The sequence below is a fragment of the Rhynchophorus ferrugineus genome, unplaced genomic scaffold (assembly GCF_030347505.1).
Source record: "Rhynchophorus ferrugineus isolate W39M unplaced genomic scaffold, kcgeb_rfMv2 rfM1, whole genome shotgun sequence".
NCBI lineage: Eukaryota > Metazoa > Arthropoda > Insecta > Coleoptera > Curculionidae > Rhynchophorus > Rhynchophorus ferrugineus.
In genome coordinates, this window is record NW_027472580.1 from 52,645,858 (window position 1) to 52,717,946 (window position 72,089).

Here is a 72,089-nt window from a genome sequence, read left to right on the forward strand (position 1 = left end):
AGTTTGCCGCTATAACCGAAAAGAAAGATCGCTAATGGTTTACAAGCACCTAGATAATTCCGCCCTTTTAAAACAAAGCTTCTTTTCATTTATTTAAACAGCCAATGAGACTATAATATATTTCTTAAAAAAAACGGAAATTAATTAAAGAAAAAAATTATTGCGAATGGTCAAAACCAGCCATGAAGGTACCGTAAGTTGCACGATCTGATGTTCGTTGATACAGACCTTGAAGTATATAGTTTGCATTGGTGAGCCATATGGTTTGAGAATTAATGAAGGCATTGACAATTGATGGATAGCCTGCTATTATTAATCTGGATACAGTTAAAGTTTATTAGACAAAGTAGTGCAATACTGAAGAAATAAGTCAAACTGGCCAAGTTGTTTTGATTTTCTAAGATTTGAGACAGTGAGAGAGTGGAAGAGATAACATTTCCAATTCTTCTATATGGCTGTAAGATTGATGCCTTTTAAAGGCGATGGTTAAGACAAGTTCTACATGTTTCTTTACTAGACCGTATTATAAATGAAGTCACTTGTTTAATATGCGAATCACTGCACAGCTGAGAAATACATTCAGAGACGCAGATTACAATGATCTAGACATGCCTGTCGATCATCTTGCAGGTCATATTCTTCTAAGCTCAGAAGAAGATTGGGAAGTACACATTCACACAGAGCGCCTGTTATGGATTAATTCTTAAATATGGTTTTTACATATCTGTTGTGAATATTGAAATAATAATATAATAGTTGAGATTGGTGGTATGAGAAGTAAGAAAAAAACAAAAAATATTTTCAAATAATATGACATATAATGAGCCTTATTTGAGAAGGTATTAAACAGAAACGAGATATCTTGATAGAGAACGGAATGGAATACGGATTACTTTGAGCAAAAATGCATCACATTCTATTCTCTATTTTATAAGTTACAAGTGTCTGTCTAGTTAATAGGGTAGGTGGAGCCAGTTTATTAGCTACAGTATTTGAGGTGACATGATGGTTCCCCTACTGCTGCGATAGTTCGAATCTCGCAGGGCATAGGCAATTTATGTTTGTAATTGTATTTATCTGTAGGCAACATTGTAAAATCTCTAAATTAGGGCCGTTTTTCGGAGCCCACATTAAGCAGCAGGTCCAGTCTAAATAAACCCTAGTTGGTAAAAATTTTACTTAACTTATTTAAAATATAATAAAAACAAAAGATAGATGTCGAAACAAAAGCAGATAAGTAAAACATACTATTTTAGTGAAAGAACATCAGTTATTATGTAATTTAAGAATATCGTTTTCGTAAAAGTCTTATGGATATATTAAAACGCCTTGCAATATATTTTACTTACTAATTGTTGTTCCAATGTCTGGAATTTATCAGTATTCTTTCCATTACATACCTATACTCATTTTGATCAAAACTCTAAAATGCAAAAAGGCATGTTATATTTACTAAAGAATATTAACATCGGCCAACTTCTCTTCCAAATAGCACGTGCTCACTCGTTAGATCGCATATGTGTGTGTTAGGAAAATAAATTTGCTGTTGAAAGTGAAATTTTATAAATTGTCCGTAATATCTCGTATGAAACTTTGCGGACAATTAGTCAAAACTCTGAAGTTTCCGTAGTAAAATTTCAACTGTTCACCCTCGTTAACAAGCCTTATCTATAGACATCCGTTTATTTTGCAAATTGGGCCAGTACATATAGCCCAATAATGTTTGTCTCCTAGGGCAACATGGGGGTACCCTTCTGCCTCTACGATTAAAACATAGACCATTAAATAAATGAGTTTATTGCCTCTGGACATATTTAGTCGAAATTAATATGGAGAAAAGGGTTACGGCTGTAATTTTATTAATATCTGTCGTTGGTGAGTCGAAATTTATTTTACGTTATGGGGGATGACTTTGGATTTACATCATAAGTAGTGTAATTTTCTAGAGTACTAATTCAAGTCCTCTAAATATTGACATTAATAGAATTTATATTATGTTGATGTTATGAAATATATTCCCTTTTTTATTGAAAGCGAATACATTTTCAGTCTTCGAAATAATTATTAACTTCGATTTTTAGAATAATGTTTAAAACTTGAAAGTTGGGGAAGATGTAATTTTGTTTTAATTTCATCTTCTAAACTCAATTTATTTATATAAATTGTCGTTTTGATCAATAAGCTTGAATAATAATTTTGTGATTTTTGATTCAGCTCAAAGGACCAAAAATGTATAATAATTTTCGCTAATTATTGGTCTGGACCTCTTCGATAACTCCCATAGTTTAACTGTCTTTGGAATATTATTAGTTTTTATCATTAGCACCTTGATTGCAGACAGCTGACGACTTCAGCTAGAATTGAATGTAAATCAAATTACTCACTAAACACAATAGATTTTTATCACATTTCTTTTTTTATATCTTTTGTATATGATTTGTTTAATATTTTTAATTGCCTGTAAAATGTGTAAAACATTCATCGAATCAGATATGGAGTTGAGTTTGAATTTACCCTTAGAATAACAAATATAACACGCATATTTCTTCCTATTGACTTTATATAGAAGTTCATTGTTTTCAATATATTGTTCATAGTATAGCATGTTTTTTATAGCTCCAGTCTTTTTTTTATAAACTTTACCACTTGCATTAGTAGTTAGCAATTATATTTATTTCCCATAAGGAAAATGTTCACTAGAGAAGACTAGCAGATCTTTAATCCATAAATCTGGTTCTGTAGTAATATTAACTTGTATTATTTTTCATTGAGTAGTAGTAATTATATAATATTATATAAGTTCGTACAGAACAGAAACTTGAACAGTTTACTTGTATTTATTTGATATACGTATTATATGGTCGATGGGAGGATGGATTGGAATATAGATTAGGATTAAGGCTCCAGAAGTAGGCCTAGAAGAGAGGCGTAGTAGTTGTGGTCCTTTATACCCTCTAGCCACATAGTATCAGTCACTACGCATTGTTAGCCCCGGATTTCTTGCTGGTGACAGAAACAGGTGCAGTTGTCAACGAGGCCCTGGGAATCACCGCAACATTTTTTGTTCGATGATAAATGTCGCAATTTATGTTCTTTTGTTTCGACGTTTATTGTTACTGCATAAGTATTAACAGTGTTCTAATGCTTGCCGTTTATTATTATATACCATTAAAAATAGAAAATTATACATAGTTAATACTATAAAAATACTAAATATTTCTTAAACGCAATATATCTTTATATAAAAACACACTATCAATGTACCTATAATAAAAACAATTAATTATAATTTATAAAATATGTGTATGTAAATATGTCATAAAGCGCAATCAATACGGCACTGCATATTTTTAGAAATCGGTTTTGTGTCTGATGGCGTGATGTGATGATTTTACATTATAAGGGTCACGTTTATATCATCATCTGATTGAACCAGTATTGTTTGCACTTTAGGTTCAATATGTCCCAAATTCTTTCAAGAAAGACAGTTTGATGTTAGATCGTTACACAGTTAACATTCAGGAGCTAACTCACATAGAAGCATTCCAAGTTAAGTGGAGATCGGGTAAAAGTAGCGCAATCCAAATCGTAAGGTCATCTAAGGTGGATTGAAGTCCCTTAGTTATCAACTATTTGAACTAGGAACCATACATACTTTAAAAAACACCCCTAGTCTATAACAGGTCAATTGAAAATTCCCCTGCCTAACACATAGATGGCGCTACTAGAATTACATCCATAAGTTTTTTTAGTTAGCCCTAACCCTCAAAAGATGCGTGTATAAATTTGACGGCTGTCGACTCATTAGTTTGTGAATTATAGCATTTTGAGTGAAGCAACTTTTATTATTGTGAAAAAAATGGATAAATAGGAATTTCGCGTATTTATAAAACATTGCTTTTTGAAGAGAAAAAATACAGTTGAAGCAAAAACTTGGCTTGATGCCGAGTTTCCGGACACTGCCACAGGAAAACCAACCATCAAAGATTGGTATGCTAAGTTTAGACGTGGTGAAATTAGCACCGAAGACGGTAAACGCAGTGGACGCCCAAAAGAGGTTGTTACCGACGAAAACATTAAAAAAATCCACAAAATCATTTTGAATGACCGTAAATTGAAATTGAAAGAAATAGCAGACACTCTAAATATATGAACCGAACGTGTATATCATATCATTCACAAATATTTGGGTATGAGAAAGCTCTATGCAAAATGGGTAAGCGCGCGCGCGAGCTCTCTTTTAACCAAACTCAACGACGATTTGTAACTTATTTGAGAACCCGAGTTTTTGTATCGATATGTAACAATAGATGAAACATGGCTCCATCATTTCACTCCGAACTCAGTGAAAACGATTGCAAAAATTCATGAATTGGACTTCGAGTTGCTTCCTCTTCTACTGCTTCTTCCTCTCCAAATCTGGTCCACAGCGACGATTTTCTGTTCTCAGATCTCAAAAGAAAGCTTGCTGGGAAGAAATTTTCGTGAAAAAGAGGTGATCGCCGAAACTGAGGCATATTTTGAAGCAAAGGACAAATCGTACTACAAAAATGGTATCGAAAAGTTGGAGGGTCGCTATAATCAGTGTATCACTCTTGAAGGGAATTATGTTGAATAAAAAAATTAATTTTGCCAAAAAAATGTGTTTTACTATGGTAGGCGGGCACTTTTCAATTGATCTGTTAGATTCTTGGTACAAATACCGCAGTTCGGGGTGAAAGGCCACCAAAGTTGGACTGAAGTTGCTGTGAACTAACATAGTCAACTAGAATTTGGATAGAAGCTTGCAATTCAGGATGTAGGGTCAGATTGTACTAGATTAGTTGCTTCGCCGTATACTATTGGGAATTAGCATCATCAAATCTTGGAAAATCAGTTTATACCGGGTATAGCTTGGAAATATGGGTAAAATACGGCAATTCAGAAGATTATCAAAGGTATTTTGGTAGACGATACAGGTAATACTCACAAATAATTTAACTACTTTAGTGATAAGATGTCAAGACTGAGCAACGATAACGAACTTTGATCGTTTCTTCAGGAAGGAGGTGTGCATTAATGCATTAATACGACACTGGATATTCTAAGAAATCGGTCTGGTGTCTGGTGGTATGTTGCGACGATTGTTATATTTACATTACAAGGGGTCACGTTTACATTAGAATATGGGTTATAGAGAATAGGTACATATGTGCAGTGTATGTAGTGTATTATCATGTACTTGTTAATTAAAATTGAACTAAACTAAAACCAAAGTTAATTAGAGTAAACATGTTCCACATGTGTACACAAGTGATTGCAAACTTAGAATTCCTAGTGACATATTCTTATTATTTGAAAAGCTTAAGGGTATTAATAAGTCACACAGTTGGCAGAAACAGTGAATAGCACTAATAAATAATTGTTTTTAAAATGCTGATGATGTCAAAACTTGTGGTATCTTTGTTGAAGCTAAGCTAAACTTATAAAAATATCAGAAAAGATAAAGACATTTAAATGGTATAAATATTTATTTTATATATATTTTTATAAAGATATTTCTATTGTATAATTAAAGCGTTTTATTGACACCTAATTTGTCACCTTATTATTCATTTAAAGTATCCATGTTTTGTAGTTTTAATTTTATCATGAATATGCTCAGATATCTTATATAAGTTGTTGTTGTTGATGTAATATTTAACTTAGGCAACTACAAAACTAGGTACACAATTAATGCTATTAGAATTTAGTTAGTTCACAATTAGGACATTCTACATGCAATAATCAGAATGGAATAACAAAATAAAAAAGGGTGTATTTACAGTGTCAGGTTTTTAAAAACAAAAGTTTGTCATATGAAATTAATAGCAATTAAATAAAATAAAAAAAAATTGCAAGGGTTATTCTACGCAAAATGGGAAATTGCAAGAAAAAAAGGGCTGCCACCAAAAAGCCAAAATTAACACAAAGAAAATATAAAACAGAAATCATAAATTAGATTTGTACTCACCTATAACACTTATCACGTATATAAAAATAATACAAAACAAAATAAGATTATTTAAAGAATATAGTACAAATATATTACAGTCTTTAATAAAATTTAAGTAACAATTTTGTAGTAAAGATTTGTCTTCTGTTACAGATGGAATGTGCTGGCAAGATAATAATGCACTAATATGTAAAATAACCCTGCAAAAAAAATCTATTTCAGTTTACAGCTTTCGTAAAATAAATTAAATCTATTAGACAATATACATTTGTTCTTTGTTTGGATTGATTTGTTGTTTTTTTTATTTACCATTCGAAATCGTTTTAATTAGATAATTTTTGAATAAGTCTGTACCTATTTGCTTCAAACCCTGAGTAATTTGGTCAGTGATTGAGGAACCTGAACTTTTTTGTGGGTACTGATAAGGATTGTAGTTGTTCTGGTAACCTCCCGGGTATTGTTGGTAACCTCCTAAAAATGAATATTATTTTCTATTAAAAACTTATATCTACAATAAACAAACAATTTCTCTTTAATTACAAATATAATAAACATAAACAGATAATAAGTTTGATAACCATATCTTTCAAACTAATTATTTATATTAATTAGGTATTAATTACTTATCGATCGCAAGAAATCAGTGAACTTTGACGAGCATGTTGTGTAGCAGGATTATAGGCATGCTTCCATAGTATTGCCAATTTTATGTTGTGGGAATTGAGGATTAATAAATCAAACATACTTACTAAACAGCTGTTCTTTAAAAATACAATGGCGCCTTTACTGTTAATTTTAATAATTTTGGAAATATCATTTTGGTGTTTCACAAGGTTTGTTTTAGAAGTAAAATACATCTTAACGTTAACGCTAAGCCAAAGTTACACTGTTCTTTAATATAATATAGTTATGTTAAAAGCATCTTGTTCGAGTATTATTCAGCTGCTATGTTATTTGGAAAATAAAACAGAATAGAGGGACTTTTTAAGATTGACACATTTTTAGCTATTACCTTGATTGTATCCTCCTTGAGGATATCCTTGATAGCCACCTTGAGGGTATCCTTGATAACCGCCTTGAGGGTATCCACCTGCTTGACCAGGATATCCACCTGATTGGCTAGGATACCCACCAGATTGTCCTGGGTAACCGGATCCAATTTGACCACCCTGATATCCAGAACCACCTGGATATGCTGGCCTGATAAATTATATTTATAATAACATAGGGTATATTATATAGTATAATAAAACGATTAAATAACTAACCGGACATTGGGCCTTGGTGTAGTTTCCCCATGTGGTATTTGAGGATATATATTTCCATTATTGGCTGGTGGTGCACTGGGGGAGTCATTATTTACAGGTGAGTTTGCTGAATGGGTATCATATCCTACATGACCAGCTATAATAAAAATCATCAATACATTATATTAATTCTTATATTCATTATTCGTTACGAAAAAGTTAATTATACAATCATCGTATTACAATTATTCAAAGATACTCAAAGATAAATTAAGTGCCTGCTATTATTAATCTCAACAGAATTCAGTTAGAGCAAGTGCAGGTTTTCGAGTATTTAGATATATAGAAGAATAAAGAATAATAATATAGAAGAAGAAAGTGGTATCTACTGCTGAAGTAATGACATAAATCAAGAGATGCAGATTAAGATGGCTTGGAGATGTGTGTCGAATTCCCTGTATAGTTCTGTGGTGAAATCGACCTTTTGGATGGAAGATGCAGCTCACAAAAAAAAATAGATGAGGACCATAGAAAGCCATCTTAAATTAGGAGACTAATATTGTTCAAGGCCAGAATGGTTATGACAAATCGCTAAATATGGTTCAACAACAGCGTAGGGAAGCAACAACAATAACAACAGCGTTGCGGTAGAAAAGTAGACGTTTTCCTCGTTCGCCGGCTATGGCTTGACTAATTAAGATAGTTATTTTTCTTCTATTATCAATTAATGTAGCTTGATCCTTGCTTATCAGGCTAGAATTTTTTTTTGTTTCAACTTACATTTCGATGCATCTGCAATACATTTTGGATGGCCGCCATCCATTTGGCATACTTGACTTGGTGGGCAAACAAAATTGGCACACGTTCTTTCTCCCGATTGGATTTTCTTACAAGTTGGATACCTAATTACAAAATTATAGCATTTGTTTCAAAATGATTACGGTTCTTATTTTGATACAAACAAAAGCAAACATTTATGTGTCCTTTAAGTTACAAATTATTCTCTCAAGTAGATTGTTTACGAGAATTTTTTGGAGTTTTTTGCATGTTTTTTTATTAAAATGGATACATTTGAATACACAAATTTTGGATAGATTAATCTTTAAGCAAGTTGGCAAAAGTTTATGTCACCACAAAAGTTTATGAATTGGTACCTTCTATTGCATTGCAGCGGATAGGTAAATATGGATGTGCTCACACATTTCTTGATGATGACCCATATAAAGGATAGCAAGAAACCGAACACAGATCGGAAACGTTTGAAAAAGTATCATGCACTTTCTTAAACGGGTATAGTGTGGAAAGTGTATAGCATAAATAATTAGAGATGTAAAAGCTCTATTCAAAATGAGTGGCGTACTTGCTGAATGTTGATTGAAAGCAATATGCAAACGATTTTCAATTAACCGATTCTATAGGGAAACTATTTGTTATTTTGGATGAGACATGGGTCTACCACTGCATGCCAGAAATGAAACAACAATTGAAGCAGTTGACGCAAACCTGACCAGCATGTTTTGAGATGCCAAAAGGGATGCTATAGTTGATTATCTTAAAAATGTTACAGGAGACATGGTGCACGTTTTGCTCGGTTCTCTCCTCTGTTATCCTGATATAGCACTGAACATAACAATGATATAGCACTGCACATAAACAATCTGTGCCCAAACATGAAGAAAATTGATTTTGAAGGCACTTTGTATCCAAAGTTGAGGAAGTTGAGAGGGTCGTACATATGTATGCCACAACCTCTCACTTTCGGCAAGCAATAATGATATTGGAGAAACTCTTGGCCAAGTATGTTGATGTTCCGCGGTCTTTACTGGCGATTCTGAGATTTTTCACTTTACCCTCGTATATTAGTTCAAATATATAAAATGTTTTATAGTTATCGTGAATAATACCGGAAGATAAAATACTGGTAAGATATGAAAGTTCTGCTAGAAAAAATTCGCGACAGAAAAATATATTAAAATTAAGTGAAAAAATTGATACTAAGTAAATTGATGACGAATATTTGGAGAAAATAAGTTATTCATAATGATTTGCAATCAGTAATACTGCAGTGATTTATTACAAAATTAATTATAATTAAAGTATAATTGTCATTTTAGATAGTATAATATACTTACTGCCCACACTCTCCTTGTCTTTGATAATACGAACATGGATCCGTTTCCATAACACACTTTTGGTTTGACGGACAACCTATATCTTTACATGATCGGCCATATTCTTAAAAAAAATAGAAACGATAAAAACATTAGTAGCCATTAAAGCAGTTTTACTAGGCGTCCATATATCATAATTATTCCCTATTTCATACATAATTATACATTTTATTAAATAAAAAAATTGCTTCCACCTTGACCTTCAAAACGTGCCACTGATTTGCATAAGTTAAATCCTTTTATAGTCGTCTTACTATCGTGTGGTTGTTCTTCCTGTTGACTAGATAAATTAGTTGCGCAACAAAAATCAGAGTCAGTGTACTATCAAAATTGATTAATGGATAACATTTTAAGAACTTGTTTGTTACAAACGGGATGTTTCTCTTTCAAATAAAAAACGAGAAAAAAATTTTTTACAGACATTTAGTTTTTTCATTCTCAGATGATTATGTCGGTGAACACTCTGATTCCAATGATAACTAAGCTGTTACTAATGGGATAATCAATATACGTACAATTTTAACACACCAATTTCTATAAGGACGGAAGGCTGCAAGTAGGAGAAGTATAATACACCTGTCAGTACAAGGATCGTATAGCCTTCTTGTACTTTGCTAGGTGATTCAGACCAAGACTCACCTTTTTATCCTGTAAACCTGATTTATTCATACATGAAAAATCGACTAATCCAACAATCAGTATAATCGTTTATGCAGATGACCCTACCTTCTTTTTATTATGTATGGCTTAACTACTATGATAAAATAATATGGCTCACCGTAAACTCCCCTCTACTGAGACTCAATTACTAGCTGAGAAGGCTTCCTATTCTTTAGGCTTAAAAAGTTGGTTAGATTAAATCCAGAAAATTAGATTAATGCTTAATGAACTTATATGGTTCTTGGCAATGATGATCTTATTTCTATAAACCCACCAAGATAAAAAGATTGGAAGTATCCAAAAATCCAAATCCAAAAATAAGATGAAACAGGGTGCCATTGGTCTTCCAACAATACGACATCAATAATAGCTTAATTCAATCCAATTCCGCTGAACTATAAGCGTGCACAAGTTACATAATTTGCAACGATATACTGATTGGTAATTAAGAAGAGTGTTCGTACTTTTCCATCATCAATAATCTCTTATCAACATCATCATCCAAACTACAATGTCGACTCAAATACAATTTCGACTCAACTCAAATAACTAAATTTTACACGTTGAAGCTGAACAAGACTCACAAAAAGCTGATGAATTGGCAACATGTAATTATTATATAAACAATTTTTAGTTTAAAAAGCTATAACTTGATTTTTATGGTTAGTTACTAATAATGAAATGATAGTAAAAAGAAGGCATACATTTAGGGATATTGGTTTATTAGACAATTATAAAGCATATTTGGATTTATGGGGTGCAAAAATAGCGTTGCACTAACATACTGAACTGACTGCAAATCTAATCCTGCTACAGTGTTTTTTGATTAATTGCTGTTGTTTATCGCTACGTAACTAACGAAGAATTTCAGATTCACCTTGAAATTAAACGGATTTACGAAGTTATTCATGATTTGGCTTTATAACATGAAATAAGATTACTAAATCACAGCAATGTGGAAAGAGAACTGACAAGAAATCAGAAGATTGAAACGAGCCAAACCTCACGAATTTGTATGTAAATTTAAAAAAATTTAGATTTAGATTTAGACCAAATAGATGACAAACATTTAGACCAATAAAACAGCCAATGCATGCGTCCTAGATGACGTCGAATATACTGCCAAATGCAGTTTGTAAAACTGTAAAAGATGATGAATTGGCAACATGTACTTTTTATATAAAAACTTTTTAGTTTAAAAAGCTATAACCTGATTTTTATCGTTAGTTACTAAAAATTAAATTATACATTTTAATAGGATAGCCCGTCTTGTATAGTGCTGCATTGTTATATCCTCAATCACCATTATCATCATCAATATGGTTTATATTATCTTCGGAGTATTGTGGAAAATAGCAAAGAATTAAAAATATTATATACCTCTTGGTTCAAAATATTCACAGTTTGTATATATTAGAAAGAACTTTCTCTGTGACATTTGTTCAATGAGACAATTTTTCATACAAACATTTTTAAATTATGTAAGTATGCGGATTTGGATAGAGTTGTCAACATAACAAGTAAAATGTAAAGATATTAATAAGTATGTGTCATTTTATTGTACTTTAAGATTACCTGCAGATTATTGGTGTTAAAAAAATTCTTAATAAAGATTATGTGCGAATATATCTAGAGTTTCTCACAGTATTTATAAAATTTATTTAATTAAATATGCTATATTTAATAATTTATTGAAAAATGAAACAATATTGGAAATAAACCAAAATTCTTAGAAATAAGATTTTTGTTGAAATAACATCTGCCTTAAAGATATGGTCAACATTTCTTTAATAAGAAAAATAATCTCGGATTTGAGGTTTTAATTTCACGATTTTATCATACATAAATATTACTGCGGTTTAACTTAAATTAAATGCTACAAAATATTTTACGGTCATATTTTAACTATTAGAACTAAAAAACAGATATATTGATTGAAAAATATCTTAACACACTCCAATTAGAACGATATTTTACATTTTATTGAAGTTAAAATTTTATAGATATTTTTATCATATATTTTTGGCATCTTTGAATAAACAGTTTAATTTATAATATCATTCGAAACGTGGCGTCTGAATACCGTGGTGAGAAAAAATATGACATATGATCATAACTTATCTGAATTTTAAAAATTGAAAAATTAGAACTGATTCACTATACAAATAATCAAGTTTCAAATATATTTTGTAAATACTTTAAAATATAATATTAGATCTAAAAAAGCCAAAAGAAATCAATGATATTTTCCAATAGATGGCTTTAATAAATTTATACTAGATGATTAGTTTTTATTCGATAAATGTGAATGTGCAAGCGAAGCACCCGAAAATGCAAATATTGTTTAACGTTCTGGTACTGTAACTTCTGGTATTGCTCATCAAGCCCTAAATTGAGTGCTGTTTGATCCCGTTTCAGTAATTCCTATATCAATGTGGTATGCTATAGCTTTGGAAGATCAACAGTGGAAAATGTGCAAAAAGTCGTCGAAATGGCCGAGCCTGATCGTTATATAAGCACTGTTTTTATTGCACAAAAACTTGGTTCGGAGTGATATGAAAAAAGGTTGCATACAAAAAGGATCTGGATGTATGGGTACTACTTGAGTTTAATGGAAAAGCTAATGGATCTAATTTTCATCTGTGAATCGCTGGTTAATTTCAATAAAAACGATTTATTTCTGAAAAAAACGTTAGGCGAAAACGGTTATGGCCTAAGGAGCGAATACTTATTAAAACATATATTTGCATGTGAAATCTTAATGCTAGTGTTATTATATGCTAGATTATTGAAGAAGATCTTACTAATGTAGCGACCGTCAGATGCTTCGAATTTTCCCGCAATTATCAGCAGCCCACAGATCTACTCGAGGCGTTGCACATACCTGAAGTTAGCACCCACGGTGAGGTGGCAACAAGTGGTACTGACAGAGGGTACGATGTGGCAACCTCGGGTGGTGAAGCTAGGGGATGACGCGACGCCTCGACTTTCTTTCCGTTCCCGACTCTGAGAGTGATCAGACGTGCCACTGTTCGTAACATCTGAAGGTAACTCTGCCACGTGCATTTCTTTATTTTTATATTCATATAGTGTGATCTTGTTTAGTGTATAATATCTGGTTTAGTGTTTACTATCTCGTTTATTGTTTAATATCTGCTCGTAAAAAATTAATATTTCTTCTGCATATAATTATAATCCATTTGTGCGAAAATAAATCATCGAAGATATTGTCTTTATCTAACCGCACCTGTACCCTAAACTAATATGGGTTTTAATCTTTTAAAACTAGAGTTTCAGATTATGCCACACCAGGAATGTGAATATTGATTGTTATCTGTGATTATGATGAGTATCACAGTTGGACTCCTTATCTAATAACATGTCCTAGTAAAAAATGGAATGTACTACTAAGAAACATGTTCATGTCCCGTTTTTATAATTTTCTTGAAAAATAAACATTATGATTTAAAATATAATAATATAATCCTTCCTTAATTGTAATCTTAAAATATAAACTTTCAGAAGTTCAGACAAAATGTGAAAACAATGACGTTGTGTCGACAGTTTCTGTTATATTAATTTGTAAACAATTCACTTACAGTGTACAATTTCTTACAGTTTTGATTGAACCGAAAGTCAGCTTAAGCAGCCTAAGAAGGCACAGCATTTAAGTTAATTTGAATTTTTGTAGTTCATACAGTTTCCAAAAAGGTATAGCTCCAATAAATGGTATGTATAGAAAGTCCATGAGGAACTAGCTATTATAATCAGCTATAAACTAGCTATAACCAGCCTATAATAAATGAAACTAGCAAGCAATGAGCAGCAACTAGAAGATAAATTTAAAGAACAAAGACGTCGAGAAGATAGTTATTATAAGGCTTTAAAAGGGCAGATAATATTGGGAAGGTACAGACCTGAAATGCTTGTGGTCGTTCAACAGTTCATTTAATTGCTGTGATTGGTATTTTCCAGAGCAACTTGTTAATAATGTAAAATGTAATTCTTTTATCAGATTAAAGCCACTATTGTTTCTTAATGCGCTTATTTTTCACAGTCAATTCACAATAAGTTATACTAGAACGAACAAACAATAATAGAACTGCATCTGGAATATTACTATTCCTTGCATTATACTATAGCCCTCAGATATAGCCGAGATTCTTGGAGTTTGTAGCTAGGACCGTAAGGGTTACGTAATATAACATATATTCAGGATATATTTATTAAAAAATATCTCCAGATAGAAAACTACAGAAAATAATAAACTATATTGCATTCCTTTGCTAATGGCGGTACATTCTTTTCGAGTCGATCAAGTTAAAACTACAAAAAATCTAGAATATTTCGATTTTATCTTTATATTTTTATTTTATCTCGAGTTTTCGATTATATATCACATTATCGAATATGATAATGTATCACATTATCGAATATGTATCATCATATGCTAAAATGTAATGATAATAAGAACAGAGACGAAAATAATTCTTGTTGTGTTGGAAGTAGTCAAGTCATTAATGAGGTTTGTCCAACAAGAATAGTAGCAAAAATTGTAGTAATTGGTAATTATTGGACATTTATTTTAAACATAATATATTTTAGTAATGATTTAAATTTTATTTTATAGGTAAGATGTAGCTAGAATTTGTTAAGAGTGAATGTCAAAGAATGTGAAATTCAGAGAGTTACAGAAGAATAAATTAGAAAGAATTTTGCTAAGATGTAAGAACAGTGCACAGTGATACTATGAAATAATTAAATTTACTAACAAAAGTAGACCTGGATCAAATAAACGAAATATAAAACTATAAACGACTTAATAATAATATTCTAATGATAAGGAACATACAATGCATTATTATATAAGACTATAGGTAAATAAATTATTGTTTTGTAAAAATAATGATGTATTGACCGAGATATCTTTCAGCTTAAAAGTACGATCATTCGGGTCTGTGGATGAAGAATAGTAGCAAAAATTGCAGTAGCACTCATTGTTGATCACATTTGGATATTTCTTGGAGAATTTCATTGCTTTCATATATAGTAGTGGCTTTTTTCGTTTGGTTTAAATTGGCTGGATTTGATCTAAACGATATTGGCCTTTTTTCATATTATATGTTTATTTATATGGCTCCTGGAGTTTATGTTAATTCTTCAAATATGTAAATTAATTTAAATATGATGATTTTATAAAAATTGAAAGGCATTAGAAATTATTTTCTTCAATAATTTTTTAAATAAAATATAAAAAAGTTTCAATATTTATTTCCCTCCTTATATATAGTTTCAACATTAAATCAATTATATATCAAATTTGTGTATATTTATTTATAAAAAATAATTTATATATAAAAAAAAGTAGATGAAGCCGTATATACGCAAGCGCCAGACATAGAATAAATGGAGTCTAGTAAGCGCATGCGCTAAATCCGGAGGGATTTGTTGAATAAATGTATCCTCATATATTCACTGTGTGTGGATAAGTTATCGTGGCGACTTATTCAATGCACGCATAATAAGAAATGTAAATTTATATGTGAAATATTTGAAACATTCCGTGTATAGTTGAGTGGTACTAATATGCGTTTATGGCTTCCTTGCAACTAGGTATATTGAATCATTAGTTGAAAGTATTTTCGAGTTTCAATTTATTTTAGAACAAAGGCTTATTTAATAAGTAATTTCCAAACATATATTTTTCAATATTGTCTTTTGTAATATTTTTTATATAGTAAGACTTATCTGCTCTGTACAAATATAGTTGACACTAGTATTAGTATAAATAGTATTGATTTATACACTAAATGATTAACTAATAATAATATAAAGACTTAATTTAATAATAATTTCGATGTTATTTATAAAATAGGACAAATATATACTATATTATTATTTTAAGAATTATTGCAAGTAAACATATGATCATATATGTGGCGTTAACTTGATAATTTCGTTTCGTATTAATATCAAGGTGGCATTGATTACATTATGTTAAAGGTCAATTTATTTAAACCGTTTACACCAAAATTCGAAAAACCATTAAATTACTAATTCTGGCGATGATATTTAGAACTCGGCAGATTAGTTTACATTGATTGTAAACAGATAATGAATAGTTTCAACTTACTTGTGTAGCAATCTCCTTCAAAGGCGAACGTCAGCAAAGCGGTAAATATCAGCAGCGAGTTCATATTTACCCGTCTATCTGAAACAGAAGCAGAAAAAATAAATCCGACTCTATTAGGGCTCAAACCTTAACGTAAGAACTTAAACAAGATCCACTTAGCACTTAATCCAACAAATATTTATTGATTATCGTCGAACGAATCGAGTTAGCGAACTTCTCCGTTGTCGTAACAGGTTACGTAAACCTCTTAACGTCCTTAAAAGGACTGCAGGACATCAGCCGTAATGATTGCCAGCAGGAGATGGTGCGTAATCAGATTATGAGAAATTTATAGATAGAGAGACAGAGATGGGGGAGAATGTAGTGCCGTACTGACCCTATCTAAATAACTTACGTTTAATGTAGTTCAGTTATGGAATTATTAAGGGACGATTATGTTATCTTTGCTCCTGTATGCTAATGCTCCTTCGTACTAAATTAAGTGGAAACGGAGGTATTTTACGAAAAAAAACTCATTATGGTTAATAATTTTCCGTAATAATATTTTAATAGTAAGATAATTTATTCGTTCTATTCTTTCTTCTAACTATCTTGGGATACAATCAACAGTTATAGATGTAGTTCAACTTTATTTTTTGATTAAAATTACTTTAAAGAAGGAATAGAGTAAAAATATAGCAAAAATATATAGGAATAAATATATAGGAATAGAGAGAAAATATAGCAGACATATTTAAATCAAAGAATTGTATTGGTTAGTCCGGAGATATTCCCAACTTGATCTACATTTAGAGATATTAGTTTATTAGACAATTAAAGCATATTTTGATGACCTTGAAATCAAACGGATTTACGAAGTTACCCAAGATTTCGCTTTATAACATGAAATAAGGTTACTAAATTACATAAATGTGGAACGTGATCGGGCAAGAAATCAGAAGATTGAATGAAGCGAACCAAATTTCACAAATTTGTATGTAGTTATTCCAATAAAACAGCCAATGCACGTCCATCGAATATACTGCCAAATGCAGTTTGTAAAACTGTAAAATTAATTTCTAACGACTAACTAAGTTAAAAAGAGACAGAATGCTGTTTGATGCGTCAGAACATATAACCTAATCAGTCTCAAAAATTGGATTTGTGTTGTTCCTGGTCGACACTTGTCAAATGTTATAAAATTCTTCAAAACGTTAGCAATAATAATTAGAGTTTACAAACTGGCGAGCATTGTAATCCAAAATTCTACGTTAATATTTAACATTGCGACGTGTTGGCGTTATACATTTTAATGGCGTGAATTGGCTGTTTTATTGGATAGACTATAAGTGCAACCCTTAACTTTAACTTAAGTATTCTAATTTTCATTTGGGAAATATATACTGATGTATTTATGCCTCATTCGTCTTGCTTGTGTATTGATGCAAGTATAATAGAACAATACGTTAATTTTATATATTAATATTGTGCTAAGCGTATCTAATGTACGATGTAATGAAAGAAAACTTCAGCCTATTTAATTTTTAGTGACTAGAGGTATTATTTAACGTGAGTTCTAAACTATAAATATCGGACACTACTATCGGTACTATTTTTTACAGTTCAGTAAAAAAGCAAATAAAAATTAATTTTTTCCTTGTAATTGGAATCTTGAAGTTTTGTAGTCATTATATAAACTATATTATATTTTATATAACAGCTTACCTGTCCGTTTAAAAAATATTCAGTGAATTGATAATTGAAACGATCTGGGATCTTTGTTGCATCCTGTTAATAAAGTCCCCTTATAATCATAATGTTAGTCCAACTTTGTAACGAAAATTATTTATTCGGTTGCATGCGTGAATGGGAACGTTTGAGATAGTCTATCTTGGTAATATTATATGCAGTATTATTGGGTATATTTTCGACAAGGGATAACTATTATAGGTATGAATATAAATCGTTTAGAAATACGATAAAAACCTGTTAATAGTTTTATTAAGATTTAAAATAAAATTGATTGAAAAAAATATCAATTTGGTGTTATTAGTAAGTTCAATAAGGCGTTATGAGCCGTTGGCTGGTTGTGGATATTAGTAAAGTGTCGGTTTCAGAATTCAGTAGCCGGTATTACGTCATTCTCAACCTTACATTTTACATATAGAAACAAATTTAATAGCCATACTTTCCTAAAACTTTTTTTGTGCGTGGATTGTGAGATCGGCACCGGTGAGATAAAAGGCATTGATTTGACAGCAATGACATTTTTCCGAATCTAATCATGCGTAGCTCGGAGCGAGAAGCGACTGGTATTTTATATTTTTGCCGATCATAGATATTTTAGATTTTTAGATAATTTTGCTTATACACAATTATAAAGATTGGTGCTCATAGTGGAAATGGCACTCGTGACGTTGTTTTTTTGGTACTAAGTGAAGTGAAGTGCGCCGACTGTGAAATGAATATTAAATAGCTTTAAATTGAAATTACTAAATATTAAAATCCATACAAATAGATAGTTCTAATTGAAATGTATGTTAAAATTATTTTTAGTGCATTTGCTAAATGTCATTAGCTTGATATTTTAGAATAATATGATATGATACAAATTCTGAACTTTAAAATTATGGAAATATATATTTAATTGAAATACATTTTCAAAGCCCAAATACCCTTGAGTAAATGAATGACGTTTTATCACCTTCAGATCTGGAATATGTGTATGCGACGAAGTCATAAGAAACGTCGGTCGAATTGGAGACCTAGGTACGTAACGTTATCCAGCCATGGAATTGTTGCGGTGTCGATCTTAAGTTGCGAGATGCGCAGTGTGTAACACTTCTTATGGAAAATGACGGCCTGGGTTCTCAGTGGGTTGATTTGCAACCTCCAGAATTTGAACTACCTGACCGCATGATTGAGCCCTGAGGCCGTGAAGAAAGAAACGTACTCTTTTCTCGGCAGATCAGAAATAAAGGTTAAATAAGGCTGGGGCCAGTGAGGAACCTTGATGTATACCAGCGTCGATTTGTTTTCGACTGGGAACTGTTTTCCTGATCTTGACCTGGAAAGATCTGAATTCTCAATCTAAATTATCACACTAATTACTACTATATATAAAATGGACAACCTGTAGAACAATAACAATTTTTCTTAATTTTACTTGCAAAAATATTAGCCTAACATTTAAGCAATACATAATCAGACCGTTTTCAAACAGGGTGTGGACACTGCCTACATAAATTTTATATTTAATAAACGTTTTATCTTTTTAATATAAAGACGGACTCAGGTTTTCTTAATATAGTGTATCTCAACATTTAGTCTAAATATGAATTAAGTATAAGACGCAGTTATTCTTAATAATCGCAGCCATCATTAACAGATTCTGCTTCATCAGGCTCATTTTTAAAGTAGTAAGGTCCAATGATGCCTCCAATACATAATATACACCACTAAATCTACATGTGATCCATGTATGGACTATAAATCCACGTGAATTTGATAGAAAAATGCATTATTCAACAAGCCCTTCAACAATTCTTGTACTTGCCGAATTTTGTAAGTATGGAGACGAAAATCCTTAGTGAATGTATAATGGACAGATTTAAAAATTTAGTATTTTGTTCATGATACTGAATTAATGTCCATAGGCTACGTGCCGTATTGATATTAAAACTATAATGGTGGATTTAGCTCCACCAAAAGATTCCGTATTCCTGAACTTTTCAATTATTTTCTTTATAGTTGATGATGTACTGTCAGCTGACAAACGTCTCTTTCTTCAGTTTCGTTAGTTTGACCCGACAAGTAACATCAATAAAACGTATTTTATTTAAAATTCTATTGATATTAACCAAATTAATTTTGAAGTATAGAATCTGATAATTTATATTTAAATCCAGTTGGATGTTTACTCTCTGCTCCTCCATTCTATTTAAAGATGTCCATAACGTGTTAGATTTGCTTTTTTTATGTCACTGCGTCTCATTTTAATTAATCCAATTTGCCTTTTTTTAGATAGCCTCCTATAAAACCACCCCAATTACATTAACTTTACCTTCGCGTGTTCTCATTTAGGTAGTTAATTATATAAAAGAAGAACATTTTATTTTTTAATTAAAACAACACGAAATTATAATTGCTTATATATTATATTTAGTTGGAATATTTATATTTTCACGCGTTACATTTAATAAAAACTCCCATTGGGTTCTTTTGCATTAACATATATAGAGCAAGGGTATATACAAAATAAAAGTATATAGATCACGTAAATATTTTAAATTTAACTATATATGTTATGTTGTATATATTGTATATTATGTTTCAAAATATATTTTTTACCAACTATCTAGAGTTTATCTAGAGTGGCCCTATTGCTAAATGTGAACCACGGTCCTCGGCATGGTGTTTATCGATTGTCACTAGTGGTAAGGAAATATAGATCTATGATAGTAAAGTTTAGAAACTTATAGGCTATTGGTGAATTTTACTTACAAATACAATCGTTGATCGTTACTGATTATAGCTGATGCAATTTAACTGTTGAGTAAAAATAGCGGAAACCTCTGAGGTACGATAAAACTTTTTCCGATAATGCTCGTTTAGCTGAAAATCGATCACAATATTTGAAAAAACTTAAATATGGGCGTCCCTGTTCGTCCAATCATTCCTTTCTGATTGATTTATCACATTTAACCATGGGTAATTATTAGGTGTTTGCGTGTATTTTAATCAGAAATATATATATATATATATATATATATATATATATATATATATATATATATATATATATATATATTGATGAAAATGCATATCCGTGTAAAAAACTGGTAAACAACCTAACTAAGCTGACGAAGTCTCTTAAACTCTTTTAGAAACATATGGTGGTGCTGATCCGTCAGATCCCAATTGTCGGTTTTGGTTTTCACAATTTAACAGTGATTATTTTGATATTAATTAACGGACTGGAGGACTAAAAAGGCTCAAACTCTGCAGAAGATTGCAAGACTTATTGGATGAAAACCCAGCTGATATACTCAAGGAATTTTCAAAGAGCTTTTCTGGTGAGTCATGATGATTGATTCTAGATGATACTTATGATAGGAAAGTTCGAAAGGCAGGGGAAAGGGAACCATTTCAACGCGGTCTGAATAACAATAAACGGCCTGGAGGACCAAAAAAGCTCAAAGATAATAAATTGCCCTGTTATTGACTTATTTGTCGAAAACCCAGCTCAAACTCTCAAGCAACTTTCAGACAGACGAAGGATCCAGAATGATTCAAGCGCAAATAATTTGACTAATATCGTACTAATTTTTTTCAATAAATACCCTTTTGCAATGGACAAATAATCAAAAAGTGTTAAAGCCGGCTTGGCTGGCGCAGCGGTAAAGGCAACAGGACGGTCCTCCTACTGTTGCGATAGTGGCGGTTTCGAATCCTGCTGGGGCGTGGTCGTAAATTTATGTTTGTGATTGTTTAACATTTGTGATTATCCTTAACTAAGAGTGCAAAATCCGACAAGGAAAATGATCCCAGTAACGCCAGTAATCAGGCTGTATAAGACCGGATGGCTTCTGGGATGATTTCTAATCAACCCTTGTTGGTCAAAAGGATACTTTAAAATAGTAAAAAAATGTATTAGTACCTAATATTTAAATATAACTATTTTCGAAAGTAATGTTAGAAAAAAAGTCATCTATTATACCAATTGAAGAAAATTAATTTATTCAGATTTTGTGTTCTCTATTTTTTTTTAAATACTTTTAGCTAGTAGAGGTATTTGAACGATATACAATTCAATTTAATATCTTATACAAATAATGGAATATATGGATATCAAATTGACGGAAAATCAAAAACCAACATTATTGATATGGTAAAATATATTTATTTCATAACAATAAAAAAACCTTGTTTTTATTATAACATACACTGTTAACGCATAAAATAACACAAATTGTATTTTAACAGTGAAGCAATTTGTTGGTAAATATTTTTTTATGATTTTTTTAACAAACCAATTCCATCAGATATTCCGGTAAAATGATTTTGTTTTTTTTTAATTTTTTTACTCAAATTTCAACTAGTTTAAAAAATATTCCTTTGTTATATTTGTTTAGAATTTGGTAAATTTAATATAATATTAATACAGTGTAGGTTATATGATCTAGGATAAACAAATGAACTACATTGGCTTTACTGTCTATCAACATATACTCTAACGTTTTAATTAAATTTTATTAAACTTAACTTTTGATTTTAGATATTTTGATTATTATTAGTTATTGAATCACTGTTTATTTTTCAGCTTTAAACTGAACTATGACATTTGTTTCTTTTTACTATTCTTTTTTCAAAATGATATTAATTTAGTTAATATATCTTGCATAATAATAAATAATAGTGTGACTGTGCCTATTTCTAACATATGTATGCATCAGTTCCTACTATATTTGTTATTTTTATTTTAAATTTTCTTTTTTTGTTCGTATTAGAGTTTATCTGTATTAGTTTTACTGTTTAAGGTGGGTTCTGAACCACAGTCATTAGTAATGAATCTGCCGACTGTCGAGTGACTAACTTAAGAACTATCATAACGGGTTGCTAACGTGACTAGTTTCTTTGTGGTATTTTACGTTTCTTGCATTGATCACAGACATACTTTAGTATTATATATAAATTTTAAATTTAGAGTGTATTTTTTATTATGAATATTATATTTCTTTTTATTCAATTTCTTTATAAATTCGGGTACAAAATATATAACAGATCAATTGAAAAGTCCCCGTACTACCATAGTAAAAAATATATTTTTTTATTCAACATAATTCCCTGATTACAATTACCTGATACACTGATTATAGCGATAGCTTTTCGATAACATTTTTGTAGTACGATTTGTCCTTTGCTTCAAAGTCTCAGTTTCGGCGATCACCGCTTCATTGGACGAAAATTTCTTTCCAGCGAGCATTCTTTTGAAATCTGAGAACAGGAAATAGTCGCTGGGAGCCAGATCTCGATACGGTGGATGAAGAAGCAATTTGAAGCCCAATTCATGGCCCAACGATGGCAAAAAATCCATCATTTTCACTGACTTGTGACACAGGCATTGGTGAAGCAGGTCTTTATTTTTCTTTCAAATGCGGCCGTTTTTCGGCGACTTCGTCCTTCAAACGGTCCAATAACGCTATGTAATAGTCGCTGTTGATGGTCCTTCTTTTTTTAAGGTAGTCAATGAAAATTATTCCATGCGCATCCCAAAGTACAGATGCCATAACCCTGCCAGCCGACTGTTGAGTTTTCCCACGCTTTGGAGCGGGTTAATCGCTCAACACGCGTTTTTCACAATAACAAAAGTTGCTTCACTCAAAATGCTATAATTTATAAACTAATAATCTGATAGATGTCAAAGTTATACACACATTTTTTGAGGGTTAGGGTTAACTAAAAAACATATTAATTTAATTTTAGCAGCGCCATCTTTGTGTCACGTGGTCTGTTTAATATAAGATAATAAATATAATTGGTATTTTAGGCTATATTAACTATATTTTAATCAGTAACTATTGAGAAATGGATGTATATGTATGTGTATTTTGATCAGCGTATCTATTGGTTAAAAATGTAAAATTATGTAAATTATGCGATTATTAATTAATGAATATTTATTTACGTCACATGTTTATTTTTTAAGATGATATCGGATTTTAAAAGACTTGTTTAACCTTATGTGTACCATCATTTTGACTTTTCTGAAAAAAAAGCAAATCATAAAGATAAAATATTTCTGAAATTACGTTAAAGTATGCCATTTAGTGTCTTCGAGAGTTACGTATCACCCGGACCATTTCCGAAAAGATATCAAATGTAATTTTCGCGAATCAACATTACCGGCAAAATTTCATTTCGGCGTCAACGGGTTCAACCGTCGCATCGCCCTATTTAACGCAACTCTAGTCAATTATTAAATTTTGTTATAGTTGCCTCCCCGAAGAAATTGAGTTATTCACTTAAGTTCAAAGTGCCTATCAATCTCTCCTCTTTGCGTAATTGCTCGGAGGAGAACTCTAGCACAAAGATGCCGGGAATAAAAGGACCGGGCAAATTAAATGACTTGTACGGCGAGTTGGGACGGACCAACATTGGCTTTGACGTCAGCCGAAGACGTCGCTTTTTCGAGTTCAGGTTTTTCGGTCGGTTCCAAAGTTGCCGAAATAAAGATTTGAATTGAAATGTTGTAATTAATAATGTTTTATTATTTTTTTTAACGGTGACAACAAAAGTAACAAAATAAGTAAGTTACGAAAGGTAGTGTTATTTTAAAACTAGTTTATTTTTGGGAAAATAGTGGCGACTTGCTGAACCCAGAGCACAAACCTGAACTAAAATCACAATATTGTTATCTCAATCCTATTCTAATTCTAAATGGCATTCTTATGTCTATATAGTTACGGACATCTACACTAAACTACCACCATTTGAGCAATAATATTCGTCCTCGAATGATGGATATTGACAAATTATTTTTAATTTTGTCATTATGATAATGCGCGAAATTTTAATAAAAAATCAACTCATATCAATCTATTGTTCATAATTGCAATTGACAATAGTCTTATTTGTTTGATTTAGCTTTGTTTTAACATTTAAGCTGTAACAAGTTTAAACTAACAAAACGCTTCAAGGAACTTTTGATTCGATAAATCGAATCGAGTAGGGCTAGATATCGAATAAAACTCTTTATAAAAATGAAACGAACGTAAGTATTAAACAGAAAAAAAAAACAGGAAAATGGCATATTATATCCTAGGACGAATATAAATGTGAAAAAGTAAAAGCACTTCAAAAGTGTTATGATTGTTTATGCCAGTAGTATAATAATAATAACGTTGAAGCTCCTAGAGTCGCATATAGCTCGCAATATGGCTTGTGATCTAAGAAAGAAAAAACCAAATAATTGTCAACTGACGGATCGCTTACTGTTGTAAATCTTTGTCAAATATACTTACTTATCGTAAATCAGGATTTAGTTAGAACAGTGAAGGGTGAAGGATTTCAAGTATTTGGGATCAGTTAGACACACTAACACCCTATAAGAGCTTGCAAATATGCTTGCCAATATTTTTGTATTTGGCTTCGAGACTTGGACACTTTGACGTCTGTAAATTTGAGGGCTTTCAAATTCGAAGAACACGTTAAGAGACACATTACAATGGTTTGGACATGTCTGTAGAACGAAAATTAGATGAATTCCTCACGGACTTCTGTCGGGAAATCGACCTTTTGGATCTAAAATCATAGAAAGCTATTTAAAAAATAGGAGATTAATATTGTCTGAGAATAGCTCTGATCTCCAACTGTAGTGAGATTTAGTGAAGAAACTTCTTCGGTACCAACAGCAGCCTATTGGTTGGAAAGTAGATACTTCAAATGTGTAATATTAAGAATGAAACAAAAAATAAAATACAGCAACGTAGACTTAAAATTGAGTAACAAATCTAAGTGGGACAGCCTACAACAATAATAGGGAATAGTTAAACATATTTAGCATGTTTTAATAGCCTGTTATGTATAACCGGCATGACCTAACTATACAAATATGCTCGATAAATATATAAACAAAAGCAATTTAAAATAAACTGGAAAATTAAAATTTAGCAGTATATATTTCTTGTATATATTTTGGCTTGTAGTCATGAAAAGTAAAGTACGTCATATAAATTAGTCATTGGATGGATGGTTATTAGTATCATACGTAATTATTTAATTTTAATTATATGATGTGATTGTTAATAACAATGATGTTAAAATAATGATCTCTTACATTAACACATTTAGTTTTGTACGTTTTATCTTAAATATGAAAGCACTAGGAATCTGTTTAAGTATGATTAGCAGTATTTTGCCTTCTTAAGTTACACTATTGTTCCAGAGTTTGCAATACAATTAAATATTATTTCATGATATGTTATTAAGAGTATGAATTAATTTTGAAGGATATAATGCCGGTAATAAATTGTTGTGGAAATTTTTACTCTTCTTGTTTTTTTTTACAAAAATATTAATATTTGTATTTACAACATATTCGATAAAGACTGGAGAGCATTGGTTTCGACATGTTAGGAGTGATAATCTAAGATCTTGTTGTTTGATCTAAGGGATAATGTAATTTTTAACCGACTTCAAAAAAGGAGGAGGTTCTATGTTCTGTATATATATTCATTTAATGTATATTCGACGATTTCTTCCTCAATTATGGACCGATTTCCAAAATTCTTTTTGCTTTTTAAGCACTAACCATATCATACGAGAAGTCGTAGAAATATTGTAGGCAACTGCTTCTGCGGTGTAACAGTTAGAGCGTTCAGCACACGCGCGGATGTCGCGGGTTCGAGTCCGGACGGTGACAACAACATTTTGTTGTTCTAGTTTGGTAAGAATATTTCTCAAATCTCTTAGGCTAGGTAGCGAACCTCGTGGTCTGAAGCGTTCTTTATTTTCAATTATTGTTTCTTTTTTCCTATTTTTCCTCATACGTGCTGCACCTTTACCTGATCTACCCATTGTAATATTTAATAAAATAACTGCTAAAGTTAAATAAAGTTATTGAGCAAATATCTAATATTAAAAAGAGAAAAATAAAATATTTTTAACAAAAGAATTGTACCGGCTTCAAAAAATAAATAAGGAACTCACTAAAAGGTAAAAAATATTCAAACTTGGATTTTTAACACATAAAAACCGTTTTAGAATAAAATATGTACATAATAATCGTTGCAATAACTAAATGAAAATAAAAAAAAACCTAATTTTATATTATACTATATACGCACAATTTAGCTTAATACTTAACCAAACCTATTTGCAATATTATTTTAACTACTACCAACTGATAACTTTGAAGCCGGTGCCGAGCAACAAATTATATTTGTTTTATCCATAATTTAATTTTGTATATTAGTCACAAAATTATATTATTATTTTTGTATTGTTTGAGTTTGGCACCGACTTCAAAGTGCTCAGTTAACACGAAAGTTATATCTTAGTCCATGCGCGTGGTCTAAATAGTGTTATTTTTATGAAACTGAGAAGATGTGTTGTTTTTGTTACGTAGAATATAAATACAGCCAAGAGTAACAAAAAGAAGAAATACAATTTTTCACATTGAATTTTAAAATTTACATAAATTCTCTTAAAAATAAATGACAGTGTTAATAGTTTAAAAACTGCAATTCATCTTATATTTACTGCTATGTTATAAATATTAAAACTTAAAAAGGACGTTTATTTCTAGCAAACAAGTAGCTAACAAAACGCTTCAACGTTTGATATTGTTAGAGCAGAGTAGTTCTATTACGGCTTCCATAACAGAAAACAAAAACGCACATTCAACCAAATACGATATTGTTTCATAAACCAGAGTTGACTACCCAACTTATCTAAATACAAAAGGCACGCGTTTTATTTATGTTAACATGGGGACGAATAGACGCCAAAAAATTGGCCAGCTATTCACTTCTTTCACCAGAGCAGCCCGTCAATCCAAAGGCCCATTATTTTGAATAACAATACAGCACAAAATATTTAACGTAGCGCGAACAGCGAGCAGGATATAATGCGAACGTTATTAATTTTACATAATGAACAAAATCATCAGTCTGATGCGCTGTTCGTTAGACATCGTTATGGAAGTTTGGATTCGGGGGACTATGTGGGAACCTAACGTGAGTCTTATCTGCATTACAAGCCCTCCTTGGTACGTTTTATTGGTTAGCTGAATATGTACGAATTTATGTACGTATTCGAAATTAGTTCTAATGTTCATAGTGTTCAGCATAATTTTGTACTTCATTTTACAATTTGTTAAAAATATTGTCGTACTAATATAAAACCCAGGGCGTAAAATAAAAATTATCCTTAATAAAACAATATAAAACAATTTAACATATTAAATAAATAAAAACAGAGATCAAAATAAATGATATGACAGTTACTTAGACAATAAAGGGTTAAATATATAAAGTAAATTTTAAGAATGCGAGATCTTGATGTCTAGCTGGTCCGGCCACTAGCACACAGTGCAGACTGCAGACAGTTCTGAAAACGCAATGAAAACGTACCTGAGAAACCAATTGTCAATGACAATGGTAAAATTAAAAATACATGTGATATATAACAACGATGGGTGGTTATCACGACATATATTTCAGGTAATCTTGAAATATAACGGTACTTAAGTTATATAATGACAGCTAAAGTACAAGTACGGGTAATTCATTGTGCTGGCGGATCATAGTTCCTATAAATAAATATTCCAATAAGTGCTGCTAATAAAAGGTACTGATAGTATTAATGATAGATAATAACAATGGTAAGCAATAACATAGATGTATAGTTAACAACAATTTTAGTCTATAGTACAAAGGGAAAGTAACATGCGAAGTACTTGCTTCTATCCTAACACTCATAATAATGAACGTGTAATGAGATCAAGGGAAGTAGACAGACGAGATCTTGCCACTAAGGTTAGTATGTCTCGCTAGAGTAAAGCCAATATCAATTAAATAAATACATAAGGAATACTTTTGCTATTATGCACTCATTTCTCCAGTCCCAAAACCGACACCAATTCAAATCCAAACGTCACAGGCTAGATACGCTGCCACAAAGAGCTGTGCCTAGCAGCGCTTTCGGTGGTATTTGCGTATGCTTCAAATTATCAATAGATTATAATTACACATATCAGTTACTTCGGCTGCTTTGGCGTTAGTTTCTGGCATGCGTTGTAATTTATACTCTCTAGTTGCAGCCATAAAATTATAATTTTTAACTTTCCTAAATTTTTGTAATTTAGTAATTAGCAGAAAGGTACGAAGATACAAAGAAATAATAAAATATAGGATATAGATAAAATAGATAGAGAGTGAATAAATAAAAAATGGGAATTAAAAAGAGAAAACTGAAATACCTTGTGAACAAACTCACCACTTGATGAAACTGAGGTTAGGCAGCACCAAACACAGTTAAGAAATATGTCAGGTAGTGGTTTGAGCATTGGGTCTAAATAAATTGACTCTAATGAAGTTCCAACGGCCATTGGATATGTTAAGTATCACATTCGGCAAATTCAGGCGACAAAAAACACATCCACACTGCTGCCATTTATGATAAGTATTTCTACAAATTCTACAATTAAAAAGAAACGAAAATTCTAGCTATTTCACTTTATATTATCGTTCAAGCCTTTTTAAAAAACATAAAAGACCCAAAATAAAAGTTCTAAAATATCGAATTACCAGATGGAATCTTAAGTATCATAGATATTCGGAAATATTTATGATTTCTTTAAAGGGTCCTTTTGTTTTAAGAAAAAAATATAAATATAAACAAATAAAACTCTTTTTCACACAATAACAGAATATAATCAATACACTACAATGTACCTTTTTTGTAAATCAATCAGACGCAGAAGACAGAGAAATCTATATCTGGCGCATGCGCATCAAGCGGAAAAACAATTTGTATTTCCCTTCACTGAGTTTAGTAATGATTATTGAAGTTGTATAAGTTTTTAAAGCGTATTTCATTCAAATACTTCTAAAAGTAATAATAATACTTTGAGTTTGTTTTACGAGTTTGCCGATAATCTATTAACAAAATTATTTAAAAAATTAAAAAATATATCTGAATTTTAATCAGATTTGCATCATGAATGCTAGTTGTTAATTATAATCCTAATTTTCAAATAAAACATATAGCAAAAGATAGAAAATTTTGTAAAAAATCCTATTGCCTACTATAAAAGATATCAAGATTTCGATTTAATAAAGTTACATATACGAGATATAAGAACATACAGGAACATAAGGGATACAAGAACTAGAGGAACCCCATGCAATATAGTACATCTTGTTGCATGTTGGCGACATTGCTTCTGTGTAAATAAATTTACGTGCCAAATCTTGCAGGTTACATTTCAGTGTATTATACACTTGTTGTTTTCAGTCTTGTTCACAGTATTGAAACAGTGGGCGGATCTTTAGTACAACAATAGAACAACATTCTGTTGGGAGCTATTCAGAAACCCTAAGAATCTAAAAAATCTAATTGTATGATTTTAGATTGTGACATCAACGTCTTTTTGTATTTTTCGATAACTGAACTTATTTTTGGTTGTAGCCTCTAAACTGTAGACGTTAGCCTACATTTTATCGGATTTTTGCCCATATATTTTGATATTTCGTGAAGCTTATCAATTAACGGGTAATCAACGTAAGCGTTGCCATATCTAGGAAGACTTAGATGTTATGTAGAGAGTATCAGAGAGTGTTATGTAGATAGCATCTTGAGAGAGGGGTAATTTTGCGCGTGTTTTAAAATAGTTCGAATAAAACTGCTAGTAATAGAATGAATAGATTGGGCTTTAGATATATTATTTCTGATATTTGTGACCTGTATTAGATTTATTATATATTAGCCGGGACAGTACCGGCCGATCACCAACTATGTGAGATTTAATGCAAAAATATTCTCAATTTAATGAAAAAAAGTCCAGCGTCGATTAGGATTTAATGCTGACAATTATTAATAACAATTAAAGGTGAGTATATAATAAATGTAAAATAACTGTAGAAAATCGTAATGTGGAGTGTGAAAGAGTTATGGGCATAGATATCTGTGTAATTGTACAAAATATATATCAATATTTGGTCAGAATGTATGAGGAGAAAATGAAAACTTTTTTATAGATATGGCAAGTACATCAGGGAGAATGCAGTGATTAAATCTAATTTTTTCAATAAAAATTAAGATGAAAAGACAGAAGAAATCCAGGAGAAATACAATGATTGACAAGAAAACACAGCAACCAAAGAAATAAGAACTAAAAGTAAAAAGGTGCTCTCTAATGGAAGTTAAGTTTTGATGTCACACATTATGATAATAGTTTTAGATTAATAAATAAAAAAACATATTGTGTGGTATTGTATATTCATATCTATACACTTAAGTTCTTCATTTGTTATCTCTTTCCATTTACAAATTTTGCAGCTCGAAATATTGTTCTTAAAATATTCCTATCCTAAGCTCCCTTATCCTACTTTGCCCATGCTTCAAAATCATTATCGCTAGTTGTTATATTGTTTTGTACCTCATTACTCGAATAGATCTAGAGATCTCTTTGTTCTTTAGCATCTTATACAGGAAACCCACTTATTTACTTCCTTCATATTTTTTAAAATTTCTTTACGTTATTATTGTGCTCTGCTGTTTTTACCTTACATCTGTCGTACTTTTCCTCAGTTAATACTTGATATTTCATTTATATTTTATCTTTACTAATATTAACTAATATTTCGTGATTATTGTAGAAATAATAAATATAATATAACAAATTCTACTACTTTATCATCCGACCATTTAAAAGAACAATACATCCCACATTATTTATCAAAACAAAAGTAGCGCGGAGCATAAGTGAATATTAATTTTACATAATGAACAAAAGGTTCGGCTCTGTTCCCTGTTAACATCGTTATGGATGTTTAGTTTTGGGAGAACGTGTGGAACAAACGTGGGCTTTATCTACTTTACAAAGTAGAGAACTTTGTTCCTGTTCAGTTTATTACTTATTTAAACGGATATAAGGGATTGCGAATTTCGCATTGTGCATTTCCTTTTTATGTTTAAGAATTTTACCTTGTGATAATCTTATTTTTATTTAAGTTAGTATTTAATACGGTATAATTATCTATAAATTAATGGAAACATCCAGAACCGGTTATATTTAATAATATAATAACATACTTAAACTGCTTAACATATTGTGGATTCATAATATTTTAAAAATGTATATATGGGCCTATTTTATAATGAAATGAATCATAATATATGTTGTGTAGACCTACCACTGACTTGTGAAAGACTGTTCCTACTATAATAGTTTTGTTGTTGTGTAATTGTAATTGTGTAAGCTGTTAAGTTGTTTAGTAAAATAGTACATTAGAAATACACTGTTTCTTATTTCATTTGCATTAGATCTACAGTAGATGGACAAAATAATATGAATACATAACATATATACAATATTTATTTATTTATTAATAAGATGTTGAGCCCCACAATTTGCTTTTAAAACAGCTTCAATTCTTGGCCCAAAACATATCGCAATTGCTTTAGTGATGTTGAAGATGGTAATCTACTCCCCACTCTCTGCTCTATAACTCCTCATATTGATTTAATTATGTGAGCTTTGGCGATTGTGCTGACCAGGGAAGATATTTGATGATATTTTGATGCTCCTCAAACCAAAAATTTAACTTCTCAGAGGGGTGCCTGGGCGTATTATTATCTTGCAATATGGCAATGTTTGAAAGCAATCTGCTAGTCATAGGTAGTACAACATCATTGAGTAAGTGATCCGACCATTGATGTGAATGAGAATACCAACTCAATAGCACGATATTGCCTGCAAAATCACAATAGAACCTCTCCATGCTTGACTGTATGAAGCAGACGGTCCGGATTTGGGGGTTTTCCATACATAAACCTGGGAGTTTGTAGAAAACAATGTAAATGATGATTCATCAAGCCATAGTACATTCTTGAAATCATCAAATCTACAGGTTTTATGATCATTGCACCACTTTTTCACAGCTTAGACTTTCGTTTTAGAGGGTTTCACAACTGTAGTTCTTCCATTAATGTTTTTGTCAAAACAGGATTACTCAAGTGAGCGTTGAGTATTACTGCCACCTTTGCCGCGGTAGTTTTAAGTTGTTATGTTGCCACAACACTTTTTAGAGTTCGTCGGTCTCTGTTAGTTAACTTTGGGATCGCCCACTATTCCTTTTCCGCGACGATGTTTTACCGTGTTTTGTGTATCGTGTTTTCGTCATGCCTGTAATGACATAAACATTTTTGGAAATGGATAAGAGAAAGAGTTTGTCGAAACCGTAAAAATTACTATTTGGTCAGTATAATTTTATTCAACGTCAGTATACTTATTTTAACAGTTTCTCCAATTTAATGGAAATATTCGAAATACTTCTCCACAGCATTATTACCATTATCTTTTAACTTGATAAAAATATATTTCTTTGATAATTTTTTCTTTTTTAAAGAATGGGCTAAGCGAGAAATCGCAGAGATGAATAAGTGGCATGTTAACTCAAGTTATTAATTGGTTTTAGCGATGATTTTTTGAGCGCTATATGAGTAGGTATGTTATCTTGACGGAAACTAATTGTTTGCTTTGCAGCCGGTTATAATTAAAATGGTAATCTGAGTTTAGGGTTTTACTAGGTTAGAGGTAATTCACGAAGAAAGTTTTTCGCTAAAAAACACTTTATACTTAATATTTTATTGGTCGATTCCTGAATATTAAAGGTCTCACCCATTATAATGTATACACAAAATCCATTTTCAGCGGAATATTTATGTGTTTAATATAACACAGCAACTTAACTTAAACTTAACAAAGTTACTCTCAAATGTGACACCCATTGTGTACAAAATACCTTAAATCTGATTAGTACCAAAAAACCAATTTTCGTAACTTATTTAAAATAATATCAATGTTTAGTTATTATAACAACAAACAAAAAGAAAAGTTAAAACAATAAGGAAGCCTTGAGTCTTACAAATTATTATTTTAAGCATCGTCGATAATTTAGCCTTCGAATTTACTATATGTGGAAATCATAAAAATAATGGGAACCTAGTATAGAATGCGGGTTAACTCGGGAGTAACAATAATAATTCGTATATTGTTTGTACTAAAAACTTTGTCTTAAATAAGCTACTCAACAATATGGATACTATTTATGTTATACAATGTTCAAAGTGGAGCTTCTTCCGTTAAATATCGTTACAGAAGTTTAGTGAGCTCTTATATATAGGAAGAACTTATCTACTTTACAAAGTACAAAGTTGCTCTATTTACACTTTAGTGCATATTTAAACAGATACATCTTCTATAAATTATATAACAACATTATATAAGGCGTAAAATTATGATTTAGCTTTTGTAAAACTGCTGGACCTATATTGCTGGCTTTAAGAATATCATATATAGACCGCGGCTGCGCCATATACAACTCCTAAAGAATAGTTTGGATAGTTTAAAAACTTTTATTTTGATATAAAAAATTTAAAAACCATGAACGCCAAAAAAATAAGATGAGAATGAGGAGCGATAGGGATTGTCCTGAAAATAATTATAAGCCATTGTTAAATGTCATGTAAAGGTCTTTTATAATATATTTTGTATTTGAAGAAGATGGATATAATTGATAAAAAAGCATATTGAGCACTACATATAAGATAGTTATAGTAAGTCTAAATCTATAAAATAATTCTTGTTTGCTTAAAATTCAATAATAAATTATAAATATAAATAACGAATAAAAGTAAGAAAAAACAGAAAAAATGAAATTAACTTTTTTTCAAATAATTCTCAGTCTGCCGACCATAAAATATTACCATAAATTATTATAATTGTTAATTTTCGAAAATGTAAATTTGCTCGCATCATATAAAATATTCTTCGCCAAGAGAAAATTTAATTAAGTCGAGTCGCATTTCTAGCGTTAGGATAATATATATGTGTATATTATTATAATTTCTATATCGCTGGTTTACGGTGCAAATATTATAAATATATGTTTGCAAAGTAAAGATAAAATACGTTTTTTAGAAATTTGCGTAATTCACAAAAATATTTAATATAAATCAAAATTAAGAAAATGTTATACAAATACATCCGATGTTATATAAATTTCAAATAATAAAAAGTGGTCTAAGGGAAACTTTAAGTGCATATTTAACAGTAAAATTTTGAACAATATTTAAGGTTTTGTCTTTCAAAACAAATGTTCAGTTCTCGATAAGAAGTTTACCGAATTAATTCGTATTTACTATAAGATAGTTATAGTAAGTCTAAATCAATAAAATAATTCTTCTTCGCTTAAAATTCAATAATAAATTATAAATATAAATAACGAATAAAAGTAAGATAAAAAAAGAAAATCTGAAATTAACTTTTTGTCAAATAATTCTTTGCCTACCGACCATAAAACATTACCGCAATCATAAATTATTATAATTGTTAATTTTCGAAAATGTAAATTTGCTCGCATCATATAAAATATTCTTCGCCAAGAGAAAATTTAATTAAGCCGAGTCGCATTTCTAGCGTTATTTACCATCGCTTTCAGTACGTTCTCTATTTTGTTTTAGCACTGAGATTATATAATAAACCTAATTTGATTATGCGTATAGGACGACCAAACGAAAATAATTATCGCGCTCTTATTTAATTTGTGGAATTCAAGATATTTTAAAAGAGATTTTTTTGAAATATGATTTTTAAATACCTATTTTTCTAAAATATTTAGAATTAATAGTTAATTAATTTTGGTAAAAATGTAATATATTTTTAGTTACCATCGATCATATTTTTTTTGAGGATAGTGTCTAATAAATGATGAAATACATTAAAAAATGAAAATCTTCGGTATTATGTTGCAAAAACTAATAATATCTACATAGAAATGTTTAAAGATGCAGTTGTAATATTGCTGAAATATAAATACATACACGCGAATATTATCAAATATCTGGCTAAACTGATAAATGGTTATCAGTTGGTAGTAGTTAAAATAGTATTGTAAATAAATAAATAGCTTTAGGTAAAATTAATTATTACCAGTGATGGACAAATCTCATTAATGACTTGACTACTTTCAACACAACAAGAATCATATTTTTCTCTGTTCTTGTTATCATTAAGTTTTGTCATATGTTGATACCTATTCGAAAAATTCGTCGTTGAAAATGATGCGATATAAATTTAGCAGCTAATATAGCTACTATAAATAAAATTGATACTGTTTGGATTTTATACCTTTTAAAAACTTAACCTTACATTCTGCACTTATCCTTGTTCTTCCATATTTTAAAACCAATGTATGTTAAACCACCAAGAATAATACAACAATTTCATTAATATTACTATAAAATTATTAATGTAACACAAAATCTAAATATTCTAGACTTTTTGTTGTGTTTGACTTGATCGACTGTACCGATAAACTCTAAAAGAATCTACCGCTATTAGAAAAGGAAGGCAATATAATATTTTTTCTATGGTTTTCTATGGAGGATAGTGCGCATTTCGGCCTCTCGTTGGCCATCAGTGTGGTGATCGTGAAGAAGCTCGTCGTACATTTGATGGTCAGAAGTCAGATAGTCTTCTAGGCATTCTTAATAAAGTAAAACTAAAGAAAGCTCTTGCGAATTAAATTTGTGGCTAAATCATTACAAATGTAGGAATGCTCCTCTGGTCGGTCGGTCGGTCGGAATGTGTGGCTGTCGATGCGATTGTTTGTCCAAACACTCACCACTATTTGTGGAAGGAATTTGCACGAGAACTAAAAACACTGGTTGAAGAAATACTTATTTATTTCGATTTAGATTGATACATGTGGTCGATGGGAGAATGGATAGGATATTAGGTTAGGTAGAGGAAGTACGGTAGCGATGTGGAAGTAGTACTGTTACAAGGGGGTAGAGAAAAGAAAAGAGAGCGAGATGTTTTTGTTTTCGTTTACTAGTATGACCAGCTATAACCAAATGGTCTTCGGCTGATGTCGCTTCAGGTTCGGGATATGATTGTTTTGCGGGCGACAGAGACCCTGGGTTACGACTGGGACTGCCGTAGTTTGTTTACTACCGGGGTTTGTGGACGGGTAGGGATTTTATTAAGGTGTTATCGTGTTTACAGGTTCCTTATGGAGAACCTCACACTGAGCATGTTTATGAAATTTTTCACAAACGGGATGCCTGATTCGAGGTGTGTATTGATGTTCCTCATAAACCATGGGGCATTGTGTAACGCGCGGACTTTTTTGGATTGGAACACTTGGAGTAGTACAAGTTGTCTCTCCGAGACATACCTCTACCACACCTGTGCACCATTGAGGCAGATTGGGCGGACTAGCATTTTATACAGAGCCGCTTTCTGTGGGATTGGCAGTTTGCTTTTTCTGTAGAGTAGAAGAAATAATAGGCTGTACACGCTATTTCTTTTGCAAATGGTGTGTTGAATTTGGGCAGACCATTGGAATCTGCGGTCGAACTGGAGACCGAGGTATGAAACTTTCTGGAGCCATGGGATAGGGACTTTATCGATTTGGAGGCGATAGGCGCGAAACTCCTTCTTGCGGTGGAATAGAATAGCCTGAGTTTTGCTCGGGTTAATCTGAAGCAGCCAGAATTTGTACCGCGCTATCGCTTGGTTCAGTTGTACTTGGAGTCTATTGCGTATTGCGTTGGGACAGTATACGGTTGTGAAGAAAGCGGTATCATCTGCATAAAATGCTGTGTGGGAAACTTTGTAGAGAGGGAAATCAGCCATATAAAGGTTGAATAGGGCTGTGGCTAATGGAGCACTTTGCGGGACTCCTGCGGAGATTTGTTTACGAGAGGAGACTGAGTCACCGATCCTCACCTGAAAGGACCTACCATCCAAGTATGAATCTATCAGGGATATTAGGTCATTCGGTAGACCTAGTTGTTTAGCTTTAAATATTAGACCGTGGTGCCATACTTCGTCGAAAGCTTTGGAGACATCTAAGAAGATGGCTCCTGTTTACGCGGGCAGCTTGATGGAGGCATGAATGTTTAGCACGGAAACCGAATTGTTCGTTCGGGATTATGTGATGTGTGTCTGTGAAATCGTTTAATGCGTTTAATATCGCTTTTTCGTCAAGTTTGGAGAGTGAGAGAGCGAGACGTCGTAGTTGTAGTGTTTTATAGCCGGGAACCGCATGGTACCAATCCACCGGCGTTGCCAAACTTTAAACTTGCTGTAGGTGAATGCGTGGTGGCCTAAAGGGTCGTAGTGGTTGCTATACAAATATGAAATACATTTACAAATTATGCTTTACCATAAACACTCATTACATATATCACGTCTATTCGTGTAGATGTTTATTCCATCACAATTATATTTGACATATACATCATTATTTTTCAATTGATTTTCAATGTACCTATGTTTCAATTAAAAATACTTTTACAATTTTACAAAATATAGATCGTGCTAAAGCATGATAAAGTACTAATTCAATGTATAATATATTACATATTCCAATCGCGGTTTAATAATAGTGACCGGTAGGTTTAACCAGTATTCAGTATTTTTAATCATATAAATTTCCGAAGACACCCATAAATATCAACAACAATGTCGATCCTTTGCTACAGTGAAACTATTGGTGACAGCGATTCTATCAGCGATGTATGGATAAATATTTATTTGAAACTAATTTTCTCCGAATTATTCCATATCATTTTACAATAAGAACCTTCCTTGGATTTCCATAAATATTTCAAAATCAAAATTAGCCTAATCAGTCCAGTCGCTCTCGAATTTTAGCAAGACTAACCAAGAAGCAATTCATTTTTATATCTCTAGAAGGCGAGCATTAACCTCAAAATTATTAAAACTATATAAACCAAAAGATAGTTATCTAAATATTTTCTAAGCATTTGTAGAGTTTATTATTACTATTCAATTGTATTGTAAGAGTCGCTATTGTCGTTCTGTAATAGAATTGACGAAAGTACGAGCGAGATCCCAACTACTATGTTTGATTTAAAAGCAGCGTGTAAATATAGATTCGAATATAGTTTTGAAAGGATTCCACTAACGTTAAATCGAAAATTTAATATCATTCTAAGATAAATAGAACTTCAGCGATTAAACACGAACCAGTTTGTTTTGTGAATATTATTGTTTATCGACAGAGCGTTTCTATGTTTTCGGGTTTTAATTAAATTATTCGGAAAAATCCTACAGTTGAATAAAAAGATAAATAGTATGTTTTTCTGTTCAAGTAAAACAAGAAAAAAAAGAAAAAGTTCGGGGAAAATGTAAAATATTTTCTGAATTTATTCGTTACTGCTTATATTATGTACATTTAGTTTAATGGATAAATGAATAAAAATACATTTTATAGGAATGCTTATTTTTTATATTAATTATATATTACTTTTTATATCGTATTATGTTTTCAATGATACCTTTCTAGTCTGTTCGTTGAAATGTACACTAAAATATGTAGTTTCATATGTTAATTACTTGTTTTATGTTTTAAAGCCTGCTTTTACCAACTAAGGCTTTATCTGGTCTGGGCCTAAGGTTTAACGTGGGCTCCTAACCACGGTCCTCGGCATTAAGCCTACTGACTGGCGAGTGACCAACTTAGAAATCATCCCAGAAGACATCCGGTCTTACCCAGCCTGGTTATTGGCGTGACTTGGAATCCTAGGAACCTCTTGCCTAGGATAATCACAAATATAAATTTACGACCATGCCTCCAGCAGGATTCGAACCCGCGACTATCGCAACAGTAGGTGGACCGTCCTGTCGCCTTTATTCTATGCCAATCATGCCGGCATATATTAATTCTAACTGTATGCATATTGTGCAGCTTAAACAGAATATTATAAACATTATTAATACAATAATATATTACAAAAAATGTTTAAGGTTTGTTTTGCTATTTCTTTTGTACATTTCTGTAAACATAAAATATAATTTTTGATTTATCAATAAATATTCTAAGAATGTAGTATTCTAATAACCAGAGCTTAGATGAACAAGATTTTATATTAATTTGTGTAATTAATACATAAAAAGTACATAATCTATCATGTATAAAAAATAGAACTTTTAAAAGTCGAAGGTATATTTTCCTATTATATTCGAAGTATAATTCCTTTATACATTTTTGAAAACTAAACATACCATTTTTGATTGAACATTAAATATTCCAAGAATATAATATTGCAATAACCGGAACTCAGTTCAACAAAATTATAAATAAATATTATTAACGTTCAATTATGAATGAAATTTAATGTTCGTTTTTACGAAATTAAAATATAAGGAGTAATTAATAAAATGGATAAAATTTAAGCACACAACATATCAAGCATAAAAAATGTTTAGAATTAATATATTAAATTTGTCGGAATCACAGAAGTGATTTAAGGTTTATAATGAATCTATAGTTGAGTTGCTCGAAGAACGAATACATTTAATAGAAATATATCATTGAGGAAAGGGACACGAGAAAATAATTTACATCTAATTTTCCTAATTATTATGTTGATATGTATGTTATTTAGAATAAATATATTTTTTAGGTTTAGACGATATATACGCCAATGATAATGAATGGATAGGGGCACCAAAAAGGCTCAACGTCTGCAAAAGATTGCAAGACTTATTGGATGAAAACCCAGCTCATATTCCCAAGGAACTTTTAAAGAGCTTATAAACTGATGAGTCAATTGTTTCTAGATGTTTATATGCGATAAGAATGTTCCAAAAGAACTCTATCTTTTGTGGCTACCACACCAATTGCTAGAAACGACCATTTCGAATCATTTCAAAGAGGTTTTAGTATTTGTCAGGCAAAGACTTTACTGTTGCGTAATGTGACTTGCGAAGAAAAAGGGATTATAAGTTAATATAGAAAATTTATCTACCTTAGTGGAATATTCATGGTAACAAAGTCTTGATGCCTATATTCTAGAGTAAGCAAGTGTATAACGAAGTGTAGCTAAAGTTATTAAAAAATAGGAAATAGGCGAACTTTTGATAATCATTAATATTTTATTATTTATTTACATTTAATAACATGTATTTTAAAAATAAAAGACTAAAAACTAAAAAGCATTTTAGATATTGATTAACGAACATAAAATATTTAAGTAAAAATATTAATATTAATGTTAGGTTAAAACATTTTATCTGAATTTTTTTAGGTGAATAACAAGCCAATGGAAAAGTCCCCGGCTTGACACATAGATGGCGCTGTTAGAATTAAATCCATACTTTTTAATTAGCTCTAACGCTCAAAAGATGCGTGTATAAATTTGACATTTGACGGATCATTCGTTTGGTAATTATAGCATTTTGAGTGAAACGACTTTGTTATTGTGAATAAAAAGGAATTCCACGTGTTGATAAAATATTGTTTTTTGAAGGGAAAATACAGTTGAAGCAAAAACTTGTCTTGATGCCGAGAAAATCAACCATCAAGGATTGGTATGTTAATTTTAAACGGTGTAATGAGCACCGAAGACAGTAAACGCAGTGGACGTCTAAAAGAAGTTGTTACCGACGAAAACATTAAAAAATCCACAAAATGGTTTTAAATGACCGTAAATTGAAATTGAATGAAATAGCAGACACTCTAAAGATATCAACTGAAAGTGTACATCATATCATTCATGAATATTTGGGTACGAGAAAGCTCTGTGCAAAGCGGGTGCCGTGCGAGCCCAATTTTGAGAAAAAACAACGACGAGTTGATGATTCCGAGCAGTGTTTGAAGATGATCAAGCGTAATAAACCCGAGTTTTGCATCGATATGTGATAATGGATGAAACCTGGCTCAATCATTTTACTCCGAAGTCCAATCGACAGTCATCCGAATGGATTGCACACGATGAACCCGCTCCAAAGCGTGGGAAGACGGAACAGTCGGCTGGTAAGGTTATGGATGCGCATGGAATAATTTTCATTGACTACCTTGAAAAAGGAAGGACCATCCACAGCGACTATTACATAGCGCTATTGGATTGTTTGAAGGACGAAATCGCCGAAAAACGGCCGCATTTGAATAAAAAAAAGTGCTGCTACACCAAGACAATGCACCGCTGCTACACCAAGACAATGCACCGTGTCACAAATCAGTGAAAACGATGGCAAAAATCCATGAATTGGTCTTCGAATTATTTCCTTATCCACCCTATTCTCCAGGTCTGGCCTGGAAATTCATCTCAAAAGAATGCTCGTTGGGAAGAAAGTTTCACCGAATGAAGAGGTGATCGCCGAAACTGAAGCCTATTTTGAAGTAAAGGACAAATAGTACTACAAAAATTGTATCGAAAAGGGGAGTTGAATTATGTTGATTAAAAAAACTAATTTTGTTAAAAAATGTGTTTTACTGTGGTAGGCCAGGGATTTTTCAATTGACTTGTCATATTTATCACTTTGAATAGGGGTGATGATGATAGTAATGTAATCACAAAAATATGGAATTCCATTGATAATTTATTTGGTAATATATAACCAGATAATACTGCAATTGGACTTGATAAGTTGAAGTCGAATTACGTTAATGTTCAGTTATGGTCGTCGAGCTACCGACTAGACAAAAATAGTTCTTGGTCCGGAAAATATACCGGTTTGTTGAAAAATATACATATGTTTTATTACATTTATAGATTATAGATAATATATTTGTAACAAATAGCAAATATAACACAAAATAGTAAAAATACAAAATGAATCCTTAACTTACTTAAAATGCATTCTGTAAATGATTTAATCAAATATGTTAATATCTGATATTAATATATATCTTAATAATTGGAATGTCTATGGTTTGAATTGTTGTTAGATAAAATTCATAACTCCTTTGTACAACGAGTCATATGCCCAACCTATAGAAGAATTATTAAAAGCAATCCTAAAATAACTAATAATGTATAGCTAAAATACTGAATTGCAATAATACAATAAGTAGTACGTATCCAAATAAACGCATTTATTATATAAGAATGTACTAGGTTAATAATACATAAACATTAATATAATACAATATAATAATCATAATGACAAATGACGATCATACCATAAATTAAACTTATGAAAAATCTCTCGTCTTCAATCTAATTAGGAATCAAATACCGGAACAATTAACAATACGGAGTATAGAATAGCTTAGGGAACCTTGAACGAAACATTGACTGTATATTTCCCATTACCAAATGGTTGAGAATATACTAAGAAAGATGTTTCATTTCTAGCCTAATACGGATATAACACAGTGACGAACTTTATTTAGTAAGAATTATGATTATTTTGTTGTATCTATTTTTAGTAATTGCGAAAACTCCCCTTTCTATAATGAATAAAATTTAAAGAGTGTATATATTTGTCTCCATTATTTTTCAAATGTCATATTAAACTTAAATATTGTAGATATAATTACTAATAATTAATTACTCTTGATGAAATAAATATATAATGGTTGAATGAACTTTGGTTTATTTATCAAAACATGTTTGAAGATTAACATGATTGAAAGTTCAAATCAAAAAATATATTTACGGTTCTTTTTTTATCAACCAGGTTTATCTGGTTTAGAGATTATATCCTGAAGATATTCTACTTTACGCGCCTGGTTATTGGCGCAATTTGGTTGATTTGTTTTTTTTTAAAATATTTTAAAGTCTCTTTCTACCGACGAGGGTTTATCTGGATTGGATCTACAGTTTAACTTGGGCTCTGAACCACGGTCCTCGGCATTACGCCTACCGACTGGCCAGTGACCAAGTTAGAAACCATTCCAGAAGACATCCGGACTTACCCAGATTGGTTATTAGCGTGACTGGGATGGTTATTTTCTGTCGGATTTTCCACTGTTGCCTATAAAGACATTTACAATTACAATCACAAACATAAAGTACATCCATGCCCTAGTAGGATTCGAAACCGCGACTATCGCAACAGTATGAGAATCACCTTGACCACCATATTGACATATGCACTAATTGTTTAAGTTCAAGTATGGTATTAAAATATTTTAGTAGGACTGACTTTAGATACCCTTTGAAAAATGTGCCTTTACGTAACGTGAAAAGTACTTGATAGAGCTTCCTGTCCTCCTTCGAAAGTCAACTAATTTCATTTAAACTATTGTGTTAATCCATGTCAGAAAGTATTTTTATTGAAGATTATATTTAGAGTTAAAATAACATTTTTTTTTCGTATAAGACATATTTCATTTAACCGTATTATTAGTCCGTATTATATATTATTATAACTGTATATTATCAATTGAAATATGGAGGAAGAATAAATAAATTAGTTTTACTTAACACTCATTGATATACATCTTTAAGTTTTCTTACTATGATTAAATGCCTTTAATGGCTAAATCCTTAAGAATATACAATCAAAAGCATTTCTCAAAATTCTGATGGGCATCACCATTGGTATTGAAATTCATTAAGTGGCCGTCAGAGGTAGCAGACCTCGTTGAACGGAAAGCTGAACTCAACCGAAAAAACTTCTATATAATAAGAAACTAAATTATCTAATCATGTAACTGAACGGGATTACGTTAAGTACCATTATACGAGTTATGTTACTTAAAGATTTGTTTCAAATATTAAAAGATTTTGCTTGAAACCACCTTTCTCGACGTAAAGGACATGAAATTCTATTTAAGCAATTTATTGAAATTTTTAAATTCTTCTGTATATTTTTAAAACTACTTTTAAAAAATTCAGAAAGGGTACAAAATGGGGACAATTTTATTTTCTTATTAAGTAATATTCTTATATTAAGTTAAACCTGATTAACAATGTTTTTTATAACGTATATAGTAGCAGATGATATGGAATTAAATATTTATAAAATGATAAATGCACTATTAAGTACAAGTAGATAGTGACAATTATTTTAGATAATAGTTACTAATAAACATTTTATTTCATGATAAAAATCACGATTAAAGTGAACGATGTATAATTGTGAATTGTCATCCACTTAATCCTCTTTGTCACTATTGGTAAGTACAGATTTTTAAAAGAGCTCTGATAAAGTAGTGATTATCGGATATGAGGCGTATTGACTATGTATAGTTTTTAAACGACTTCGAAAAAAGTTTTATGTTCGGCTGTATATATATTTTTTAATGTATGTACGTCGATATCTCCGTCAATTGTAGACCAATTTTACAAAATATTTTATTAATAGAGTGCACTTCCGAGGTGGTACCATTGCAATCAAATCCGGATCTGTTGAGGGGGAACGGGGGTGGGGATAATCGAGGGAAACGCTTAAATTTCAAAGGCACGCATAAAGTTTTCACATATTTTTTATCTAAAATAGTCGGATATTTGTGAATATCGAAAAATAGCCTCGATGAAGTGATATTTGTTATAGTCGGAGATCAAGTCAAATCTAGCCAATCTTGTATGCGAAATTGCCAATTTGTTACAATTGTGTATATTAAATATAGAATTGAAATTTTCTTCCAATTGTACTTTATAATAATATGTTGTTTGTTGCGGAGTGGGCAAAACAGAAAATATTGATATTTTCACAGATAATGGAACGACAAATATATGCATATCCTCAGGCATTGTAAACTTAAACAAACTAGACATGGGTTCTCTTTTCCGTCCCTTTTTCTTCACTGAGCTACCACTGAGTTAATAATAGTTCGGTAACCAAAAGACAATAAGACGTTAAAATGTGTTCATTTTAAATTTATTCCACTCATTGCTAGTTTCTCATTAATTTGCATATTTTACATTATTACATTACAAATTTACTGATATTATTCGGTAACACCCCTATTCACCCGATTTAACTCAGATGGACTTATTTATAATATTAAGTTGGTCTTAGCCTTAATCTTAAGTGAGTTCTTTATTTCTTTTTTGAAGTCAGTTTAATTTTTTTGTTGAATATATTTTATTTTTCTCTTTTTAGTGTTAGATATTTATTCAATAAATTACGCAGTTAATCTATTTAATATTACAACGGGTAGACCAAGTAAAGGTGCAGACCCGTAAGAGGAAAAATAGGAATAAAAAACAATAATTGAAAATAAGAAGCGCTTTAGGACCCGGCGTCCGCTACGTAGCCTAGGTGATTTGACAAATGAAATTGAACCCACAACCTCCGTTTGAGTGGTAACTATTACATCATAGAGGCAATTTTCTATAATATTTCTGCGAGATCTTATATGCTATAGTTAGAGCTTAAAAAGCAAAACTGAATGGCCCTTGCACTGAAAGACTTCCGATTTTCCGTCACATCAGCTCGACGACAACATTATAAACAAATATCTGATTATTTTAGATAAAAAATATGTCACAACTTTGTACGTGCCTTCGAAATTTGAGCGTTTCCGCAGATTTACCCCCTCCCCCCTTCAGTTCCTGATTGGGTTTCAATGGGACCACCTCTGAAATATACTCTTCCGAATAAAAAATAATTTTGAATATCGGCCCCAATTGAAGTAGATATCAGCGAACATATATTAAAAAAATGAGGATATTAAAACGAAGTCGAAGAAAATTTTGGAGGATATTTCACTATCTTGAAGGAGACGAAGCAAATTTGTTATAAGGAGTTTTTAAAGATTCTTTAGATAGATTTAAAGAAAGAAAAGATGAATGTAAACTAAAATAATTATAACGAAAGCTAGACCCTTAGCAGTACTAGAAAGGCATTAATTAATGATGAAGTAATTTTTGGGTAATTGTGACATAACATAAATAACAAAAGAACTGCAACAAAATAGGATATTTTTAATTAAGTGATAAAGCGCTTTTCGATAAACAACGCCCAGATGTTCAGTTCTAAAAATAACCGGATTTCGACGGAGATTGTAAAAGAAATAATCCTCAGAAGGCCAGCTCAATTATTCAATTTATATCAGCGTATTTCATGCAATATTGATCAACCGCGGCCCTGCCTCCTAAATAAGAAAAATCGATAAACTTTAACCCAAACAAACCGAAGAAAAACGCCGATAACCCGTCCGTATTATGACAGAAAAACTTACAAATAAATACGGGAATAAATCCAGTTTTATCTTTTTTCTTTCATGTTCTTATATTTATTTAGATATAGCAAAATAACGTATTATATACGTAGAATGAAAATATATGTTATAATTTAACTACAGAGAATTGTTTTGGGCTGAACATTCTCTGAAATATTATTTGATATTTGATACAATAACAAACAAGTGTGTGATGTTTGTTTGTTATGTTTTGGATTTTCCATTTCACCAAATAGTGTTGTTCTGAATTATACCTAGTGTCTATTGGCTGGCGTTAACGTCATAGAAGAAATTTGGTCATACTATAAGCCTTCTTACTTGCCTGATTGAGAGGATTGCTGATGTTATATAGAGGTAATCACCAATATAAATTAAAATTGAAAACATTTGTTATAGCGAAATAGTAAAAAATGTTTTAAATGTAAAAACTTAATTATCTAAAGAAAAGTTTGAAGGATTTGTTTATTTCACTAAATGTAAGGGTAAAAAATCTCCCTCTGAGATGATCTCCACGTTGGTCATTACAGCAGGTTTCAGGAATTCATACATTATTTGTAAAATTACAAATTAATATAGCAAATAATAAAAACTCTCAGAAAAAATAAACAAAACTACTAGAATAATGTTAAAATTCGTGTTGGGAACTATCAACTGTTTTAGTCGTTATTTTTGGTTCGACTGATTTTTAACATTCTGGCTGTCGTTCTAACCGCGACCTTGACAATAATATATGGAATTTAGGCTTATATAGATTTATAGGTAATAAATAAATAAATAAATAAATAATATATATATATATATATATATATATATATATATATATATATATATATATATATATATATATATATAGTTTTATAATATTTTTCAATATTGTTAATGTAATAGAGTAAAAAGATTGAATTTTGATTGTTTTTATGGCAATAATAGGTAATATTTCGATTAAACTCTCGATTTTTATTAAAACATAGTTTCGTTCAATAATAAATAAAGCATTTACTTTATTTTAAAAAGCTGTAGTAGTTATTTTGCGATAATTTTTCATTATGTTATAAATTAATTATTTTCATGATTAGGATATGTTTAATTTATATTTAGAATTTACGGTTATTGTACATCTTTAGATTTTAGATTTTGTTTAAGTTCCATTATATTGTCTATATTTATTATAGTATATTATTTGAAAATAGTAATTAACATATTAAAATACGATAAAACTTTTGTGGGGTATTATTGCATTCCATAGACAAATTCCGTTTCTTTTTACAGATCCACAGAACATTGAAATATAAAAATAATTCTACTTCGTTTAAAATAAAATTATTAATTGCATGTTAATAGTATTCAGTAATTATTTTTTCCTTTTCATTTTAAAAGTTAGTACGTGAAGGAATATGTATATCCGTCTCGCTCATACGACCGCTGGAAAATATATAAAGTAACATATAAAATTAACTGCTCCAAGCAATTATCTCCGTCCTTTGCTCTCCCACAATTTACACAGGAAAGGATTCGTACATCTTCATCTGACTTCACGAATGACTATCGACTGTTTCGACTGTTTTCAGTTGATAATTCCTAACGATAGTTAAATATTTTTGTATTGTGTATTGTGTGTATTTGTATTTTTTGTTTCAGGTTTTGTTTTTATCTATTAGGGATAATTTGGATTAGATAATACTTAACATAAGCTGATGAACGACTGTTTTGGGACTTAAGGCTATCGACTGGTGGGTGAATGACCTACTTAGAGATCATAGTAGAAAAAATCTATTATTACCTATTCTGATTACACCCTATATTCCCGGTTCTACACTTTGTTTTCTGGATAGTCGCAAACATTCACATTTACAAACTTTCAAGTTTTGATATTTTCAATTTGATGCCTTATAAAAATCACGGTAAACGAGGAACAGGAATAACTTTTATCTTGCGACAGTTAAATAAATATTAGATGCTTGTATGTATTCCGATCAGCTGTTGCTAAAAGTACGATGTGTCAATAAAACTGCTAAATAATCTAACCTAACTATTAAATTCTGTTTTTTGAATTCATCTATATAAGACACAGTGTTTAAGATCACATAGTATTATCGAGTTTAATTAATTGTGGAAAACCGCTGATCATGGAACGGACAAGATTGCATTATTTCTCTTGTTTGATTTAAAGAATTATTCTGCTAAATCTCATCAAAGAATTTTAGAAACTGTCTCTTCGCCATTATATTCCAAATATTGGTTATTGGTTCAACGATTTAAAAGTGGTAATTTTAATGTAAATGGAAAGAATGGCATGAAGAAACAAAAAAGTTCGAAGACAGTTAACTGTAAAACTTATTCGCCGAAAATCCAGCTACAATTCTCAAAGAAGTTTTAGATAGCTTAGCAGCTCATTAATTATTTTCAGACGACATTAATTGATAGAAAATGCCATTCCCAACAGCTACAACATCGCGAGTTCATTGCCTATGAGGCAATAAGGTTTTTTTTTGTGGCGTATTGTGACTGTGGATCTACTATGGCCATTTTAAGCGCAAAAAGTAATATGTTGGTCCAGGAGAGCTAATTACATTCACGCCGAAAAGGAATATTCGTGGCTATAAAGTCTTGCTGCGCATTATGGTGGGATCAGCAAGGGGTAATGTATTAGGAGTTACTAAAACCAAATGAAACTATTCCTACAGATGTCTACCTATCTGGAGTTTTCCGACAATATCAGTGTGTATTGGAATAAATTGAACGGCGTATTGCGTATTATTGCACAGAAGAAACAACAATAACAAGTAACAGGCACAAAGTCATCCTTTGACATCAAAATGCTAACACGTTGTAAGACAATGTTATAGCTAGAATTGGGAAGTTCTGCTGCATCAATTTATTCAGATCGATGCAGAATGAATGATTCGATCGCTGTTAAACCAACATGGTTGTTTCAATACGGTATCGCTATGTTGCCAGAAGAATGGGAAAATTGTAGAAAATGATGAAAATTCCTTTTATTAATATATATTGTTCCAATTCTTCTCAACAAGTGCCATTTTAAAATAAATAATACTAACTAATTATACTTGTCAGTTAAATATACTTAAACGATATTTATATTCAACATATTTGAAGTTGTTAGTGTTTTTGTTATTGGAGAAAAATACTACATACAAAACGAAACTTAATCCATTAGCAACTGTAATAAATAATAGTTACAGTTGTATATGTTTCAGCTTCTAAATTATATTACAAGAAAATATTAATCATTTTTAATAAGCAACTATATTAGAAAGTCAACATTTGGATTTTGGGTCTTGCTAAAAATAAAGGTGATGTATATCTGTAATTTTTACTAAAAAGTTCAATATGTTGCAAAATTTGATCTAATCATAAGAGGTTATATAAATAAGTCTAAGTGATTTCACTAAAAAGTTACTTTGAAAATGTTTAAGATTGAACAATCTCTTTATTAATATTTCTATTGGGTAATAACAGTTTATAAAAACATAAATTTCATCTGCTTTACAAAAGAAAACACAACAATTAACAAATGATTATCTAATTTGAATTACTAGTCAAAATACTGGTAATATTAATGATCTCATGAGTCGAATCATTAATAAAAATAATTATTTCTGATGTTACTAAAGCGAATAAGTTTAAAAAAAACTGATCGCAAATATTTTTAACATTTAATTAGTAATTTTTTAAATTATAATCTGTTGATCTTTATTTTAAAAGTATAATATGTAATACAAACTTACATCTCAGTGGTTGTATATAAAATAAAGTTAAGACAATAAAACAAAATTATATGGTCGCAAAATTGTTTTACATCATTGTGTTTAAATTGTATTTCGCGAGATTAAAAGTTAAAATTCGCAGACGTGAAATTTTATAACCCAAAGTTGGAATTGATTCCTAACTGGATAACAATAGTCAAATCGAAATCGGAACTACTTCTGGCAAGTTGTCAAACGTTTATTGCGAAAGTCCAGTTTCGGATAGACCATATTTTTAGGGATATGTATAAACAAAAGACTTACATTCTTTATGTCCCTACAACTTTATATCCGCTTTGACGTTAGATGCGCGTGCTAGACCCGAATCGATTTGATTTTCTATTTTCCTGTTCTGTTATGTCGTTCTTCGAATATCGCGAATAATATTGGACCAATTTTTGTTTTCGAAGACATGCGCGGTCCTTATTTTTGCAGCTGTCGCAATGACCAAAATATTATGTTTACGTGTTTAATACCGATTTCACAAAGTTAAATAGTAAATCTACACACATACTTTTAACTTACCTTTTAATCTGTATTGTAAAAAAAACACACACCCAAAATCACTTTCAACACAAGCGATCTTCCGTTAAACAACAATATGTTCTAGATTCTTATAAATAACCTCTAAACGGCTGCGTACCATACAAAATTCACTTCTCAACTGCCGCGGTGACCATGAATGATGGCAAAGCAGGTGGTGACGTCAGAATTTCATGGCTAACTATCATTTTATAGGATTATATTAATTTACCAGGCCCATTCGAAAAATTTGATTTACTTTTTTTAGGTTTACTTATCGAAAGTGGTAATTTACTATACAAAGTGATATTTATTTGTTAAATAATTTTAAGTACTCCACGTGATATATGTATTCTGTAGGAAGTTTTGAAGAAAATTATATGTTTTATGGAACGCAGGTGTATTTCAGAAGAAATATGGGGGTTGTAGTAATTTTCCTTCATATTTCTGGTCGTCTAGTTTATCACGTTGATGTGATGGCAGGGTCGTAACACTATTCAGCTACCGGCTGGATTAGAGGGATATATTAGGGTTATTTAAAGAAAGAACGATATCATTTTGTTTTGAAAAAAAGAAACATGAATTTCTATCAATTTTATTTATTGATATTAAAAAATAATTAACAGTACGTGTGTGTTACTCATTATTAAACTTAGTTAAATTTTGTAAATAATAAGTAAATCAAATTAAGTATAATGTTTAAATGTGTAGTTTGAATAATTTTACTTTAATTTTAAATTAAATACAGTAGACTCTTGATAACGAAAACTTTCAATAATAAAATTGCATTAATGTAAACACAAAATTCATACATTAATCAATTAAAGGAGAAGAAAATTGAAAATATTTTATTTCTAGATAAAAAATAATTATCGCTGTTAAAATATTTTGGTTTGTTATAAATAACTTATAACTTACGTTATGTTAATGCTGCTCCATTATATTTCAATTTTCTGTTTTGGTTCCAACTATTCAAAGGTTGTGTCTTGTTAAAGGTTGCGAATTTCAATAACAAAGAACGGCCTGTCCAATTGTAATGTGTCCTGAATTGTAAGATTTATTGGATTAAAACATTGCTCAAACTGACACAAAGTTTAGTTAAAAAACGACATAGAATTTGATAAAAACTGTTTTCAGTCATTTATATATTTTGGGAAATATCCAAAAAGGGAAAAGAGCAACCTCATAATTTGCGTGGCCATGTGTTTTTTGTGGCGAAGATTTTTCGTGGCTTATTATGAGTGCCGATAGAAAACTGATGTACTATCATAATGAAAATGATGGAGTTAGTAAGGCATGCAAGGAATTGAAAGACGTATTGTTGGTTAAAATTGTTGGACAAGAAATTGTCACAAGATGTTAATGTTATTATTGTTGCAGGTTGAATGTGGAGTTCTACCGCATCCAGTCTACTTGTTTGGATTGATGCAGCATAGCGTGTTTGGCAGATTTTTTTTAAATGTCGAAGAAGTGCGAAATTAGATCGTTGATTGGATCTGTGCCAAATCAAAATCCTTCTATCGATGCGGTATCATGTTAGATAGTTGTAGAAAGTCATGAAAATATCTTGATTAAAGACATCAAAAACATGTCATATTTTATGGAAATTTGGGTAGCCAGTGAAACAGCTGAAACAACCATTGTACTATAGCACCAAGTGTCCAAGGTAATCTTGACCTGAAATGTTATAACTGACAATATGAGTATATGTTATATATGAAATAGTTTTCATCGATTACTTCGGGAACATATTAACTATTTAGATTTTTTTAGTTATATGTAAATATGACTTATAGACAAAACAACATTCACAATGTTATTATTTGAATACAAAAATGCAAACAAATAAACAGACAGTCACATAAATGTTCAAATGTTTATCCCAAAAGCACATCAAAATTGTTCTTCTCTGATATAATTGTACAAATTTCATTGCTTTTTTAACGGTTTTAAAATGGTACATTATCGCATAGACAAGATGATGTTTGAGTCCTATCGGTCCTATCGAACATTCATTTTAGTAATAAAATTTCATCAATTGAATATTTTATTAATTGCCCAATCGTGTAACATATCCCGGTAATTTTATTGACGCTCATTGAAAGCTCCTATATAAAATCACAATTTGTTAGTGACTTTAATATTTGAGCGAGTAAATACCTTAAATATAAACCTGAGTGAATATATATATTTCTGATATCTGTGATTGAATTTAACTGTCAATAAATTTTAATGATAACATATTTTTCTAAAAATTGTTAATATATAGATTTTTTAGTATAAATAGGAAATAGTATCTTGTGTAAAGCAAAAACCAACGAATACTTCTCGAGTCATAAAATATGTATTCCAGTTTATTTACATTAGTTTACACAGTAGCAGAGTTTTGTTCTTTGGACTTTAGGTTAAGCAGTAGGTCCAGCCATTAAACAATTTAAGAGGCTGTGAATGTAAATAGATACATGAAACATAAATATAAATAGTAAATATGGAGTGTGAATATTTTAATTGTTAAAAAGTAATAACATTTTTCTGGGAATATAACTGTTTCAAAATATTACCACCACTAAAAATATACGACAAAAAATTGGTACTAAAAGTATATTTGTATTTAATAAAAACTCGTTTCGAATAAATTAGTAGTAATCTGGATACACGCCCCTGTTTTCTCAGTTTTGCCAGGCGTCAGACGTCGTCCTTTTCTAAGCTACCTGATCTTTTATATGTATATCTGACATGAATAAAATATGAGTATATGCAGACTAACAATTTTTTCGAAATTTCTCCATTTCCTATTTCGCTTACAACATCAAACGTATCATGCATCGATTTTTTTTAAGACGTGCCTAAATTGAAACTAGTACGGGTATTATAAACATTTATCTGAAAAATTTATGTATGAATATGTAATATATGAAAAAATAATTACTAAATATTTATTATTATAACTCTATAATAAGGGCTTACAATCTATAAAAGTATTATGAAAAACAACGTGCTTTGTTCTCTGTGTCAACAGGTGTCCTCAGGCAGAACAGGTCTCCAATTAATTTAGAGCTAATGAATCGATAAAGCAATACTATAAGGTGCTTATATGTTTTTTAATCAGTCAAACCTGTTGGTTAAAAATGAAAATTATCAATGTTAAGCAACTTAGCTAAACTATGGTAAAAGCGAGTTTTATTATTCTATATTTACTCCATTTTTTTAAATAAATTTAGCACAGACACAGATATGTGCCATTCAAGGAAATCATAAATCATTCCGAATATCTGTGGTACTTAGAATTTGATATCGTAGTTCGATATGTTAGATCTTTTAATTTTTAGGTCGTTCAAGTGTTTTTTAAAAAAGTTCGCAGATTATTCCAGTTTTCTCTATTTAATTATTATTTATTATTTATTAAATATCCGTTCATTATATTCTAATTATTATTTTATATGCTATTTATTAGCATTCATTTCCCATATTCTGTTTACTCTTTTCCATTTATTATTCTCCATTTATAATTCTCTAATTCTTATTTTATTCTTATTATTATCTATTCATTACGCTCTACTTATTTATTTATTTATCCATCCATCGTTATACATTTTATTCTACTCCATTGAATTATTTCATGGGATCGTCATATATTTCTCAGAATTCTTAAATTATGGCAAATCAAAGGTAATAGTTTTATGGTTGCAACTCTAAATATAAATTATAACTATTTTATAATCCAGAAACTAGCGTCAAAGTGGCTAAAGTTACTGATGCGTAGTTATGATCCATGGATAACTTGAAGTATACAAAAACGCCACCGAAAGTGGTGTATATGTATGCTGTATGATGGGTTCCGTTGGCTCTTGGTGGCAGCGTATCTAGCGTGTGGCTTTTGGCTTTTTGTATGCATTGCACGTCCATCATAGCTGAAGCTGGAAAAGTGGGTGCAGTAGTAACAGTACTGTACATTTATTTATTTATTTTGAGAATTTAGCTTAATTCTAGCGAAGCCTACTAACCTTAGTAAAAGCAGATCTCTCGCGTTACTTCCCTTGATATCTTGCACGCCATTATTGCTAATATTAGAACATAAGCTGATACGTCGTGCGTTACTTTCCCTTCGTACCGTGTCCACGTGTCATATTTCATACAAGCACAGTTTATCATTGCTATCAATTATCGCTATTATTGTTATTATTCATTATATTTTTTTTGGCTATATACATCCATTATATGTGGTTTATTGACTATTTGAAGCATACATAAGTGCCAACAAAGGTGGTTCCAGTCGGATCTTCGTGACAGTATATCTAGCATGCTTGCCTCTGGCTTTTTCCCTAGTACGCATTTCACGTTCATCATAGTCAGAGTTAGGAGAAGTGGGTGCACAATAGCAACAAATTTTTTTCTTTATTTACGCCTTTACATATTTACTTATTTATATATTGAACATTTAGCTTTACCCTAGCGAGTACTACTAATGCTAATGACAGGATCTCATTGTACGACCATTATTGTTGGTGTTAGGGTATAAGCTGGCACATCGTGCGTTATTTTCCCTTCATACCGTGTCCAGATATCATACTTCATCCTAGCAGAGTTTATGATTGCTATCAGTTACCGTTATTGTATGTTTTATAATGATTGTCCGTCAATTATCGACTACTATAGACTAAGATTACTGCTAACCATCTTGTTACTCTATCATTTTATTGCCTACTACTGTAATCGCTTTTATTGATATTATTAATACTATCCATTACCAGTATTTGTCGATATATTCATTTATCGATACTATAATTATCGATATTATTATAGCTGTCAGTATTTTGAGTGTTAGTAACGTTATATTTTAATTATATGACAATAGAAGTATCTATCTGCGTAATATTTCAATCATATTTTAACTTCTTTTGGAGCCCTTTCACTTGTCTGTATTGTTCAATCATGATTCACAGACTTGCGCTAACTTCAATTTGTCTTGATTGCTCATAGTTGACGATTTCAGCTAGACTCGTATGTAAATAATAAACATTGAACTGAGGCATAAACTGACGTGAATCAAGGCAATAGTTTTTCCATTGGTACTGTGACTGGGGAAAAAAATGATTTCACAGCAGCAATCTCAAACTCAAAAAGTCAAGGTCAATCTGAGGTCTAGGGTCAAACTATTGCACATAAAGAAGAAGGAGAAGTATGAAGGATATAGGACGATATAAAGATATAGGAAGATGAAGTGTTTAATGAGGTGAATTTATTGCTGAATATGTCTACCAACGTCAAACAAACGACGTGTTCTTGAAAAAAGGACTAGCTACAACTATTAACTGACGCACTTATCCCCGTGCGAGTTGCGATATAATATTTGCAGCACCTAGCGTGTTCACCAGACCTAGCGTCTTTTAATTGCAATTTCTTCAGATCGATCGTGACGATTCGATGATTGGATCGCTCCCAAAGTTAAATTGTTATTTCGACCGGTATTAACGTGATGTCGCCAGATCGGTCTTTTAAAGTGAAAATATGATTAGAATGCGTGCGAGTATATTATACATTATAATTAGAATGTACAATTTCTGAAAAGAATCTCTAAATATTTTCCTCAAGACATAAGGTAAAATAGGATTCAAATAGGATTAAAATGGGATAAAATAATATAATTTGTTATGTAGTCCATGAGTCATGTCCACTTTTGATATAATAGTATTAGCAAAGAATTGTGTTTAAATTTACAAAAGTAAGAGGGAGTAAAATAAGATTATTTTTTAATGGCCGTTAATAAGTCTCACAGCAAACTTATAATTTAAAGAATAGAAATTAATGTAACAATATATGATATTAAATTCGTAATCAATCGTTCTCTGGAGTATTGACCGTGGATATATATATTACTATTATCACCATCAGTAACCAATACACATTTTACTAGCTAGGTTTTGTTACATTGGGGATGGAAGAATATATTAGGTATACGAAGAATTAACTTGAGCAACTGTCGATGAGTGAAGTTGTCAACGACTGAATCTATATAGACGTGAAATTTAGATTACTCTACCGAATTTGGATTATTCAAATCGAATAAATGATACTAAAGATAACTTGGATCATGACTGAAACTATATGGCTAAGTTGATGTAGATTATTAATGGGAATTGTAAGCTGCTATCTACGTTTAGAACTCCAATCAAGTGCTAGTTAGGTAAACGTGATAATCAAGAAAATGTTTATTTTAAGATAACATTTGTTTACAAGGGTAAAAAAATGTAATATAAAATTTTATTTATAATTATATATATTATATATATTTTCAATAACAGGTCAATTGAAAAGTCCCCGGCCTACAGTAGTAAAACACAATTTTTTGGCAAAATTAATGTTTTTATTCAACATAATTCCCTTCAAGGGTGATACAATAATTATAGCGACCCTCCAAATATTCGATACCGTTTTTGTAGTACGATTTATCATTTGCTTCAAAGTAGGCCTCAGTTTCGGCGATCACCTCTTCATTCGACAAAAATTTCTTCCTAGCTAGCATTATTTTGAGATCTTTTGAGATTTGAGAACAGGAAATAGTCGCTGGGGACCAGATGAGGAGAATAGGGTGGATGAGGAAGCAATTCCAAGACTAATTCATGGATTTTTGTCATCGTTTTCATTGACTTGGTGACATGGTGCATTGTCTTGGTGAAGCAGTACTTTATTTTTCTTCAAATGCGGCCGTTTTTCGGCGATTTCGTCTTTCAAACGGCACAACAACGCTATGTCGCTGTTGATGGTATTTCCTTTTTCAAGCTAGTTAATGAAAATTATTCCGTACGTATCCCAAAATACAGACGCCATAATCTTGCAAGCCGACTGTTGCGTTTTCGCACGTGTACAATTTACTCGGATGACTGTCGATTGAACTGCGGAGTGAAATGATGGATCCATGTCTCATTATCATTGTCACATATCGACGCAAAAACTCGGGGTTATTACGTTTAATCATCTTCAAACACTGCTCTAAATCATCAACTCGTCGTTGTTTTTGCTCAAAAGTAAGCTTGCCCGACACCCACTGTGCACAAATCTTTCTCAAACCCAAATATTCGTGAATGATATGATGTACACGTTCAGTTGATATCTTTAAAGCATCTGCTATTTCATTCAATTTCAATTTACGGTAATTCAAAATCATTTTGTGGATTTTTTTAATGTTTTCGTCGGTAACAACCTCTTTTGGGCGCCCACTGCGTTGACCGTCTTCGATGCTCATTTTACCACGTCTAAACTTAGCATACCAATCTTTGATGGTTAATTTTCCTGGGGCAATGTCCGGAAACTCGGCATCAGGCCAAGTTTTTGCTTCAACTGTATCTTTTCCCTTCAAAAAGCAATATTTTATCAGCACGCGAAATTCCTTTTTATCCATTTTTTTGACAATAATAAAAGTTGCTTCACTCAAAATGCTATAATTCTCAAACTAGTGATCCGACAGCTGTCAAATTTATACACGAATCTTTTGAGGGTTAGGGCTAACTAACAAAAATGTGGATTTAATTCTAGTAGCGCCATCTATATGTGGGGCATGGGAATTTTCAATTGACCTGTTATAGACTAGGGCAGTTTTTTAAAGTATGTATGGTTGCTAATTCTAACAGTTGATAACTAAGGGACTACAATCCATCTTAGATGACCTTACGTTCTCCACTTAACTATGGAATACTTCTATGTGAATTAGCTCCTGAATCTTAACTGTGCAACGATCTAACACCAAACCTGTCTTAGAGTGTTTGCTATTTTATGCAATTTCAATTTATGGTCATTCAAAATCATTTTGTGGATTTTTAAAATGTTTTCGTCAGTAGCAACGACTTTTAGGAGTCCACTGTGTTCACCATCTTCGGTGCTCATTTCACCACGTCTAAACTTAGCATACCAATTCTTGGTAGTTGATTTTCCTGGGGCAGTGTCTTCAACTGTATTTTTTCCCTTCAAAAATCAATATTTTATCAACACGCGAAATTCTTATTTATCCATTTTTTCACAATATCAAGAGTTGCTTTACTCAAAATGCTATAATTCACAAACAAAGGATCCGGCAGCTGTCAAATTTATACACGAATCTATTGAGAGTTACAGCTAACTAAAGACAGATGGATTTAATTCTAGTAGTGCCATCTATGTGTCAGGCCGAAGACTTTTCAATTGACCTATTATTGTTGGCGAGTGCAGCATATCTATTAATTGCTATGTCTTTAAAATTAAATCAAATTTTTTTAAAAGTATAGTTACTGTTATAAATAGATGTGCGAATATATTGAACAGCCTGTAGATTATCTATCGTGTTTTCCGTGTTTCCATATGAGTGTGTTCTTTAAGAGGAGGTCCTTTTGTGGTTTTAACGTTTCAAAATTACACTACCATCTTCAGTTCTTTTTATATTTTCTTTTAGCACAAGTCCCAACTTTTTTCTTGAATACATTACTACATTAAGTTGTTTGTTCTAATTTTTATTTATATCCTTGTCTTGGCTGTTTTTATTTTGAATTCATTAAATTATTCAGAACTGAACAGCTTCAAGGATAAAGAAAAAAAAATCGCTAAATGGTCTGAAGTTAGTTTTTAACTTACTTTACTGATGTCTGTGCAAACTAAAGTTGCTTGGAGTACCAGTAGGTGTCAACTTTAGATATTTAGAGACATCGAAGACTCCTGGTCTGTAAATTTCTGATTTTTTTTAATTTCCAAGTTGCAGTGTTTAGGACAACCACTCCATAGTTTGTATAATATGGACATTTTGATAGGGATCATGCTAGACATGTTGTTACAACTTAAAACTATCCAAATGGAATAAGGACCAAGTAGTTTCGTTTTAGGCGAGAGGTGTTCATCTAATTACTACGCTACTGGTTATTCCATAAAATCCATCTAAGAGTGTTTAGTTAAAATTTTGAGTAGTCGAATGTTTACGATACAAATTTTAATTTACATAACTCACTGAAGTAAATATACGAATATCTAAAATATTTGAAACTGTATTAAATATATGAGAATTTCCGTATATTGAATCAAAATATATAAAGGGGAAATGTTGAACTTACAGAACTTAGTTATATATCGTTGCTGTTATTAATATTGTAAGGGGCGGCTTAAGCCAGACGGCATTGCTCTCGTTTGCGAAAAGGTAATTTGTGAAATAAAATAGGCTGGCCCCTTATTGTTTGGACACTTGCAATATTTTAGATGTGTGGTGTTTCAGAACTGTTTCCAGCACAAATTTCTTTATGTAACTCTTACCTAAATGGTCTGATATTAACGCCACCTGTAGCTGCGAAAAGGAAAAATATATCAAACCGCTAACAAGGGCTATGCTGCTTTGTTTCCGTTCTAATATTGAAACTTGTATTGGTTTTTATTTGTGGTTATTATTGCTCCAGTTTCAATCTGTAATAGAAAGTTTTCTTACGAATCTGTTGGAATTACGGTTCAAAAATCTTTAATAAGTGTAGGTAAACATTATTTTAAGATGTCTGTTATAAAGTAGCCTAGATTTATCGGTTTTCGTAATTTATCTATTATAAATGAATAATGTTTAATTCGTTCGTATAAAATCAAAAAGCTCTACATTTTTTTTTGTAGATTGTTTTGAAATTATTACACAAAGTGTCATTTGAATACGGAAAGGTTTTTACATACTTGATATAAATTTCAAACATCAAAGTTATAAAGGGCAAAACACAGTTTTAATTTTATTGGCATAATATTCAAGTGTCAAACTGTCACTCTGTTTAAAATTAAAACTAATGCCGCCGTGGTTTAGTTGATAAAGCTGTCTAGCAAACTGGAGGTCGTTACTTCGAATTTTTAGGCTATGCTTAATTTTTTAAAACTCTTTTTTTATTATTACGAAAGATAGCAGAGTAAAATTTTGTGATAGTTTTAGTTCATTTCTTAAATATTAGAATAAAAACGTTAAAATAAACAATACACATACAATTGTAATAAGTGATACTAATATCGAATTAATTCTGACTTCAAGATAAACTAAGAAACTACTGTCCGGAAATACTATGTACCAGGTCAATTGAAAAGTCTCCGGCCTGACACATAGATGGCGCTAGTAGAATTAAATCCATATGTCTTTTAGTGAGCCTTAACACTCAAAAGATGCGTGTATAAATTTAACAGCTATCAGATCATTAGTTTGCGAATTATAGCATTTTGAGTGAAATACCTTTTGTTATTGTGAAAAAAATGGACAAAAAAGAATTTCGCGTTTTGACAAAATGTTGCTTTTTGAAGGGAAAAAATAAAGTTGAAGCAAAAACTTGGCTTGAAGCCTATTTTCCAGACATTGCCCCAGGAAAATCAACCATCAACGATTGGTATGCTAAGTTTAGACGTAGTGAAATGAGCATCGAAGATGGTGTGGACGCCCAAAAGAGGTTGTTACCGACGAAAACATTTTAAAAATCTACAAAATGATTTAGAATGATCGCAAAATAAAATTGAATGACATAGCAGATACTCTAAAGATATTAACTGAATGTGTACATCATATCATGCACGAACATTTGGGTATGAAAATGTACTGTGTAAAGTTGGTGCCGCGCGAGCTCACCTTTGACTAAAAACAATGACGGGTTGATGATTCGGAGCAGTGCTTGAAGATGATCAAGCGTAATAAACAAGAGTTTTTGCGTCGATATTTGACAGTGGATGGTATCACATATCGAATGGTGAAATGACGTAACATGGCTCCATCATTTCACTCCGAAGTCCAATCGACAGTCATCCGAGTGGACTGCACACGATGAATCCGCTCCAAAGCGTGGGAAAAGGCAACAGTCGGCTGGCAAGCTTATGGCGTTTGTATTTTGGGATGCGCATGGAGTAATTTTCATTGACTACCTTGAGAAAGGAAGGACCATCAACAGCGACTATTACATAGCGTTATTGGACCGTTTGAAGGTTGAAATTGCCGAAAATGGCCGCATTTGAAGAAAAAGAAAGTGCTGCTTCACCAAGATAATGCACCGTGTCACAAGTCAGTGAATGAAGAGGTGATCGCCGGGACTGAGGCCTATTTTGAAGCAAAGGACAAATCGTACTACAAAAATGGTATTGTAATGTTGGAAGGTGGCTATAATCAGTGTATCACCATTAAGGGAATTATGTTGAATAAAAAACTAATTTTGTCAAAAAAATGTGTTTCACTATGGCAAGCCGGTGACTTTTTAATTGACCGGTTATTCGGCTTTGATATATGAAAACAGATTTAGTTATTATAATTTATAAATGATCTTTTCAACATATGAAGTTAATATTTTAAGACATAAAGTGTATATAAGCATAATTAGTTAGCTTATATACAGATTTAACACCATTTTTTATTAGTTAAACAGTAAAAATTAATCAAGTAGACAATTAATATAACGCAATTGTTTTAATAAGAGCCATAGTGGATTTTCATGTAACCAAGTAATTTTCATATATACAAAATGCGTACCTGAAAATTCGTTTAGACTTTCTCTGTTTCATTTAGTGCTGATACGTGATCGCAATTAATTATATATATATATATATATATATATATATATATATATATATATATATATATATATATATATATATATATATATATATATATATTGTTGGTTGTTAAAACTAAAAAATAACACTAAATTGGGTGGGACTTTTTCATGAATATTTGCATTCAGTTGGTCTAAAATATAATAGTTAAAATCTGGGTTTATTGTTCTACTAGCATAGAGATAAACATAAAGTAAAGCAACATTTTGAATGCCATCACTTTGATTAGTTGACAGGCAGAAGATCAAGTCAGAGTAGAACTTTTCATTTGTATAGCAGTTAGCTTTTGCAAATGCCATTACCGTCTGATAGCTTTTTTACTTTTTCTGGAATAATTTCTCTTTTAAATTGTGATTGTAATGTCAGTGGTTATCAACTTAATTTAAAATTTGGTGAGGTTATTGATGAAAATTATTAAAAACTTACTGAGAAAGGCGTATCATTCTGATACTCAAAAAAAAGTGTTGTTACGCCATGATGACACGGAACAATATGTCTCTAGTATGCACTTGCATAATACAGGGTGGAAGACTTTACGTTACACACCATAAACTGTTAATGTTTCCGAAGTGCTTTTTATTTACATTTGTCTTTTATAAATAATTTTCATTCTGAATTTTTGAACATATACAAGGTGTCTCAAAAGAAAATATATATTTATTGATTTGACTAAAAATCATAGATCGTCTATCCATAAAATGTCTTTAATTACATTCGCGATGTACACGCGTACAAATCCCTTAACACTCGGCTCGATGTTCTGTTTAAGCCGGCTTGATTGACATAGTGGTCTAGACGACAAGACGATCCTCCTACTGTTATGTTGGTCACTGGCCAGTCGGTAGGCTTAATACCGAGGACCGTGGTATGGAGTTCAATAGTAGGTTCAGTCCAGATCAACCCTCGATAATAAAAAGGATACTTTGAAAAATATATAGAAAAAGTGTTCGGCTAATTTACACGTCTGAAAATTAGCTTAATTCGAAAACAAGACGTTGATAAAAGTTGAAAAAACACAATTTCTTGGTTTACGGAACATTCGTCGGACGACATATATGTGGACACAATATATGTGATGCCTTGCATGAAGAATGCGGGTTTTTCCGCCTTTACAACATTGTTAGAAAACTCTGTCGACATTATTGAAATTTATTTTGATAGAAATTTTGTATTCCCGACACTTTAGTAACTGTAAGTCGAGTTATGAAAATTTTTTTCATAACCCTGGCATGTTTTTCGTTTCTCCTCCAACCTGCTGGCGTTACTATTCTATGTTGCTATTGCTGCTAATTGAACTCCCCGAAGTTTCTAGCTTTATCTTTCTTGTTTAAATTTCTATAAAACAGCTTTTCCACGTTTTGGAAACAGGTATTTTTGGTCAGGTTGCCTATTGCAAAAATAAATGCTAAACAAAACTCAAAAACTATTGCTATTGTTGGAAAATGTATATAAACTTAGTTGTCCAGCATACGGTTTTAGATTTAATATAGATTATGTATATTATCATTACTATCATTTATGATACATAGAAAATATAGAAAAGTAACAATTAGTTTCCGGCAAATAATTCGCCGATTTTAATCGAAATGATAAAAATATAAAAAAAATTAAAAGGATGTAGACGGGACAATCTTTTAAATCTATTGTGTATCAACTTATTTTTTTAAATACCTATCCAAATTTTCTATAAAACGAGAACTCATTAACCAAGAAATTTTTCGTAACATTTTTCTTTGGAATTAACATATTTGTAGGAGAAACTGGAAACTATATAACCGCTTCAGGAACTTATTTTCTTTAAAATTACAGCTTTTCGAACATAGCACACTGGACGTAAAAATCCACCCTAAGCTCGACTGAACACATATTGTATTCTTTTTCCACTGGAAAATAGAAGCAACTTAAAAGATTAGTTGCTTCAGTTAAAATTGGTGTCTTGGTATTTGTTAAGCTGACAGAACGTGATTTGTTGATTACTATTTATCTATTTTTATTTTGTGTAGAATATGTAAAGTTTCTGTTTGTTTTTTTAAATCTTACTGCAGCTACATTTTTACATCTTTGTTCTATAGAGGATGATTTTTCTTTTCCTCAAGGGAGTTGAAATGCAATCTGGTTATTTGAGGCAAAATAATTTCAGTTATATAATTGTTATGAATGGTCTAGTAAAAACTCGTTATTATCTAAGTTTTGAGTAGATAAGTTAAGTTTAAGTTTGTAGTATATTATATTTTTGGTAACCTTATTTAAAGAATGACCGGATGACTATTTTACTTAAATTTATCAATTGTTGAATATTATAGTAAGACTTATTTTTAACATTCTTATATGTGCAGAAAATATTTTAGTATCTAATAAACAAGGAATACTTGCATATAAAAATATTTTTATAGTCGCCCAACAGGCAGCGATTTCGATGAAAATCTAGGATTATGGTTTCTTTTTGTTTAGAAATAGATTCGTTAGGGTTTTATCTTCGAATACATTTTAAGCAGATTTTTAATGTTTTTGTTTGTTCGCCCATAAATGATTGATAAATAATGTTTGTAACAATCGAATCAAAATAAAAATATTAAATATAAATTAAAGTAATTTAATGTTCCACTGAGTATAATACACTTAAGCCAGAAACAGCTAGATGCTTTCTTTCACTGAATGGAGACGTCCTATTGTTTTCTATCTTACTTCGTATTTCTGTTTTAGCTGATTTCCTTTGATTTTGAACAACAAGCTACTTCACAAACATACTGTCATGGTGAATATCACGGAATAAACAAACTTATACATGCAATTTTCCAGGAATAATCCATGTATGTCGTAATCCAGTTTTGTTCGTACGAGCCACCTAGGGGTGCGCAGAGCGGGTTTATCAAAATATTATCTATATTAAACAGGTTAAGGAAATTGGTATTTGAATATACACATATTATGTATTTTAATTCAATTATCGATGTAGATTTTTTACTTTACAGTGTTTAAGACAATGCACAATTAGAAAAGTCATTAGTTGTCAGATTAGAGTTTTTATGTATTTGGAAAATGTTTTATATCAGAATTAATTGCTATTTAAATAAAACATATTATTAAAATTTATTTTATTTATTAATTTTCCTTTATTTAATTTTCCTCTATTGATATAAATATCTTTAATATTATGTTAAATTTTTCACTATAGTAAATAAAGACGATTGGCGGTCTCGGACGGTTTAGACGAACAAAACTTGACTACAACTTTATACAGGGAATATCGCATTCTAAGTCTGTGTTATTGCCTAAATCTATGCCCTTTACCGAATTTTTTTAAATGCTATTACTTCAATATGTTTAGAGGATGTTAAGCAAACAATTCCAAAAATGATAAATTTATTATTGTTAAACGAGTCACTCTCTGATATTATAATTGTGCTGTTATTATTAAATTATATAATGTTAAATTATATGGTGATATATTATAATTGAAAGTTGAGAAAGGAAAGACTCTAAAGTGTGCGACAACGTATGTTACAGCCTGTAAGTGATGAAAATAGCAAATAACGAAGCGGAGGAACAAAAATGTTGTGATATCAGATATTAGAGTTTAGGAGCTAAACGCCTTAATCATTACACAATAGAAGCAGTTGTCTACAATTATTCTACTATGTCTTATATGCTATATTAAGTGCTTAAAAAGCAGACTGAATGGTTTTTGCACAGAAGGGTTTCCGATATTCCATCACATCAGCTCAGCAATAACATACACAAATATTTGATTATTTTAGATAAAAGATATGTGAGAACTTTGTACGTGCCTTTGAAATTTGAGCGTTTCCTTGATTTTCCCCCTTCCCCCCAACAGATCCTCATTTGTTACAATAGGACCACCTGGGAAGTGCACTCTTTCGAATAGAAAAATAATTTTGGAAATCGGCCCACAATACGGAGAAATAGGCGAACATACATTAAAAAAATATACAACCAAACATAGAACCTCATCCTTTTTCGAAGTCGGTTAGAAATAGAACAGAAAGTGGCCTAGTGATCTGCCTATATATAAAAATAACCAACATTTTCTAACAATTTCACTAGGTGAAATAAATGTATAATGAACAACATCAGGATTTTTATGTCGTAGTTTTTCAGATCCAATTACAAATATACCAGCTGATTTTTAAAGAAAATAAAATATTACTCCAAGAATTATCTGAAAAACTGCGAAGGTTCTTATTAATTGGAAAACTTTTCTAACTTTTTTACTTGAACTTAACATCTTCCAAGGGAAACTTTCGCAAACTCTACGACCGCTGTAGGAGTTTATTTCCTTTAAAATTCAGGCTTCTTCGTTGTAACAGGCTCAACATAAAAATCTCCCATAAGCTCGATTATATACATATTGTTTCATCCTTTCCAGGTCGTTAGAAAATAGATCACATAATCTAACTAGAAAGAAATTTCTTTTAATTAATTTCATTCAGTTAATTTAACTTATAGTTAATATAATTGAATTAGAATAATATTAAGATTTAATTTCGGATTTAGTCTGAATTACTTAATTATAGCTAATTTTCTAGGCATAGCATATTTTAAAAATGACAAAAACTCATTTTGCAAACCACATATGTTACATTAGGTTACGATATTGTGTTAAATTTATATATAAGGTGTTTCAAACGAAAATTTATAATGGTGCAGCTTATTGTAAAGAGGTCATTCAGTTATTACTTTGGACGATTTGGAAAGAGGACGGTCAGCAGTTGTTATAGGAGTATATATGTTAAGAGCTCAGATTACCGTTAAATTTTTTTTCCATTATTCGCAATAAAAGAAGTGTAGGCAAATAAGGAAAACTAAACCACTAAAATGGATATAACTGATACTTTGATCTATATAGTCATTAGTGATAATGCCAGTAAAAAGCAAGATTTAAATTAGTAATAAACAATAAATTAATACGCAATAAGTCGGATCGCGTAAGGATATTATAAAGATCACCTAGATGTTGTCTTGTAAATTTTATCCAACAATAAAAATAGTCACTTCCTCAAATGTCATTGAATTACCTCCTCGCGTGCTCGCTGGTAGCTGTTTTGTCAGGTCTGTATTATTACTGTTAAATGGCATCCAATTCGATGACGTTTTTAAAATTTTGAAGTAAATCGTTGCTTTGATCAAGAAACCTTTGTAATTTTTGATAAACAGTTTTCTTCACTGGTATTATGAGCACAAGGCCTATCAATTTCCAGATCCGGATTTCCATAAAATAAGTTTATAAGAATGATCTCCATGTGGTAGTGGTAACAGCAGTATTAGTAAGTGTCAAATTTGGCTTACTCCCTGAAATTATTTAAAAGTTCGTTTAACTTTTATTTAAACTCGAAGTTTAACTAAAAACTTTTATGGTATAATACCTTGAAAGTTGACATGAAATTGTTTTGTAAAATACGCGTTGCGAAAAATGACGTCATTTGGAATCAACTATTATATTTTAAAATGTTGGCCAAGGAGAGGATATAATTATTTCACATCCCAGAAACTCATAAGTGTAATAGGGTGATGGTGAAATCAGCTGTCACAATTTTATTTTTCCACCAGTAAAATATACTCCGTAGATTCACCGCTGTATATCAGTGCTTTATAATATTGACAAACGATTGTTATTTCCCCAATTGTATTTTTGATTTGTTGACATCATAGTATATTTCCAGATCATATAGGTTTGTTGCTTGTTTCTAGATAAATGGGGCATTGTGTCTGCGAAATAATTCAGTCTCATTAAGTCATATTCGGAGTTGTTGTCTTTGATGTGCACACAAATGATTATATTCTACGCAATTGCGATATACCAATATGACTATTATCAGTTTTTGTCTCTCGCTGGTTATCAGTGCGGTAGCATGTGAGGTAGCTCGTCGTATATTTGATATTCTTCGATGACCTAAGTCAAGTCGTCTTCTCCTTGACATTGTTATTAATAAAAGTAAAGAAAGTTCACCGCCACTAAATTTTTGACTAAATAACAGACATAAAAAATATTAACAAAGTATGCTTTACCATAAACGGCCACTGCATATATCATATTCTTTGTCATTGTCATAGAGCAATAGAGATGCAACTCAATAGGGGACACTGGAGCAAAGTTTTGCTTTGCCCAACATCCAGAGGGCGCGTAATTGGACACTTAAGTAATTTGATTGGTTAATTTAAATCTCCATTATAGAAACCTGTAAGAAAAATGTTTCACTGTAAAGACATTTGACTGGCTCATTAGTAATGCTTGGTACGTGACAGCATTGACCTCATGTTTAATTGGCGAATGAAATTTAAATAAAAAACAGTTTTTTTCAGAAATAAATTTGTTAAATAAAATTCAATTAAATATAAATCTTATATATAAAAATGAATCGCAAAATGTGTTGGTAAGCGCATAACTCAACAACGCCTGGACCAATTTGGCCAAATCTTTTTTTAAAATGTTCGTTGAAGTTCAAGGATGGTTTCTGCGGCGAGAAAAATTAGAATTATTGCTGGAAAAACCCTAAAAATAGCCCTTTTATATATAAAAATGAATCGCAAAATGTGTTGGTAAGCGCATAACTCAACAACGTCTGGACCAATTTGGCCAAATCTTTTTTTTAAATGTTCGTTGAAGTTCAAGGATGGTTTTTACGGCAAGAAAAATTAGAATTATTGCTGGAAAAACCCTAAAAATAGCCCTTTTCTTTTTCCCATACAAATGATTTGTAACTAAAACGTAGTCAATTTGAGCTTTATTGCTATGGTATAAAGTTCATATTAAATTACAAGCACTCACTGTTGTCTAAGCAATGTAGGTGTGTTCCTAACGTCAAAGATCATATCTATCAAAACAATGTGCGTGTGTGCGTTGGAGCACAGAATACAGAGTTGGAGGAGTTTAATGTCGCGTTCCGAAACTCGCGTTTCTTTTGTATTAGTTTCGGCACGCGAGATAAAATGCATCAGTTTCCATGTCATTACATCAGTCAAACAAAAATCGCGTTACCAACAGTGTTTTATTATTTTTAATATCCAAATTTTAAATAAATAAAACAATTCGTACGGCTTAAAAGGATTTGAGTTCAAGTCATATCAAATTTAAAAAAAAAAAAAGTTGTCTGTTACAGATGACTTTTGACAGATGACAGATGAATTGTCAACTGATACACGAAACAAATTCGTATATCGTGTTTTGTGCAGAGTGTTTAGTTAGTTAGTGTTTGTTTAGTTCGTGATTAGTGAAAAAATAATTTATATTTGATATGCCTCCTATAAGACGAAGCAATTTAGGTAGAAGAACCAGAAATGCTATAAACCAAGCTAATTACCGATCTAATCGTACTGCACAAGAACGTGACGACGGAAATGAACGTGAAAGAATTCGGATATCACAAACGCGTGAAGCGCGAGCGCGACATTCAACTAATAATCGCGCAAGTTTGAATCGAGCTGCTTTCAGTTACGATGTGTCAATTGACTACAGTAACTACCAATGTTTGTTATTGGTTCTATGAACTTGGTTTGCTCACACTGTAAGGCATTAAAATACAAAAACGAAGCCAATGGATTGTGTTGCGCAAATGGTAAAGTGAAATTGATACCATTGGATCCACCACCAGAACCATTGTACTCATTGGTTTCAGGAATAGGAACAGATTCTATACACTTTTTGACACATATTCAACAATATAACAATTGCTTTCAAATGACTTCATTTGGGGCAACAAATGCAGTTCGGGAAAATTTTATGCCAACTTTCAAGGTATGTATTATAACAGTTACTCATAATTATTTTAGCGAACAAAATTTTCTGTCACCAAAGTTAAGATGTGTTACTAATCTTCAATTTACTTTTTACTTAATCAATTGATTATATTGATTATATTGTTTAAAACTGCCCTGGATCTGATGCCATCCGATAATCACAAAATTGTAATCAGAGCTGATAAAACACCTGCAGGTCAACATACAAGACGTTTTAATGCACCAACTATTGATGAAGTTGCTATCGTTGTAGTTGGAGAAAATTTGGAATCCCGTGATATTGTTTTACATCGTCGGAATGATCAATTACAACGTATAAAGGAAACACACCGCTCATATGATGCACTGCAATATCCCATTATATTTTGGCAAGGTGAAGATGGCTACGATTTATCAATAAAAATGATAAATCCCATTACAGGTAACTAAAATATTAGTTTAGCTATGGCTATAATATCTCAGTCACTATATTATGTATTTGAATGTTATTAAAACAAAATCTGTTTACAGGTTCTGAAACCAACAAAAAAGTCAGTTCAATGAACTATTATTCATACCGCCTAATGATTCGGGAAAATGAAGATAATCACATATTGAAATGTCGGCGATTATATCACAAATATGTTGTTGACATGTATGTTAAAATTGAAACGGAGAGATTAACATTCATCAGGTTGAATCAAACCAAACTCCGATCTGAAGAGTATATTCACCTTCGAGATGCGATTAATACTGATGGAAATGCACAGAATGTCGGTCGGATACATCGGAAGCAACAGCAACATACATCGGAAGCCCTCGGCATATGCACGAATATGCTCAAGATGCCATGTCGTATGTTCGTCATTATGGTACAGCAGATTTGTTCATCACATTTACATGCAATCCGCAATGGATAGAAATTAAGCAGGAGTTATTCCCTGGGCAATCACCCATTGATCGTCATGATATTACAGCCAGAGTCTTTAGACAAAAGTTGAAATCTTTAATGAATTTCGTCGTAAAACATAATGTGTTTGGTGAGACACGCTGCTGGATGTATTCTGTGGAGTGGCAGAAACGAGGATTGCCACATGCACACATTTTGATTTGGTTGGTTGAAAAGATAAGGCCAAATGAAGTTGAGACAGTGGTATCAGCTGAAATCCCTAATGTACAAGTAGATCCTGGATTGCATGAGGTAGTTATCAAAAACATGATACATGGTCCCTGTGGAACTCTTAATCAAAATTCACCGTGTATGATGGATGGTAAATGTTCAAAACGATATCCACGGACATTAATATCGGAAACAATTACTGGTAATGACGGTTATCCATTGTATCGTCGCAGATCGACAGCAGACAATGGAAAATCAACAATTGTCAAATTAAATCAACAAGATATTGAAATAGATAATCGTTGGATTGTTCCATATTCACCCATTTTATCAAAGACATTCAAAACACACATCAACGTTGAATCTTGCCATTCAGTGAAATCGATTAAATACATTTGCAAATATGTAACCAAAGGGAGTGATATGGCTGTGATTGGAATTGGTGCAGAGAATTCTAATGATGAAGTTACCCAATACCAAATGGGCCGCTATGTCAGTAGTAATGAAGCAGTTTGGCGAATATTTTCTTTTCCTATT

At 31.2% G+C, this 72,089-nt stretch overlaps 1 protein-coding gene across 3 annotated transcripts; it reads right to left on the minus strand.

The window, feature by feature from the left end:
* Window positions 1-5,491: 5,491 nt before the first annotated feature.
* On the minus strand, window positions 5,492-51,316 carry LOC143189116 (uncharacterized). 3 transcript variants are annotated; one of them, XM_076393799.1, is made up of 8 exons: window positions 51,140-51,316; window positions 16,186-16,263; window positions 9,354-9,456; window positions 8,002-8,123; window positions 7,243-7,378; window positions 6,987-7,174; window positions 6,329-6,445; window positions 5,492-6,174 (listed from the first exon to the last, which is right to left on the minus strand). In XM_076393799.1, the coding sequence occupies exons 2-8, from the start codon at window positions 16,247-16,249 to the stop codon at window positions 6,122-6,124; spliced, it is 783 nt and encodes a 260-aa protein (XP_076249914.1). In that variant the 5' UTR covers window positions 16,250-16,263; window positions 51,140-51,316; the 3' UTR covers window positions 5,492-6,121. The 3 variants fall into 3 exon arrangements, with proteins under 3 accessions (XP_076249914.1, XP_076249915.1, XP_076249916.1); XM_076393800.1 differs by having other exon boundaries at window positions 51,172-51,297; XM_076393801.1 differs by lacking the exon at window positions 51,140-51,316 and adding an exon at window positions 50,879-50,958.
* Window positions 51,317-72,089: the final 20,773 nt, after the last annotated feature.

Excerpts from the sequence above, each read along its gene's own strand:
- LOC143189116 (XM_076393799.1), bottom strand. The coding sequence starts at position 16,249 with ATGAACTCGCTGCTGATATTTACCGCTTTGCTGACGTTCGCCTTTGAA. Across the intron at positions 9,457-16,185 it reads TGAAGGAGATTGCTACACAA|AATATGGCCGATCATGTAAA; the intron begins GTAAGTTGAAAC and ends ATTTTTTTTAAG. Across the intron at positions 8,124-9,353 it reads AGACAAGGAGAGTGTGGGCA|GTATCCAACTTGTAAGAAAA; the intron begins GTAAGTATATTA and ends TTTTGTAATTAG.